The 72,089-nt window shown below is 39.3% G+C and overlaps 1 long non-coding RNA gene across 1 annotated transcript; it reads right to left on the minus strand.

Annotated features, from left to right (window-relative positions):
• Window positions 1-17,916: 17,916 nt before the first annotated feature.
• On the minus strand, window positions 17,917-48,500 carry LOC130150551 (uncharacterized). The gene is made up of 3 exons (XR_008822254.1): window positions 48,436-48,500; window positions 26,275-26,396; window positions 17,917-25,686 (listed from the first exon to the last, which is right to left on the minus strand). It is a non-coding gene; the product is annotated as an uncharacterized LOC130150551 (long non-coding RNA).
• Window positions 48,501-72,089: the final 23,589 nt, after the last annotated feature.

Raw genomic sequence — 72,089 nt, forward strand, 5'->3', positions numbered from 1 at the left:
GTGACTCAGAACATACCTGTATATCAAGGCATCTTTCACATAATATTCCATTCAGCACATTTCAGGGTATTAAGTCATTTTAAAATTAACTAGTTTTTCTTTTTTTTCCACAAGTTTGATAATTCAAAAAAGCTTTTCACTGTAGTTTGACCTAGCTGGGTGAGTTCTTTACAGTTTTACAAGAAAGACAGCATTCAAAAGCAGCCTTCACAGAAACCTCCTAGCTGAATAAAAAAGAGGACCAATGTTTGAAATGAAGGGGTCATCGGTAAGGTAGACTCACTTGCAACCTAAACCTGTTCCTACTCAAAACGCTGGCAGAACTCCTGCTGGCTTTAATGAGCATGGGATCGAGACCTTGGGTTTTCTCTTTAGATTACAAATTAAGCTCCTTGATGTTAAACTACTTTTAGGAGAAAACTGCGGCTTTAATGTGCAAGCCTTCCGTAACACAATGTCTAGAAGAGCCTTACTTTGGCCAAAACTCCTCGGGGTATTTTTCTTCCTTCCAGGTACAATAATTTGTCGATGGAAATGGTGCAGACATGCTACAGGCACATGCAGCCACGCAGAATGGGCACAGCCACCGTGGCTGCCACTAGCAGTTGTAGTTAGCTCTCCCCTTCTTTCACAGCCCACAGACTTTGCGTGATCTCTCTCATACAACCTCATCCCAGTGGGTTAGAAGCAAAATGAGAATGTCCTTGAAGAACTTAAAAGCTCTTTTAACTGGGACTGCTTTTACCTGGGAAAAAAAAACTCCAAACCTGAAAATAGTTTGTATATTTTTCCTAGGCTTTAAAATGCTTGCGAAGAGGGGAAAGTTGAGGAGGCTCTTTTTCTGGCAAATAAGGGTTCTAGTAAACAAGAAGTTGTGGCACAGCTTTTCATACAAACATAAAACAGTTAGGAGAGGAAAAAGGCCATTTTCAATCGTAAAGCTCTTTATGAAAAATTTCAGTGGCTCTAGAGAGCAAGCCTGACTCATGCAGCAGATCCCCTGTTCCCTGCCCTTTCCACCTTGGATCCTCCAGCCTGCAGCAGGGAGCAGTCCTCGTGCCTATGGCAGCCACAGCACACCAAAGACAGGATGCTCTGACCCAGTATTGAGACACCAACCTACTTACATGAAGAACCCTCACAAAGACTTCCAATCTCCAAATATCAATTAAAAATTTTCTAGGCAGATGTGTTACAGGTATGTGTACAAAGCAAATAAACTGAAAGTTGACAGAAATACAACTGCTACAATTAGCAAATATGTATGTAAGATGTATTCAAGCACTAGTCATTCAAGACATTATTTATTCTTCTTTTTCTTCCTGCCATATGTCTCAATCAAGTCACAATTTCGCTACTACCTGTGCCAAAATATCTGAATTGCAAATTTCTTTTGCCAAAACAATGTATAAGAAATACAGTTGTAAAAGGTCTGCCAAGGCAGATGTTTCAAGGCAGATGTTTCGTATTTGCCATTTCACTATTACTTTTACACTGGAACATGTAACGTCAAAGAAATAGATAGACTATTTTTAGGCATTTTGGTTTGGTTTTTTTTCTTGGTGTTTTGGGGTTTTTTGTTTGGTGTTGTTTTTGTTTTTTGTTTTTTTTTTTTTTTGTAATTTTAATGCCCTGCTCTACTAAGTACATGACATGAAGGTGGTGATACTAATCACAGGAAAATGAGAATCTAACATTTGCAGATGCAGGTGTAAAGCTGCTTAGGTGTGACTCTGCAGCAAGGCTAGCCTACTCGGATACTAACATTGAAATACTACCTACCAAATTAAGTCAGGAATACTGAAAGTGGCTGTTTTAGCTTCAGTAAAAGACCACAGTAACTAGTCAATGAAATCTGTTGACAAGAGCCCTTTCTAAATCCCACAGAACTGGATATCTTACTTCTCATTCTGGGAATAAGTAGATTCAGACGTATTGCTGTCATGACTGAAACATGGAAGAAGGGCTCCCTACGTAAAATCTTCCACCACCAATTCTAGCAGCTATACACAAACTTACTAATGAGACCAACAAGTCAAAAGTGTGAACATTATACACTTGCCAAGCGACTACAGAAACTTCCTTTTTTTGGATGCAGTTTCTAAATGGCAGGATAATATGAGATGTTATATAAAAATCTTATATAAAGATATATTTCAGTGGAAGCCAGACCAAACAGAAGGTCACCCAGACAGGGCACATCTGTGTAACAGCAAACCAACTCATTCTTTACAAGCAGGGAAGCACTTGATCCTTAATAATTAAGACCTAAACTGAGATTTTCTTCCCAATCCGTATAGTTATTCACAACAGAAGCTAGGCAGGCAGGAAAGCAATTCAGACTTTCCACAATTTCTCCTTCATTTGCCCATGCACCAGTAGAGATAAAATAACCTGACCTTCCCTCACCTCACCTGTCCTTTCCTTTGGTTATACCCAGCATGGCAGCTGGCAGAAGGACGTGTCAAAGTGAGTCCATACAGCAGCAAGGATCTCTCTCACAGCCCATAATACAGGGAGTGAAGTCAGTCATACAGCCCTCTTCTTTATGTTGTTCTAAAGTAATCCAGAAAGCTTCTAGAGAAGTCATAGCCTACTGAAAGACCTCAACTTCACCAGCTCAGCCACTATCACTTGTTAGCACTGCACTCAGAGGATCAAATCTTCAAGTTAAATTTAAATGAATGGGAAAATTCATAGTGTTGCTACCTTTTCCCTTGGTTAAGATTTCAGTGTTTACAATCTAGGATGCCATGTTCCTTTCATATCCATTCAGCTATCTGTGTTCTTTCAGAACACTTCAGTGTATTAAAAAATACAAAAGATTAAGAGCTCCATATCTGGATGGTTTACCTCAATTGTATCTTCAAGCAGAGTGTAGATATACTGGGGAAAAAACCCACCATGTTTCAATCTGCTATAATTTAATCTTTTATAATTTTAATGGCCTCAGTAAAATTATTGGAAATTCATGTTGCACGTATTGCACTGTTGACTGTACTCCTCCATGGCTGAATAAGATCTTGCTATGCTCAGTACTGCCCAAATTTGTAATAAAAATTGTTTTCTTCTTCATGAATCTGCAATCTAAATGATATTCCACACTCTTGACAAGTTTTTGGTGATTGACATCAGCAGAATAGCATTGCTTCAGAATTGTTTGGAACCTCTGTTTGAACCTGGCTCAGCTATGAGCAAAATTAGCTTGGCCAATTTACGTATATGATTAACTCGGAGCAGGATGGTTTCACAAAGCTAAAGCACTTCAGTTCGCATCCTGAAGAGCTCTGCGAAGGCAAGTACCTTTCCTCAGGCAATCAGATTTTGAACAGCTTGGTGACTAGCCTGCACATGACAGGAATTCCTCAATGTCTGCAGATAGCTTGTTATTGCCTACAAACTTACTGCCTTATCCATACCTCTTTCTATAGAAAGGTTTAAGATCCTTTTGAAAGTAAGCAAGCACAAACAAGCTCAAAAGATTGAATAACAGAGAAAGTTTTTCCTAAGACACAAAGAAAATTTCAGCACTTTTCTATACGTGTTTGTCTAATGAATCTTGCTGTGAACCAGTGCAATGACATTTACAGCAGCGTAATCGTGACACAGTGCTAGCTCATGGCAGCCTGATCTTTGCTGATAGAATTCAAGTAACATGATAAGGGTGGACAGATGGAGAAATAGCAGCTCCTTTCTCAGCATCGCAGCTCTGGGAAGTCATTCCTGTCTGTATATACTTCTGGGGTGGCTTCATGAAAATAACACCATCAGGATACTACTGGCGTGCCGTAATCATGCCATAGTGTAACACGCTGGATCTGCCAGAAATACCACAGACTGATCTTGTCTCCTGACAGTCAGGAGAGCGAATTCCACAGTGTTTCTAGTGCTGAGCTGTATATTCAGTCAATTTACAGTTCAATACAAGAACGATGCAAAGTCACACAGTGATAAGCAGCAACAAATAACACCCCGTTCCCCTTCGGTCCAGGCACTGAGGCACTTTGCTTTTCCCAGGGAGCCAACACTGCCCTCTCTGCTGCTTTAGCCTACTCATTCACAACTGCTTCTTCTTTTCACTCTCTTTGCTGAAAGAAACACATTAGTTCTTCCTTTCCCTCTGAGAATGCACACTTTGAGAATTTCCCTTTATTCTGGGTTGAAAGGCAATACAGATACCAAATCTGGAGCCCTTGGTCTCATTCTCATGACCTGTGCATGGTTCCCACGCAGTCTGGGGACAGCTGCACTTTCAGGCTCTTAAAATACTTGCATGCCTCTTCAGGATTCAATCAGTTACAATATTGATGCTCTCTGATGGTCCTCTTCTGGAGACCTCACGCTCTGCCCTCTTCCCAAGGAGGAGCAATTGGATGCAGACCCAGGCCACTGCACTTCGTGCTTTTTATGTCGCACAACTGCAAGATACAATCTGCACTACTTCAGCATAAACCGTGCCAGAATCTTGTTTTTTTTTCATACTGTTTTGAAATTTAAACAGCAGCTTTCCCTTCCAATTGTATTTCTTTTTTTTACTTCCTTATTACATCTGTCCAGAAATATTTTTGCCCTGCTGTTCATCTGTGCTACCACTGCACTGTCCTGGGCATAGCCAACAAACCCATCAGCATAGTATCTAGGTGCTGGTAAGGTAAGCCTATCTGTTAAGAAGTCAGAGGTTGTTGGCAACGAAATTGCTATCTGTGAGAAAGTTCTATGAACTTTGGTTTAGCAACAACAAGATATGTGGCGTTTCAACCTTTAGTTAACTAAATCTGGAGAGATAGGAGGAGAGGAGTGGAATCACTACATCCCGTAGTGACCAACACGCCTGCAAAGGAAGGATCGGCTTGATCCAAGGGGAGAGAGGCTGGCTGAAGGAGACTTAAATGCCTTCAGAGGGCTTGATGGTCAGGAAATGCTTAGCTATCTCCTAACTCCTCACCCATAAATGACTAGTTATTTTTGGACCTGAAGTCACTAGATAATATTAATCCATGCCCAATTCTAATATTTTGGAAAAATACAACTATTCACATAGTTGTACATTTAAGTATGATGTTTAAAGATCAGCATTTAGAGAAATACAAAGCTTCCAGAGCCATTTAATATATGGGGTTTTTTTTAATTAGCAGCACTATCTCCGTTCTGCTTGTTTGGTGGTGTTGTACGTTACAGTAATAGCAAGACAAGATTGGAGGCAATAGTCACCACAACACAGGATAGATCTAAATTCCTATTTTAGGTTGGAGTAGGAGTTCAGTTTTGAAGCATCACATTTGCCACAAGCTGGTCTGGACTGCAGAGCAAATGTCTTTGAGCTGAGTCCATAGACAGTTGCATTGCCTACTTGAAGTACCTCCAGCACACAGGCACTGAAGAGCCAGAAAAAAGAAAGCTGAATATATAGACAGATGGCAGTGTTCAGCTCTACAACATTTTTTGTAGATCTTGAGATGCTCAGTACTTTCCCAAAACTTCAGCTCCAGAGCTATGTTGTTGCCTGAAAGTCTCTGATTTCATTAGAAAAACATTAACTTTTGGTTCTCAGGAGTTCAGAGAAAAGCTTAGCAGTTCTAACTGTAGTGACTTTAAAACTAATCTCATTATTTGGCAACTTTTCCTCTGATTTTTTGATGCTTTAAGCTCACATCTTCTTTTTTTTTTTTTCTTTAGTGATAGTGACCCAGAATAATCTGTGCCAAGCTTGGTTTTTGACAGAAAATTGAATGGAAAACAATGATAAGTAACTATGTATATGTCTATGCCTAAATTTATATATATTTTTATATACATATATAAGTAATATATATAAACGTAAAATCTGGAAGCACACACAAAATAGCTTTCAACTGATGAGCTAGTTATTCTAGCCTTGTTTCAATGCTATTACTCTTCAGTGAGAAATTAGCAACACTTAAAATCCTTGCAGAAATTATGTGTTCTAAAACATCCAAATTTACTCCCAAATGAAACCAAATTGTGCAGAACATTCTAGCACTGTATTTGACCTTTATTCTCTGAAATGTGACCTTTTGATGGTTCATTTATTAATAAACTTGTGCATATGATGAAAAGTTCAGAGGTTCTCAGCTTTCATCTGAAAAACTAAAGCCATTAGAACCAGAATTGATATGTAAACGGGAAAAGAGCTTGCTTTCTTTTTTTCTTTCCCTCTTGTACATGCATTGTCATATGAATTCTAGATACTGCCTAGTAACTCATACAGAAAATTCTGAATTGTGAAACTGAAATGATTTCTAGAGGAAAGGCTACTGACAATTAGTTATACTTGTATTGATTAATACTTCACTTGGAAATAGAAGCAAGCTTGTATGCTTACTTATCTTTTGACATAGATTAACTGATCTGAATTCCCAAACATTTATATGACCTTATGATAATAAACCCATGATATTTTAAATACAATGGAAAATACAATAAACGGGGGGTGGGGGTGGCGGGGAGGGGCAGGAATCCTTTCTTAATTGAGTAGCTCAGATAAGAGTCAGATGTTGCTAACAAAATGTATTTAATAGAAAATCGGTTTGGCTTTGAATGCAAAAGAGAAATTCTGGTGAACATCCCTCATGAGTTATACATGCTTTCCATGAACTAAAAGGTTTTTGTAGCTTGAATGACTATGTGTTTTTCTTCTTACAAGCCTGTTCGTACAAAAATAATATATCATACTTTCCCCAAATCCAAGATGGGCCAAACTGGAATCACGTGAACCTCAGGCAATGGAAGGCCTCCATACAACTGCTGTCTTTTCTTTCCAGGAGACAAGGGATAGCTGCTTTGGCATTGCATAAGGGTCCAGTATCAAAATGGTCCAGTATTTAGTCCTGAACTACTCCGTACATTTAGGGAAAGGGGCAGATACACAGCACCTCCTCTGAACTCGTCTGCCCCAGGTGCTGCGGATGCTGAATTAATACAGCCCACAAGGGGCAGGGAGGTGTCAAAGCATGCAACCTGACTCCATGGTTGAAGAAAATTGGTCTGAGATGGCCACATAAACTCTCAGATTTCATCTATGAAAGATTTTGTGTTATCTGTGCTGTCATCTGCGATGAAGACACCATCGAAGAAGACTAGATCTAGTATTGACAAGCGTGACTAATCAGTGAGCACCCTGAGACTGTGGCATCACATGCTCGTACTAGCACTGTTGTGCTCACTTGGCACCACAAAGAAAGAAAGAGCACAGAAAGACCTCATCTTAGGAAATTTTTCATGCTGGGTGTTGCCTGTGTCCAATTAGTTTTTCTGGGAAATGATGCAGTCATTTCTAATAGTGAGAGCAGATGCAATATAGAGCTTTACCTATGTGAAGCCTGGCAGTCTTATTGTAAACCTCTCCTGACCTCACACATCCGAGGTGGCAGCTGACATCAGTCAGAAGAGTTAATTCATACCCCTCACATGAAATTTTATCAAACCTGTGAAAACTTACCCATATTCAGCCAAGTGATAAATCTCTGGAAAACCTCCAGTCCAAGGACTTTTTTTGCTCAATTTCCTGTCTCTGACAGTGACCAGTAGCTTGAGGAGAAGTATCAGAAAAAGGTAGGTATGTGGTACTCCTTCCTTGGCATCTCTCCAAGCCTTGGCCAATAATTGAGATTATCCTTAGAAAGTGATCTTGATCCACTCTTGATTTCTGAACAGCAATGAAATATCCCTTACATCCTCACCTAAGGTCTCACAAAGATCAGTTGAACAAAAAATAAAAAGAAAATAATACTTTTTTTTTTTTTTTTTTCAATTTTAAGGGCTTAAAGGAACTAAAATACAATCCAGACACTCAAGAAAAAGGGGTGGGGGGTGGGGGTGGGGGTGGGGGAGTGGATGTATGGATACAGAAAAAAAAGATAAAATGTCATTTTCCTATAGGATCACTTATCACATAATTAATGAACATACACATCATATGCTTTCACAAGGAAACAAATACAATTTCAACATACAAATTATTAGCAGGTATTTTCCAATTATCAGGTGTTTTGCAATGTAACCATTATAGTGTTCCTTAATAAGGAAACTTGGCTAGTGACCAGAAGTGAATATAAAAAATATTAAATGGTACACAGAATAAAGACATCTCCGGACTTAAGAAAATATGTTTTTCTTTGGTAATTTATAATGATTGTACAATTTAAAAAATAGAATAATATTTAATACCAATTTAATATGCCATATTGATTCCAGTTTATTAATATACCTGCAGTTTTGAAACAGAAAAAAATACTTTTAATCAAATAAATAGAGAAAAACCAGAAATCCTTTCTCTAAATCTTTGTTAACGTTCTGTCATGATATGTGAGGATATGAGACAACATCTCTCCTGGTTTTCTCCAAACCCCAGATAAGGATTTGAACCATGTTCTGTACAAGAGCATACAATGACAACATACATATAATAGCTGTATGGAACAAATCATGATAAAAAGGTATAGGTGATTCTATAGTTTCATCTTGGTGATCTTTCTCCTTTTGTGAAGATAAGGACAATGAATGTTGTCTTTTAATGATTTAATAACACATATGGATCACCTTTCTAATACAGAGAGAAGGAATGCCTCCTTGATGTACAAAGGTCAATTATGCCTTGAAGGCTTGTAGAAATCAACGTAACGATGATAATGAAAGGTTACAATTTAGATGAAGCCTAGCTATATAATAAGTTAAAATCCAATAATGAAAACTCAAGAAGTGCTCAAGATAAACCCAACAGTTATAACTAATGAAAAAGTCCTTCCAAGTATCTTCTTCAGCATTAAAAAAATTAATATAAATTTTGTGTTTGAGATAAATTCTTAAGTCTGCTCAGAGAGATAACCAAATTATAAACTTATTAAAAGGCCATCTGAGCCTCATACCCCTGCATGACTGCGTATTTTAACTGGAATTAAAAATGGTCACCTGATCTCATTTTCAGTAAATAAGTTGAAAGTAATTTTCCCGGTTAAAGTGGTGCCCACTAATGTTACTACAGATAAGGGTCTGACAGCATTTTCATTATGCAGCCCTATTTTTAGAGATTTAATGCAAGTTGGCTGTCAAATCCAGTTCATTGTTGCAATAAGAAAAACAGTGACTCAGACCAGTGAATGTGCCTTCATACAAGAAAAGAAAAGAAATCTTGTGTTTAACAGTATTTAGGCTAAGAGGTGCAAACTAAATGTTTTTAAAGCAAAGATTGGCTACAGAGCAAACATTTAAACTCAAACAGGTTTACAGGACCCTGTGGCCAAGTTATACTTTAATTCAACAACTACATTTTATGGCAGCTCTCATTTAGTAAAGATCCTGATCATGTAGGTAACTTAAACGTACAGATATTCCTTGCATACCTAAGGTAAGTCATACATCTAAATGATTTATTGGATTAGAGAAAAAAAACCTCAAAGGCACTTTGGAGTGCAGGTACACAAGGATGGGACAAAGATCCTCAAAGCCATATGGATAAGGAACTATCCATGCCTAAGGAGCGAGATGCTTGACTTACAGCATCTGACTGACTCCCTCCACATCCTCCTCCAGCTGGGATCCTGTGCGGCCGACTCTCCTCTTGCAAACATGCCCACAAGAGACAGCGAGGCAGAGTCCACTGAGAGGTGGACAAGCTCGTACGCTTTCCTGGGAGTGGGTTCCAAATCTTCTTCCTGAATCACAGCAATACAAACTCAGGTCTTTCTATTTAGTACTGCGCCACTTCACACGATGGCAGCACTCTCATGGCGCTATTGTCGGAGCTAAATGTGGAAGGAAAGTTAGGCTTACTGACCTTCCTGGGTAGGGTTTAGGGCGCTATAACCAAACCTCTTTACATCATTTCATACAAGTGGCGTTTTTTTGTGTACAAAAGACTTTGCAAGCAGGTTAGGCACCAGATCACATATAAAACAGTTGTTTATTGGTCAATACACACAAAAAAAATCTAAGATTAATGAGCTTACCACCCTGATAAAATATCTTTGCTGGACAGATAGGCATTAGTTAGATGGAGAAGATCTGACTTCCACTGGTCCCAAGAGAAGGTCCTGCATGCTACTGACTTGCCATCTTCCAAATCCAGGGGTCTTTCCTCCAGGATTATCTTTCCAAGTTGGGGTTTCTCCTCCTGAACCCCTGAGCTGTTAATGAGCCCAGCCTCAACAATCTCGCACCTGTCTGCAATTTTGCCTTTTTTGTGTGGCATGGCATGACTCCACGGCCTTTCTTATACCTCTTTCTCACTTCCTAGCTCCCTCAGAAGTCTGAGCCAAGGTTATGCATATGGACCATACCAGAGCTGGAACTTGGATTCTTGGTCACAGATAGCTGAATCCCAGGGTCATAGCAAGGTTACTGTCACCCCGGGGCTGTAGAATAACAAAATTCAGGTTCCTCTCTGATTAATATTATTAAACTGGATGAGCTACAGTAGGAGATGTATCTTTTTCTTCTCAACTAGTCACTTTCACTCATAGTCGTAGGGACTGAAGTGCAGTCAGAGCTAGTTAACATGGAGAAAAGTCTCTGTTAGTGCCTAGCTGCCTGCCCACAAACAAGATTCAGGCACCGACAGAGTAAGGCAGCACAGCAGCAGTTCTGCAGGCATCAGAAAAACAGTTCTTTAAACAAAATGCATTAAAAGTCCTGGGACCTGGAGGGACACTGAAGCCAGAAAGTTTCTCCTTTAGCACCCTGAATTAATTACATAAAAGATATCCAGCAGCATAATTTTTTTTTCTTTTGTACCCGCTTGGACCTACACCTATGTTAATCCATTAATTATACTGAGAATGGCTGACAATAGCCCATTTGGGAACCTGGTAGAAGACCTCATTTTCTGTTTCTTTGCCAGGCAATGAAAGGTTTTGTTTCCAAAAGATAAGGGCAGCTTTGGGCATGTTCAGAACCTTAACTATAGTTCCTGGCACACCATAAAATGAAAATTATAGTGTCTGTGGAGGCAGAGAGGTGACTGGAGTGGAGCAAGGATTACAGTCAGAAACATATAAAGCCCATCTTAAACTCCTCCTTAGATACCTATCACCTGCTCCTTTAGTATATTCAGTGCTTTATCTAGGGTACTCAACTGATAAAATCAGGGCAGTGGATATAAATGAGTCCTTCATTTTCAGTATTCATGTTGCATTCTGTGGTAATGATTTAGATCCAAATTCTATTTAGAGCTAGGGAAAATATCTTTTATAAAGAAGTCATTGTGAATTTTGGCAATTTTTGCATCACTTATTCACAGTCCTTTATTAAGCCAGCTCTATAAATGGCTAAACAATATCATATGAATAACATCCATTGCAGATTTTTGCTTTTTTTTCAACGAATAATTATCTATCTTGACATTTTCTAGTTGCTCAAACAGCCCTTATTCTCAGACATACAGATACACCACTACTAATACAACATCTGGAATATGCTGAAAGTCCAAAGTATTCAAGACTACATTTTCATACAATACATAGACATTATAGCACGCAATGCCCATAAGATTCCTAAGAATCGAGCTGCTGAATCCACATTCCTGCATGATGTCCCAGAGTATAGAAGAGAGAGGCATCCTTTGTACTGAATCCAGTGTTAATCTTCATTCTGTCTCTTTTTCATGGTGGATCTCAGTAATTCCTCTCAGCTCCCTAGCTCACAGACTAGCTTGAATAGTTTGTGTTTAATGCCATCACCACATAAAGTCCCCATAAATCCTCCTACTGGACTAGATAGCTACAAAATGTGCTGCAGTCTGTATTACATTCCCCATTTTGAAAATTTAGGGGCAAATGCTAAAAGAATGCTGTGATTAAGTTGGGTATTTTGATTACCAGTAAGCTGAAGCACACAGGTGCCATGATTTATACTACTTCAAGGAGTGGTGAGGCTGAACTGGATATTTCTGAAGTGAAAAGAGATATGTTATAACATCAGCTGGTTCTTCATTTGCCAAGAGAAAAATACAGCTCCTGGAAGCATCGTTCTTCACAGGCTTACTGGTACTTGGCATAATATTTGAATGTAGCAGATATCTAAAGCCAGGTGGTAACACTGAGCTTCCTTAATCACAACACTATTAAATATTAAGGAGTGGTGCTATTTTTTCCCAGTACTTAAGGTAACAGCCTTTACAAAATTTCCTGTGCCTCCTTTTTCTGTGGAAAAGCACTGGTAAGTCCTTGGGTGCTGCTGCTGAAGGAGCAGTCAGTGTGGGATGGCCCACGAACCGAAGCAAGCTGAACAACGGTTCTGATTTTCCTGTGTCCTTCCTCCCGCACTTGCCTCATGATGTCCTGCCTTCCCCCTCCTGTAAGAGGAGGAACCCAAGACTGGGTTGTTTTAGCCTTGGCTTGTTGTCTTTCAGACTGTAAAATTCAGTTCTGCTCGTTGTCCTAGGAAGTCTTCAGAAGCCCCTACTCAGAGGAACCTTAAAATAGAAGGGAATCAGGCCTGACACATTTTTAGCTGTATAACTAAAGTGTTGCCCTCAGCAGAGGGAGGTTATTACTGGATCCATAGATTGATTTTCACGGGAATTCCATACCTAGGAGGTGAAATTCCTGTCTTGGCAGACATACGTGATAAAGGCCGTGAGCTGTTTATACCGCATCTTGCTGTTGGTGTTTTGTATCTTTTAGATATGTTTGCAGGCACCTGCAGACAGGTGAATTTCAATCCAAGCTAGCTTAGGGTCAGATTCTAAAAATAATGGATGCAGTCACTCATTGCAGATCTGCAGTAGAAGCTGTAGCTTGGTATTTTAATGACCATGTTCCACATAAACATAAATTAGATGTAAACCCTACTGTGCTTAATTTGAGCCAGAAAACTGACAGGAGCTCACAAAACTGAAATAGGGATGGAAGCAGACACTTACGGAGTAAACTTGAATACAACCTTTTTGGCTTTTTTATTTGTCTTTAAATTTGTCCTGCATGAAAGCATTATAATTTAATCTACACAAGAACTTTAAACTGTACGTAATTTATGAGGGATAAGAAAATTTCTTTTTCAACTGTTCCGGTCTATTGGATCCAACCGCATTTGAGAAACACATAATTTCCTGCATGAAGCAGCAGATATTCTGAAACCATTTGAACGAGTACGTATTCAACCAACTTTTTAATAAGAGCTCCTATTTTGATCTGCACTTAGATGTTGACCACAGCTTCCTGCAGGGCTTGGAGGTCAAACTGTAGCTGTGGGGAGCCGTGGGGACAAGGCTCAGTGCTGTGCCAGGGCCAGGCTCCCTGAGCAGCCAGGGCTGAGCCCCAGGGCAGGGCAGGCAGGGCAGGATGGAAGCCAGGAGCTGCAGCCCTGAGTCAGCAAGTGAGGTCAAGATGAGGTCTGGACACAGGCATCTGGGTCAGCCTCCTAGGGTGCAGCCAGAAAAAAACCTGGAAGGGGAGGCTGTTCATGTCCCTTGCCATATTAATCTGACTCACAGACTTGAATTAAGGCTTATTGGTTTCCTGGTTAAAGATGGTCGGTTAAAAATCATATTAAAGAAAAAACTACAGTGATGACTTTTCAGAACTTAAGTACTGCATGGGAAGAAATATTCTTTTCAAAGTATTTTTATACCTCACATATATATTCACTTTAAAAGTACTATTTTACAAATATTTTTTCAAAGTATTCTTCACTCTTTTAGAATCACAATGAGTGGTCAGAGGGAAATGCCCCTTTCTTGACACTTTCTGTCCTTCGGGTTGGCCTTCAGGTATGAAAACAAATCCTCCCATTTGGGACAAACAGCTGTGCTTCACAGAGCCCTGACTCATCAGATGCTGCTGATCTTCATTTTCTTGTAAAAAAAAATGTATCAATTTCATAATAAAATCAAAATGCCTGGCAACCTCAGAAACAGGAGTACAAAATTGCCAAGTATTTCTTAACATGGACATTTTTGAATACATTTCAGAAGAAGGACAGAAGAAAAAGAAGAAAAGAAGAAAAGAAGGACATTTTTGGTACAGCTGCCACCAATGCAAAAGCTACAGTCCCCCCTGGCTGGCTAGAGCCTGACTCTGCATAGGAAATCTTGGGAGTATGCAAAGCACATTGAAATAAGCTTGTGACTGGAATGCTAAAACATCCGGGGGGACCTGCTTTTTTCCTCCCAGGGAACCACGGCTCAGCACTCTTCATGCCTCTAACATCGACCTACTGGTAAGAGTCACTCCTTTTTTTTCTGAAATCCTCTAATTGCCAGTTTTGAATTCTAGGTTAGTCCTCAGTCCCACAAACAAAACTATCCCCCACTGACTTAAGGTGGAAACTTGCAACCCTGTGTGGTTTTGTGTATTTGATGCAAATATCTCTTTGATTGTCTCAGTTTTGTGATTCTCAGTGTGAGCAATAAGTAAATTTCAAGAGGAAAACTGAAGAGAAAATGTGGCAGGTAGGAAGCCTGGATCATTTTTTACAGGTTCAAACCATCCCTGCTCCAAAATCTTACATGCAGTGATAAGAAGTTAAAACATCATGAATGACATTCAAGGAACTGTTGTCCAGGACTCAAATGCTTGAAATTTGGAGTGCCAGCATGAGGTGATTCAATGCGTCTTGGTAAAGATCTTAGTGAAGTAATAAAATTTTAAAAATAATATATCATGTTCTATATATATATGTGGTATTTTATTTTTATATGTTATCTATATAAATATATATTTATATAGATAAATTGATATTTTATATATAATTTTAAAAAATATTATATCACTGTAAGGCTTTTGCATGTCACTACGGAGGCAGAAAGGGATTTTAAGAGATCATTTATCCCGTCCACAACGCAGGACTGGCGCAGCTGTGTAATTCAGTTCACCAGCAGGTTGGAAACCGAGGTTACAGCGATGTTGTTGCACTGAGCGGTGCCAGTGCCAGTGCCCACAGCACAGAGCTGGCACAGCAGTTGCATGAATGGCTGTCCCTGCACCAGCCCCACAGAGTTCCTGGCACAGTTTGGGAGCCCCAACATGCCAGAGGCTGCCCACAGAAAACACACTGCAGGTAGAAAATTAATGTTTAAAATTCTATTGATAGGCAAATGACAATGCTGCAATGTCATAAAATTGGGAGAAAAAAAAAAAGAAAAAAAAAAGCAACAAACCACCAAGCAAGTCCTTTCTTTTTCTGTCATGGTGATTAACATGATTTAAATATATAAACTCACTCATGGGCTTATGAACAGAAATAAATCACAGATTCATAGAATAGTTTGTGTTGGAAGAGACTTTAAAAATCATCTAGTTCCCACTGCCCTGCAATGAGCAGAGGCATTTTCAACTAGACCAGGCTGCTCAGAGCCCTGTCCAGCCTGACCTTGAGTGGCTCCAGGGATGGGACAATCTCTCTGGGCAACCTCTTCCACTGTCTCACCACCCTCATCATAAAAAATTTCTTCCTTGCATCTGGTTTGACTCTACCCTCCTTTAGTATAAAACAATTACCCCTTGTCATACAGGTGATTATTAACAAGTCTGTCCCAAAATGTCTTCTCATGGTTAGAAAAACACCCTTCTTTTTATTATCAAAATAAGACAACTTCAGAAGGTCTCAACCACTGTTGCTCAGTAACTAATAAAATTAAAGTATCTTATATGTTTTTTTCTTGTTAATTATTCTGTGGCTTACAAGTCAATTCAATTTAAACACTGTCAAATTTTGTTTCAGCCCAACTGATTTATAGCATATTTTGTGACCTCACTTTATGGGGAAAACCACATTGCAAAGAAGGGCAATTTTGCTTTAAAAAGCACTGGAATCATCTAATAAATCTCACTATCCAAAAAGTATTATTGAATCAAACTTTTGTCAGGCATAGCCTACCTTTTCCTCTAGGAAAACTTATTTCACATATTAATTCTGTGGGTTTATATAATGTGAAGATACAGGAGTAAAACTTGTACTTTGATAGCAAAAACATCATACTACCTGCCCAGGATCTAACTCATACATAGCAACAGAATTTTTTTAAAGCAATTATAGAATCATATTATGTGATTTTCAGTAATGTCAATAACTGCCAGTCACACAGCATCTTTTAAATAATCAGGTTGTTTGCAGCATTTATTTGGCAGATTAACAATTGTCACTTAAAAATATATTGGTCATAAAGTGTGTGGAGTTGACCTTACTTTGGTAATATTCCCATCAGTGTAAGTATTAAGTTTTAGACTGCAAGGATTAGACAGAAATAATGTGACACAAAACTATGTAATTTAATATTTTTTTTTGCCTGGTTTTAGATGTCTGCTCTTGATTTATTTGAAAAGAAACCCATTAGCTGTTCTTCTGAAAATTCATTTCTAAATCAGGTAAGCTAAATTGCTTATCAACAGGTTATCTGTCATCATTTTGTTCCAAATGGTTATTACTACCTGCAGTTGGTCAAAAATTTTTATCAGAATGGATTTGATGGAAACTGTGCTATAAAACTATTTAATCAGAAAACAAATAAGAGAGAAAGAGCTTGAACTTGAAGCGAATGCAAGAGGTTTTAAATCTCTACTAATCAACATCTTCCTTAACATTATATGTTGTAAATCTATGAAAATGTAATAAAAAAAAGTAGAAATACAGATTACTTTTTAGACATTTTCATGAAAGCAATTAAAATTTGCAAGTTAAGTTTTTTGAAACCCCACACCATGGGAAATACCAAAAATATTTGTGATGTTTCATGAAAGCAAACTTCAAAGTATCAAAACTGTTCACAAGTGATCAGTTCAGAGTTATGACCAGCTCAGATACATACAGAGAAAAAGGACAGGATATGTAATAATTTTCTCAATCAGCCAATAAAGATGGGAAAATGAAGCATGAAGTAACTTATGTTTCTGCTTTTCATAGGCGAAACAGCCAGGAAAAATGAAACAGTATGCTGAGTTTCCTGCAACTTGCTTTTGTTATGTTGAGACTCCCACCGACAAATGTTAGACGTTTCTTTCTGGTTCTTGGTCCACAGATTTTACTGAGGGGCTCGAGCCTTTCTGTGCAATTAAACAGTCCCATTTGTTTACAGTGAGACAGCCAGGACGTTTTTCTGTCTGTTTCTCTGTTTTTTTTGTGAGAACATCTCTTCAGGCATCTTTTGAAGTCATGTGAATCATCTATTCTCTACCTCCATTTTCTCCTTTTAATAGCTAGCTATGTGCTTAAAGTTAGAGCAGGTAGTCATGTGCTTTCCCAGACAGAGGTCTCAATTAAAAACAGGCAAAAATATATGCCTTAAGAATATTTACAGTCTTGCTGTATCCATGGAAACATGATGGGTGGAGGTAGTTCCAGCAGATGACTCTTTCCCCAGATGTATTAACACATACACACACAAAGATACATAGAACTGTATCTTTTTTTGTCGTCTTTTCCAAGTTTTCTTATTGCTCTACCTTTCAGGGCAGAGACCCTCAACACAGAATGTGAGCATCTGTTTTCCTTCTGTGTTTGCGGGAATTCCCATTTTTATATCATCTTCAGGCTACCCATATGCGTTTGGTCATTATTTGAAATAATTTATGGAATTATTAAATATACTGTAGTTATTTTTATATAATTTATAGTTGGTATAATTTTGATCATGACATTTGTATAAATGTCAGCCTAACCAGTCACCATCTTAACAGTTTCCCTCATCTCAATAAGGCAGGAAAGAGAGGATTCATAATTATTATTTTTTAAAAGTCAGATGAAAAAAATATAAATGAGAAAAACACACTAGCATGTAAGGGAACACTGAAATTCATCTGTGCTCAGTCATACACTCACTGCTCATTTACTCACTGTGTTATTAATAGTCAGAGGTTCTATTTTTGTTTAAAAGGCTCAAGTCATATATTCTTTCCATTACAATACTCAGGAGCACTGTAAGACATTCAGGAACAGGATTAGAATAACAGAAAAACAACACAGAAGCACATTGTACTGAGTCTTTATTTGTCATAATCAAGTACTAGAAACACAGAAAAGGAACGCTTTCCTGAGAACTGCCTCCTCCCCAGAGACACTTTCACAACCCAAGTATCCTTCTCCTACTTCTTCCACACATGAAACACCTTGCTAACAAGAATTACAAACACAGAGTTGGCAGTCATTAAGAAAATATTTCAAGCTAAATGTCCAAAAGCAGTTAGGTTTCTTGCTTTCAAGACGCTTATTGGAAAACAACTGCCCACCCACCCTTGTGATCAGAAACTATTTGATAATTTCCATTCAAAATATAGCAAATTAAATACCATTCAACCTTGAGGCTATTTTGTTCTTTAACTCAATGAAATTTTCTTCATCTCTGGTGTCTACTTCCTTTGCATATTTACACACACAATCCTGACCCTTCTAATCTTTTGTTTGGCCAGACTGGGGAAAGTAACTTATTTTATGGTTAGATTACTTGAACAAGAACTCATGCCTTTTATCTTTTTAGCCACCTCGTGGAAGCTGCCATAATATTCTTCTTGCTAAGTCCAAGATAGCTTCACTTGCAGGGAGAATGAAGAAAAAGTACCTTGAATTTACCATGAGACAAGTGTAGGCAGATAAGCACTTAGTAGAAACTGCTTCATGATAACTAGTAACCTTCCCAGGTTTGCAATGACTCATTCACGTATCCATATCCTGAGACTCCTCTTCTATTGCAACACCTATTCAGTTGTAATTTTTTAGGGATTTTTTCATGTAAATACTTGAATATACTCTAAAAAATTTCTTTTAGACCATTTGACTAATGGTTTTGTCTATTTCTAGCACTGGAAATACTTTTCATGTACTTTTTTGACAGCTGTATCCTTTAAGTGGCTCACAGGCATTCTTACACTTGCAGACTTGCCCTCCTTTCTCATTTGCACCTGTTGCATTCCCAGTTTATGGCAGTCATTCTTCTTCTTAGTCCCTGGGTGCATGATCTTGCACTTGGTACTACCTGTTATCCTCCTGTTCCTATTACTCCAGTCCTCAAGGTCATCCAATTCCTATATGATATTCTGATGCTCCTCTGTATTGATTGCTGCTCCCAGCTTCGTGTCATCAGCAGATTTCATCAGCACACAGCTATTCTTTGTGCCAAGGTCACCAGTAAAAACATTACGTATAATTGGCCTCATGACCTATCCTTGAGGAATTACACTAGCTACCTTTTTCCAGCAACACCGTTCTCTTTTTAGCAGTCTCCCTGTTAGGTTTCTTCCTGCTTTACAGCTCTTGTGTTGTGCTCTCTCATCCCCAGCAAACTGTATTCAAGCACAAGTGAATTCATCCTTTAAGACTTTGCTCTCTTTCCTTTGCCTGTAATGCTTGCTATGTCAACACAGACAGAGATCAGGTTGGTCTGCCATGATCTGTCACACATTATTCCCCATTGCCTTTTTTTGCCTATTTTCCATCTGCCTCTCTGTCTTTGTCTTTTCCTTCGGATGTTCTAAAGCTTTACAGACTATTCTAACCAGACTGTCTGGTATATAGTAGAAGAGGCACATATGACTATGAACCAGCTTGTGAATAATTAGCAAATGCAAATTCATATCATTTCCATGGGATATAGTGGTAAAGCAAACTCAGAACCATTTCCTGCTATTATTAGAACAAAGCCCTAAGGTCAGGGCTTAAGTCTCTTACATCTTCATAAGTACCGCAGCCGCCAATCCAGTGGTTAAAAGGGCAGTAGGACTCACTCTTCCAGTCATCTCTTGGAATAAACAATTTCACTTTACATGCTGAAAACAAGTAAGCTCAGTTCCTTGTTAAGAAAAAGGCGCCCATCTCTGACTCAGAGGAGTTGTCTGTCATAGGCAGGATGCAAACACTTCTACTCTCCATTGTATTTCTGTTTTACTAAACCACTTTTTTAGGCTTAAAGCTTTCTCCTTGCATTATATAAGAGAGCATGAGTGCCTCACCCAGGATTGTGAATTGCATTGGGTTCCACGGAACCTGAAATTACCCATTATTATTTCCATTTAAGAACGCTTCCTAATGTGATCTAGAAACTAGATTCTTTAAAACAACATAGAGTCTTCAACAGGAAGGGTTTCTTTTATCATCATCCACTTTTTCCTGCTTGTAAACAAGGAGAAATTGATAGCAAAATGTCTTCTGAAGGTTGCAAATCTTCCACTGCAAGTCACAAATGCAGTGTTTGGTATCATCTCATTTCCATACTTTATCAAGTTGATTCACTTATTTTTGCACAGCATACCAAAAGACTCACCTCACCTTTATAGTATTTTAACCCACCTATATTTTTAAGAGATTTCAAAGGCACAAACTAGAGTAAAGTAGGCTTCAGCATTCACAGACATTCTTCTATGCTTTCCTGTTCTCACATCATGTGCTCAGAGATAATTCCTCTCCAATTCCTCCTCCCCAAATTAGCTATAAAGAAGCGTATGATACTAAGGTGGCATTACTTTATGCATGATGGGTTTCCTCTAGCTTGTTTCTAACATTTGCTGCATCATTTCGGTTGCTTGGCCCTTCAAAAAAGCTCTCACACATTGATCAGATGCAGCTTTATGATCTTTTTTCATGTCCTCAAAAAGAAAATCATTTTAGAACTTCTAACCTTCTTACTTCTAGACAGAGCAAAAAATAAAGCTCATTAATCATGTCCTGCAGAATGCCGCTATTATAGATGCTGTGGAGAGTTGCCACAGTGGCAGTAAAATATTCATATTTTCAGAAAACCAATTACAAGGTACAGTAAATCACTTAAACGTGTTATTGGTGATATTCAGAAAGCAGTGAGAATTTCTTCCTGTACACATAATTACCTGAGGCAACCACTTCTTTTCATGGTCAGTGAGGGGAAAATGATAGCTGATGGTGAAAAGAAGAACTTGTGTTTGCAGAGGCATTTCCCGGAGTAAAAGTCACCATTTTTCGCCCTTGACTTCAACAGGACCCGAATGCAGTCTTCACCTCAGCGGTTAGCAGAAAATGAGCTCCAAAGATCCCTTTTTAAACCTTGCCAATAGCCCACAGAAAGTACAATTTGATTACCCTGACCACTCCTGTCGTACCCCTGGTCTGTTTGGTCTGTGCTTCCTGTGAAAACCCGATCCGTGAGATTTTTCCTAGCATTGTACAAGGACGTGGTTACTTTGCTTTGTGATAGTGGGCCTTACGCTCATTAGTATTCCTCAACTTGCACATGAATGTAAGTTTATGAGAAATAAGCGTCGCCATTCCTCACAGTCTCAACTTTTTATGGCCTAAATCCTCTCTCACAACTTTTCTTACCACAGTGCTGACAGGTCACTGGTATGTAGCTTGGAGGAGACTGGTTATCATCTGTGGCTTATGTGACAACTGTATACGTACATGAGGAAACCCATGGTTATTGTCACCTCAGCCTCACCCTTAGGTCCTCACCCCTTATGCATCTGCATGTCTTTTGCACCTTATTATAAATTTGGACTGTTGGTCCTCTGGATTGGAGAATACTATTTTCCTGTGCGTTTGTATTTTTTATATCAAGAAATTCCAGGTGCTACCATGACAGTATCAAACAACAGTAGGAAAAAGCCCCACAGGTGTGTATTTTAAAACTGTTGTATACAACCGAACAGCACTGGGTATGTGGCAGTGTAATTGTTGAACAAAGACTGCACGTATTCTCTTTGCCTGCATTCTGCTAATAGTTACTATGGAAATATAAATTAAATAATTGGTGATGTGTTGGACTATAAATACACCTGTAGGTGTTGTCCACAGTGCCCAGTTTTGAAAGCAAAATAATTTTGCATTAGATGTAAATACAAGAAATGTATTTTCCTGAAACACTAGAGATCTCCTGTCATCTTTACTGAACTGCTCTCTAGACAACACTACCAGACCGGAGAAGATAAGTTGATTTTGGCAAAAAAGACAAAATCTTTCTCTCCTCCCTTAACCTCTCCTTGTTTTATTCCTTTCCTTCTTTTTGTCTTTCTTCCTTTCTCTTTTTGTTGCCTTTTGTTTTTTTATTTTTCTGTTAGATCATTTCCTTTGTTCTCCTTGAAATCTTTTTCTCAAATACCATTCCTTCAGTCTTGCCATAGAAACTTTGTGGAGTTAAACTGCAAAGTTGATAAGATGGAGAATTATTTTTAAGCACACTTGCCTGAGTGTAATTGCTTTTGCTTGGTAATCACTCTAAATCTCTTTCCTGTGCTAGACCTCCTTCCTTTGCCATGAGTGGCTTGATCTTCATAACCTTCTTCTCTTGCCCTGCCAGTTCTCCCAGAAAAAAAATGGATACTTCAAAGTACCACTGACCTCCTTTTGACTATAGATGGATTATGTTGGGCTTTCCAGAAAAACATGTCACCCAAGAGCCAGCAGAGAGTAACCTTGGGTTGCAATCAGGGTGATTCTCTTGTGTTTACACTGCCATAAATTGTAAATCATCCCATTGAATTCAGCGAGTCAACTCTGCGCATTGGTATATATCTGAAATGAAAATCAGACCTCATATGTTATTATCTCCATATACTGATGAAAGCTTCCACCAGCCCCACTGCAGTATAACGTCTACACATGGCAGCTTTAATACCCATGGGCGGAGTGCTTACTTATAGAAGTTAACTGAAATCAAGTGTCTAAATAAAGACAGGCTCCTTGAAGATCAGATACAGTTTTCTGTTGCTTCACTTTTGTTATCGCTGTTGTGAAGCAATACTGTGATAACTGTCCGGTGTAGAAAGGTACATGACTTTGTTTTATAGATCAGGTGCTCAGAACAAGAGTGACACTTGGCAGCACACTGACCACTTCCATTTCTTATGGCAGGACTCTGAGATGTATTTGTAACGTGTTAGCCCTCCACACACACATAAACATAACACATTTGGCTTGTAATTGCACTATTCATATACACATAATCTACTTTACATATAAGCTGTCCACGTGCTTCATGCTGGCCTACGAGACTTGAAATACAGCCACACACTCAATCACTTAATGCTGACTACACAGACAGAAATCATGACACCATATCTTCTATTTGTTAAAACAGGTAAAATGATTTGACCAGAAGTTTTTCTGCTGGTGCGTGTGTGTAATTACACACACACATACACAAGTGCATGCACAAAGACACACAAACACAGGCATCTTTTAAAAAGATTGACTTCAGTGAGAGCAGCATTTCATCTGTGTGAAGGCAAACTGATGACAGACAAGAAATAAATTACAGTTCCATGCCATTTGACTACCTTGCCTATGCTTATGACAGTGCATCTCCCTTGGGAATGCCTGTGACATAGCAAACCTATGGGCCTCCCTGAAAGACAGCTGAAAAAGTTTTAAATCAGCCTCCAAGACAAATCATTCCTCTTTCTTCAACATGGAAGACTTTCAAGATCCAAATAACATTGTATATCTGCATAACAGGTATAATAACTTAATATTGTTGTACGTCATACCCTATCATGAACTTTATTGCACCTGCTACTAGGTAACTTCATTTAAATCCTAGTCTTCAAAGCAGACAGCATAATGCATGAGACTGCATACTATGGAGACATCAGTAGTTAGCTCATAGTTAAATGGTTTGAGATTTGCAGGAGTAAAATGTCACTATTTCACACTTTAAGGACTGGATTTCATGTCCAAATTTAATAAATTAATTCTTCAAAGGACAAATTAATTACTATACTATTTTTGAATTTGATACTCATTGATTGCTGCAGCAGAAACAATTAAAATGGGTCTGCTAGAGCAATTACATATCAAAAAATTAACAACCGTAATCCCTAAAACTTTCAAAAATCAAAGATGCATTTATTGTTGCAACATCTCATGGAATATTTATCAATACTTAAACATAAACAGAAACCGTTTCCAATTCTTTTCATAAAATACCAGTTTACAACAATACCGTGGAATCTCTCATAATCATAAACAAATAGACAGCCTTAAATTTTCTGAACTTTAAGGTACTATAGATTTTCTCTAGGGTTGGAAAGTGAAAGTAGGTATGTCAGTAAATGTTTTTAAGCTTCCACCTAATCTGAACTAGGGCTATAAAAGCATGGATGTGCCAGTTCTAGTTGCACCCTCATGATGAAAGAAAATTCCTAAGGAATTCAGAGGTATGCAGCTACACTTGGGTATGTTTGGGTAGAACCTTTCACCGGACAGGAAGAGACAGGGCCAATTAAGTGTGATCCATAACAACATCTGCATTTCAAGGTAGGAAATACCTTGAATGACAATGGTAACTGTTAAGTAGTCGTTACTGTTACAGATGTTAATATATGATATCCCAAGCATTTGAATGTGTTTTAGGAACTAGTTAAAATCAATATTAAAAGAACCATACTTTTTCAGTGATGAGAGTATAGTACTTGACAGACTAAACACTGGTAAGTTTACCTGTCACGATTTGAGGCTTTTGAAAGAGTCAAAGTGCAATAATTGCAATAAGGGACTCTGTCTTTTCTCTGAAATTCTGTTAATTGTAAGAAATCTGTGGAATTTCATTTAAAATTGTAATATAGGGAGAAAATTCAAGTTCCTGTTGCTGGGTGTAATGGCTGTGCCTGTATGCAGACCCAGTGCACTTAGGCATCATTTGGCCCAGGAAATCCTTAGCTAGTCCCTGCACAAGGACATAAATGGCTTGACAGGCCATTCCTGAAGATGCAGAAATGTTCACACAGGACGGTATGTTGTAAAGTATTTTGTTAAGATGGGATATTTTTACACAGAGTTCAAGATGGTGAATAGCAATGGTTCATGCATATGCTGGAGTAGCCACACAGGACCATGGTCCACCTGAATTATAAGAATTTATTGGAACAGTTCAGAGAACCTCATTTGATATAGCTGAAATTGTCACTGCAAGGGACACTTACAACAAAGACTCCCGTCACCTTTTGGACAATGACTGATCATACCATTTAGGAAACCCAATCACATGCAAAAACTTGTCCTTATGCAAAAGATCTTCATAAACCAGGATTTTTAAAAATGATCATGTCCATGAGTATCTGTGCAAAACAATAGGTGGATCATTCAGTACACTCCTTTCCATAAACCCTGTGGATAGCGCATATATTCAGAACATGATTTCCCATTAAGGTGTCAACTAGCCTACAGTCTGAACTGGTACTTGCAGTGCTTAAAACCACATTTGCTTACCTTTCACCTGGTATTTTCTGTTCTGTGTTTTCAGAAGAAGCCACAGAGTCAGACCTCAGTGTAGCTGCTTACAAATTCTGTAATAATATTCCATGGCTAAGAATATACATACATAAATATCTCCTGGCCAACAGAAGAATGAGCAGCAGTCTTCAAAGGAGTTTTAAATTCCAGTAACATTAGAGCTTTGCAGATATGCTTAAAATATCAGAAAGTGTTGTTTAAAATTAGCAAGGGGAAGCCCTTTGAGAAAGAGAAGTGTGTATGGAACTGTAAAGGCAGGAAGGCAAACATCATGAAATCTTGAGATTTCCTGCAAACACTACTAATGAAAAAGACTTTCTTTATTCTTCTCTGACGAATATATCAGGATGCTAGGTGCCAAGTGTGGATTAATGAAATCAGGAATGGGAATGGGCAAAGTCTACATGAGTTGCTTTCTTTAAACAGAAGTGAATTCTGAGCCAAAGAAGCAACGGGATGCTTCCCCACAAAATCTTGTGTGGGAGTTTGAACGTGAGGTTTCAAAAGCGTCATTGTAGCAGCCAAAAAGGACAGTGCAGGTATCTGTTAATATTGGGGCAAAAAAAGGCAAAATTAATGAAGTTTTGTAAATATTTCTGTTCCTAAATGTTGTCAACCTCTGTATGGCAACAGTTTCTTTGTTGGTTTTACTGCAGCCATTTTTTTATTTATATGATATATGACTTTGTGTTGTGATTTTACACACTAAGATTTCACAAAACAGTACAAATGATTAATCACAGAAATGTCTACCACTTCTGTTTCCTTATTCAACTTAAAAACAGTGATCTTCAAGGATATTTAAGTAAGGTATTGCTGACAGCAAAAATAAAATAAATAAAAAAAAGACCAAAGAAAAGAGTAACATTTCATTAGAAATAAAAAGTAATTATTCCAGTGCATTCTGTTACATTCTTTCATTCACAGTGATTGCTCCCCTTCAGCTGGTTCACTTAAATTGCTGTTTTAATCACGCATTTTATCAATTTTAATTTATCTAGACATAGACCTGTAAATTAAAGGCAGTAAATCAGGTAACAAGTAATAACGACAGATAATGCAGTTACTTGATTTCATTCTCCATGCAATACGATGATATGGCTTTATCAGGGACTAAAAAGGAAACATTACCTGATTTGTCAGTGGTCTGTTTATACATGCAACAAAGCAGGGAGACTGGGGTTTGGGTCAAAAATTGCTTGTTCTTACACAAACAAACATAGTCTGGAAGAATTGACCTCAGAATGTTGAGACTGGAAAAAACAGATTAGCATTGATCAACACCTGTACACAAGAACTGGGGCCTGTTGAGCTGAGAGTAATTTTTTTTTCTAGGGAGCTGCAATAGCCCTGAATTCCTTTCCTCTAAACTTTGCTTAGCCCACACCTGTGTACCTGCAAAATGTCAGAACAATGAGTGTAGGATTGCATTTGTGTGCATGTGCACATGCATGGGTACACATGTACATACATAACCAGAACAAAAGGCATGAAAAAGGTCCGTGAGTGTTAAGATGCTACCCTAAATTGCTGACTTCTTGAAAAAAATATTTCTGTCAGCCAAATGCGTAAAGGGATTTCACCAGCTATTTTAGCAGTCCCAGTGACTGGATTTACGAATGGGTCCTGAGTAACCTGTTCTCCCACTGTCTTAACAGTCTTATTCTGTAAATACGTGCCTCTCCACTTGGGAATACTCAGGCATGTGATGTACCTGAACCATTCCATGCACAGAAATTCAAGTACTTGAAAGTCTATTGAAAGCAAAATAAAAGGAAGACTGACAGACCCAAAGCAAATGTTTATTTTAAGAACTGAGTCACAACTGCGTATTGCATATTTTTTTAAATGTGCAGAATTTACACAGCTGTCATATGCAAGTTTTGTGCTGAATAGCAGAATTGGTTGATGATCAATTCATACCTGTCTTCCTGTTTTCCAAGCACATGTTGACATGAAGCATAAAAATGTCACTTCTGAATAAATATTTTTAGAAAACACACAGTGAAAAATAGGCAAAGAAAATTAGTGACATTACAAAATAAAACCCGTAGTAGCATCTAGAAAACAATGTTGATAATTATCCACTTTAAGAGAACGTTATGTTTAACAGAGATAGTAGTCGCTTAGTTTTATCATTATATTCAGTTCACATAGACACAATGCATAGGAATATCTATTCAAACAATGAAAAAGGCCAGCTACAAGTTTTCAGAACAAAATACCTTCAGTTTTCTTCACAGAAGCTGGTCAAGTGTATTTGAACTTTTAAAGTAAAACTGTTCACCAAACTTTATTAAAAAAACCTTCAACTATGCCTAATTTTCTGCTTTGTTCGGTGATTTTATTTTTAATACACAGACTGTTACAATTTAAAATTTACTTTGGCATTTAGAATGCCAGCCATGAAAGAGTAAAATAATTTCATCAAGTTTCTAAAAACAAGCACAAGTTTGTAAAGAGTCACTTTTCATTCTTCTGTCCCCAGCAGATAGTACATTTTCCTCTTTCCTTTCCCAGTGTAACCTCGTATGTATAGCACATTTTTCTATACATAAATTTGCACTTCAATCCTGCTAGTTACAGGAATGCCCACATAAAGCCCCTAAATACTGTCTTGAGAACATTTTGCCAAAATAGGCTAAAAATTTTCTCTGCCTTGGAACTCCTGACACACCTTAATAATCACAAAAAAATCAATTTGCTGGTGATATTCTAGGAGACTTCACTGCACACCACAGAGAGATGTTTAATGCCTTTTAGGGCTGTCAGAAATATTCACTAGAGCATATTCCAGCCCAATTCTTAAAGTCATTTCATGCCTGTGGTTCTGAGTCTCATTTCCTGGGAAAAATCTGTGGCTGCTTTGATAAAGCTTTAGTAGCATCACTCTTCTGATGATGGAAGAGTGGAACAGGATTCCTGGGCCTAAGTGTCTTTTTCTACAGTTGTTCCCATGAACAAAAGATCTGAATTTCAAAATCTGCTCCGGCAAGTCCCTACATGGTCCTCAGATGTTACAACTTCTGTTCCTGCCGTCTGTTACTATCTCAAGTGTCTAAACACCAAGGCAATTGTGAGCATGTTTTATTCCGGTCACTTAATTGGAGACTTTTTCAATTAATCCATCTTGTGTTAAGATGTGCTATATTTCTCATAAATGTTTGCTGATAGTCTCACCTTTTAATCTCTTATTCAGGGCCATGAACAGCACACCAGCCTTGACTTCAGATCTTTCTATGGCCCCAAAGCTACATCTAAATAAGTCTTTCTACATAAAAAAAAAAAAAAAATATTCAATACAGGTCTTATCCAACCACTTAGCTGAAGTTCTTGCTAAAACCCTCATCATTCCATACCTGTCATTGCAGTGATCTTGATGAATGCAGTTTTTTGCTGCCCATGTCCACTGAGGTTAGAGCTGCAAAAATAAAATTTCAGTCTAATTCTTCTGCCCTTTCACTCCTCTGTTTCTCCACTGGTTTCTTCAAACTCAAACACAATGTAGTCATCTCTATTTCCAGTGTCGTTCTCCATCTCACACTCTTGACACTATCAACATGCATTTGCTGGTTTACTCATGACTTGTGACCTACTAACCACTCAGTCACAACTGCATCTTAACTTTTACACTCAAGGTCTTTCTTCCTTATTGCTTTTCATGCTTGAGAAGTCCTTCCAATAACTGTCTCCAAATCTACTTAATTGTTGACTTTCAAATTCCCACATAAATCCACCTGTTCTGTCACATTTAGAAACACCTGACATGAGTTAGGCCTGTTTAACACCTTCAGTTACTGCTGTCTAAACATTTCCTTGTGTTCTTTTGTCTGTATTACATGTTGTCTTTTGTTTCAACTTCACATTGCAAATACACCGGGACAGACACATTTTTGTCTCTCTTCCCACCTCTTCAGACTTTACCATTACATCCATGACTGTGAGCCAAAATAATAGAAGCAAAAATATTGATATTGAATCGTGCCAGTTGCTGCATACTAAATGTGAAACGTGTAATGGAAAGCTTTATTTTCGTACTCCTTTTTCATGCTTCTCCTTTCTCTAACTTCTCTCCATAGATTTTCTTTTTCACATTTTTGTCTACTTTCATTTAAGAAGTACTCCTTCTGTCTTTTCCATTATTATTGCCTTATGCTTGTTTCTTCATCTGTCTCAAACTGGTCTTAATTTATGTCTCTACTACATACCCTCTTCATTCCCTACCTGCTATGCCTCTCTCTCCCACCCTCTCCTTTTTATCTTCCTTTTCCAATTCTTTTGGAAGGTTCAACAGCTCCATCTGCATAAATGGAAATAAACTGAAGTTATTCTTGACCTTAGTATAAACACAGGCATTCAGAAATAAGTAAGTTATTTTTGTAATGCCTTTTTCACTAAGTGGTCTGTTGTATATGTACTGAGATCCAGCTTCTGCACTACTCTCACCTGATCAAAATGCAGACTGTCTCATTTTGCAGCTTTTGGTCTCCAAAAAGTCAAGTATGCAAGAGCAGAAACAGTTGCATGCTGGTAAGTGTGCTATAAAACAGACTTTCGAGAGGGCAGACCAATTGCCTCAGATCTATTTCTTTTTGCAGGTGTGAAGAGTTACCACGGTATTACAAAAGGTGCAGCATTGCATTTTTCTGTGACTTAGTGTGTTTAGATGGGTGTAGGATACTTCATGAAACCCCATCCTTCCCCATCTATTTTACTAGTTTTATTTCAGCCTATATTTATTTATTTCAGTAGAGGCAAACAAGGTAGAGCTAGTTAGAAATATTTTTTCCTCATTCTGGGGAAAAAAAATCACTTCTGTTCTGTTAAAGGCTGAAAACAATGTATTTTTCTATAGTTTTTTTAACAATAAACTAGAAGCCTCTGCTGTTTTGCCAAGACAGACTTTGAGATGATCATAGGATGCTTCCTTCCTTCAGATTCCTAAGAACTCAGTAGCTAGCTGACACTTTCATCTTCATTTAGTTAAACCACCATTCCTATTGAAAAATCCACTTCAACAGATTTTTTTTATCTAATAATGGTATCAAGCTATCAGATCAGATGAAGAATCAGGCTGTACAATGTTTTTTCTGCTCATTAATTTTTTTTCCCAGTTTTTGCCTGAAAGAATTTGCATCATAAATTACGTCATCACAAGGACCATCGTGGGGGGATACCGAGGGTTAAGATACAAACATGGGAGCATACAAAGTGGCTAAGAAAGTGCTAGTGGAGGATAGTTTAATGGAAACAGCACAAGAAATCTGTAGATACCAGGCGGTTTTAATGCTGCTCTCCACAGAACTTTTTCTTTCTGTAATACCATCCGTACTGTGGTCCGTAGAGGGCTTGAGCTCTAACAGAGGACTGATCTTAACTCACTGTGGTGGGTTATTATCATTATCCACCTCAGCTGTTTCTTTCCTTGCCTCTATTGAAGGCGAATGCTCTCATAGCAAAGGCATTAAAAAGTAGCCTGTTCCCACGTCAGCCACTCCAATGCACAGGGTTCTAACAGCCTAAACTGCCTCTGAAAGGATGCTGAAACACTGGTTTGCAAACTGTACCAGCTAAGGCAAGCTGGCTGCTTGCCACCCGCCGATGTGTCTGCTGTGGCAACCTGCAGCAAAAGGTTATTCCGCTCTGCAGGACCAGCGTGTCCCGAACCACTGAACCCGCTCGTTGCTCCGCAAACATGATTCAGAGCCTGTAGACCACATCCACCCCAATAAAAATTGTTCTGTGGTCAAGGTGTTTGTTATACTGGTTGCTGTATTTTTTGTCACAGTATCCTCTCATACAAAACAGTACAAAATAAGAAAAGGAAAATGACATAAAATGTATTGGATGGGATTCACTGGGTGTGCTGCTGTGTAAATCAGGACTATGATTACAGCATATTATGAGAACACAAAACCAGGTCAGGGTCACCATAATAATGATGCTGGCTGTTCTTTAATTGCTCTGCTTTATGTTGATTCAGAAAGTGCTTAAATTGGACCTTTGTGTTGCATTGTGAACTTCTGCAAAGCCATTAGACTTTGTCTTACATCAATTAATACAGCTGAAACACTTTCTCTGTGGGAGTCACGGCGTGCCCCAGAGCCTTCAGTGCCACCACCTATGGCCCTGGGAAGACATTTCTGCTTCCTTTGTCCCATGTGGTGCCACCTCCCCACTGTCTGCACATCTCCCTCCACTCCTTTCTGGCTGCAGGGGAGGACATGCAGGGGAGCTGGGCACTTGCTAGGATGTTCCAGTGTCCTGCTTTGTAGATTTGCCCCTCTCCTGGGCAAGCGATGCTGTGTCATTATGCAGCTAACCTTGGAAACACCTGTCCCCAACCAGGTTAAGGCAACCGCTACTCGATGTAATTTCCAAGGCAAATTACTTGAAGAAAGGAAATGACATCTACTGCATTATTTGATCTGAAAAGCACAAGCGTAAAAGCTCTTGAATACTAAAAAGGCTTTCACAACATTTTAAAGATTTGCTGATCCGAAAAGCAAGTTTGGAAAACTTTTTCTTACAAAAGAAAGGTTCTCCATTGCCAGCGTGCTGACAGTTTCAGTGAGCTTCCTCTCACAGCAGTTTATTGCTAGTGGCACTAATGGTTGCGGATCCACCAGTCAATATGCACAACACGTTTCTCTTCCAAAGTGGCAGTCACATAAATGTTTGGCTCATGTATGAATTTTTGCAGTAAACAGGGAAAAAAACCCACCAATCTCAAACTACTGTATACCCAGCTTATACCTCGCTTCAGAAAAGCCAGTATACCAAAAAACTCTAAGCAATATCCAGTACTGGATATTAATTAATAACTAGGGTTAATTTAAGCAGAGTTGTTTTCTTCTGTATTATTTTAAATGAAATCACTGTGAAGAAAATAGCTTCCCAATCAAATAACGCTTTTGATCACCCAGGGGAGAAATAAAAACTGTCTTAATCTCTCCTTGAAAATATTTGCCCTTAATTCTCCAGGTATTTCTGTAGCCCAGCAGCAACTATCTACATCACAAGACACCTAACTCTTCATGCTTTTTCCCCAGTCCATGACGGGTCCTTCCTTTAGCTCTAGAAGTCCTATATCTTGCCACAAGTTCTCAGCCCCACTCGGAGTCCAAGGCTGTGGTACTCCTGGCCTGCTGATGCTGTGATAAGGTTGCAGCCACAGATGTCCATCATTGCTACCGTGGTCGGACACCAAGCACAGCAGCCCAGCTTGATACTGCCAAACTCAGGAGTCTGACAAAAAATCAGATTCTGGTTTGTAGCAAAGACACACCACCACGAAGCAAGGGTAAGGGGAACTGGAACCATTACTTGTAGGTGCTCATCTTTTTCTTCCTTGATCATTAGAATTAGTAATACTTTAATATTTATTATACTCTTTTGCACCACAGGACATTAAAACATGCATATGACTAGCTGTAAAGAAATTATGAACAAAATACCTATTTAGAGAAGAACTGAACCCACTTTTCCTACAGAAAATCTCCGTCGCATGCTTCAGCAATGGAAAATATGTCGCACTACTGCTTTTAGTTACTGTGGCAAAAAGCAGAAGCTTTGAAGATAATCTGCCACTCATTAAGGAAAAAAAGATAACTCACCCCAGATGACAGGGAGTCAAACTTTGCAAAGCTGCTTTAATCTTGAGGCAATCTTTTTTTCCTTTTTTGACTGCTCTAGGTTGTCCTAGTTTATGTCAGCCCAGGCCTCTAGTCCAGCTGGCCTATAGATGAATCTATCACTGTTATCTGTCATTTCAAACTAGTTTTTTTAAGTTATGGTACATACAGGAAGAGTGAGAAAAACAGACATAAGCAGATTCTGGTTGACTTTTCCTTACTAAAGAATCAAGAATAACATTATTATTGACTCTTCTTGCTTTTTATATAGAATAAAGAGAAGAAAATGAGAAACATTAATTCACTTGTTCTGCAAAGACGTTGTTAAGCACAGTAAATTCATTGTGAAAACACCAGCTTGGCGTTTTAAAATGGCATTGGCAATATTTAATTAATTATTTTCTTGGATTGACCTTGTCACCACCAGGAACTCATTTTGGTGCATTCCACAGTTTTACTTTTTCTCTTGTGTATTTTCCTGCTAGGAGTCTTTCCCAGACATCAATGAGGAGTGACTTAAAATGCATAAATCTAAAATAAAAAAGAAGAAAAGCTGCCACTTCAGTCCCCAGGCTCCTCACTTGATATTCTCTAGCCCCCTCTAAGCTGGCCATCAATGCCACTAGCAGTGAAAGTGAGAAGCACAATGTTGCTGATGCTAGCACCTCTGTGTCAATTGCTGTAATATCCAGTGTCCTTGGGATGAGAAAATTTCTCCAAGCTGCAAGCCATTAATGCCACTGTTAAGTGTCCTCCTTCAAAACCCATTGACAGAAAAAAGAGTCCTCTTCCTATGGTCAATAAAAATAAAATGCAGTATATGGGATATTCAGGTAATTGCAAGAACACAGAGGCACTTCTAAAATATTATTTAACCCCTTGGGCATCCAGCATAATTACAGTGCCTGTGAAGAAAAGCAGGAACTGGGATTCATCTGAATTTGTGCAATTTCAAAGTGCTTGTCAAAAATATTGTACAGAAATGGGCACATGTGACGTTCTGTTTATGTAAACTCTCTGACACATAAAGTCAAAGCCTATCTGAAAATGATACAGGAATGGATTTTCTAAAGAGATTTCCAGATTTCACGGTCTTTACTGAGATGGTCATAGTTTCTCTCCCAATATCTTCTTCAATCCAATATCTTGCAGAATCAAAAAAAAAAAAAAAAGAATGAAGAAACATCCCAAAATACTAATGCTGTTATCCACACCTTCCTGTGATAATCTTCATTTTCATTTTCTAAATCACCACAAGTAGGGCAGTATAGGCATGCTGATATCTTTAGAGTACCTGTAGTCACTTTGAGGGTAACATAATCGCAGTGAACATCTCCTTTCACTGGAAAAGCTTCAGGATGGAGTGGCAGAAAAACACAGCAAGAGCATCCTTCATGCTGCAGGTGAGAGGTACATGGAGCTGGCATCACCTATCCTCACTGAGATTTAAGTATAACTGTTGCATGCTAATGCACAGCAACTTATTATGCCACAGTACATTGACCATGAGAAAAGTCTGATTTTTGAATAAAAAGCAAAATTGCTTCCATGTTCCTCCAGCAATATAAGGTTTACAGCTGTGGTAAATTGCTTATCTAGCTAAGCCTTCACTTAAATCAATTGGTGGCCATTTCAGTTATCTTAAACATTGATATAAATCAAAATGCATCTGCTTTTATCTACAGCCCATGCTACAGACACAATGTTGATAAGCACAGTACACAACCTAGGTTGAACAACACTGACTCCTTCCTCCCATTCTCACTCTTCCCTGAGAAAAGAATCAAATGTTAGTTTCTGTACTAAAAATAGCCAATACAATAAGATGTATTAAGAAAACCTTTGTCAGAATATTATGATTTATTAAATAAGGGATGCTTTATCTAGAATACTAAATATTAATAATAACGCATTTACAAACATAGGGATATTGATGAAATGTAGATATTAAAAATTAATGAATAATATGATTACATAATGCCATGTGAAGTTACCAAAAGACATTACTTGAGGGATAGATATAAATTTAAATTGAGGGATAAATTGCATTATGAAGTTTAAATTAAAGCCCCTAAACAATGGAAATTAATATTCATCATGAGCTGAACATGATAAAAATACATTTAATAAGAAGATTTTCTCTGGACATTGAATAAAGTCTTTTTTCAGTGTTGATAATGTAAAGTCGATATACTTTTTAAAGAGCTTTTAGAGAAAAAATGTTAAAATTAATACAAATTACAAACCCAAATTCTACTTTACAAATAAAATTACTAGAAGCATCTTTTTTTTTTTTTTTCTGTAAACTATCCTTATACTAGTCATTTTTGTGAAGAAACTTTCCTTTGCATGGCTTGCCCTGTAATTGTCTTCTTCAAGGTTTCTTGCACATTCCTTTGAAACATTTAGAAATGACCCTTACTGGAGGCAAGAAACAAGTCGTGATCACTTGTGCCTTTATTGACAGGTCTTTTCATCTGTGCTGTATCAGTGCCTACCAGTGCATGGGATACCACTGGTATATCACCACAGTGTATAACAAGTGTGGAATGAACAAGGGATGTATTTCTTGCTGACACTCCATCCATATCCTATGCCCCACCAGAAAAGCTGTCTCTGCAGCTGCCTGTAACTCAGACCTTCTACATTACATCTCCAACTCGTTTCTGCACTGGTCGAAATGATTATGTGTGGGATGTAGCTGAAGCCTTATGGAAAAAGCTCTCACAGTGAATGGGAAAAGGAGACAAAACTGAGATATGATCCCAAATCTGTGGTTTGGGCCGATCTTTAGCTAATTTAAATACTCAAGAATTCCTGGATGAAGGGGGAGCAACAGATGTGTAAAAAACATTATCATCAATAAAAAATCAAGGTAAAAGATTCGCAAATGGGAATAATTGTAGTACTGGGATCTATCTGGAAGAACAATGAATGATTAGACATATTTGTGATATGAAAAAAACCTGCCCCAGTGCTATTCAGGAAAACAATTTATTTTTCCAAAATGTTACTGGCTGGAATTCTCCTGTTTTAAAATTAAGTAAAACTTTCAAAGTCAGTTATTACCCACCAACTACTTTGCAAGCCAGATGTTTTAGAGAAAAGGAAATATCCATTCTGTTCTGGTAAATCAGGCAGTAAGTGCAGGACTGACAGATCTGATGGAAGCCATCATGATTAGCCTCATCTATATTTCCTTGTTTATTACAGCCATTTTCTGTTTCAAAAAATACTCCAATCTGCCTACAGCATAGCTTAGAGCTAGAGTAAAAAACCCCTTTTTTTTCTCACCATACACAAGCAGACTAAAACTGAACAATCATTAGACAGAACAGACATGGAGAAGAGAAATAGAAACTCGAAATGTCACATCATCAATGTCACATTCTCATTTCCTGTAAATCCTTTCAAACTGGACTTCTGCACACATCAAAAATAGCCAGTTAGGGGCTTATATCACCCTTCCAAACCACATCCAAGTAGCTCCTACTTATTTCTGTCCTATCAATAACGGGATAGCTCAGTCACAGCGGTGCCAGTGTATAACAAACGTTTATGATGGCATTGTGTTTTTTCATCTAGGTACCTCAGGCCAGAACGCTAACAAAACTCATGGGAGAGGAACAAAGGGGGAATGTCTTGAAGATCCCCCTGATATCCCTATCAGGAGGAGTGTGTGGTAGGCTATGCTTATTATCCATTCCAGTCCTGTGACACCTGTAGATTTGAAAGCATCATGGGGGAGCAGCAAAAAGACCACAGTATCTTTGTAAGGACCCAGTGACCTTTGCAGACCCAAGGCCTTCTAACTTTCTTGCAGTTCCCGTTCCCCACTTCTACATCTCACAGCAGCCCAGCTTTAGCATGCCTGTCTACCAAGGCACCTTACCTTCCTCAAAGGTGCTACTTCCCCTACCCATCTCTGTGAATCCGTAGGACTGCAGTCCTCTAGCACTCCCATTTTCCAGCTCCTTCACCACATTCAATCCTCCAACAAAGCAACTGTTCTGAATTTGTATCTATTCTGTATTTGTGTTCTGAGACATATACAAACCCTTGGTCTTCTGCTTTGATATACAAAAGGTACCTGCGTGCACGTTTAATTTTTCCATTCCAATTATTTACATATAATTAGTTTTCCAGTCCTGATAGTTAAGACTGATTATTTGTCTCTTTCTCCAGCCATATCTTTGTTAAATGTCTTCAATCTATTTTTTTCCCAGATGTAGTTGATCGGATGACTCAACTCTATCCAAAATTGCATTGGCTAAAGGGATGTCCGTTTCTTTCTGCTCTAAATGTTTCAGCTACAATTGAACTCGATTTGCTTAGAAGCTAAAATTCTTAGATTAATACTTTAAGATTGTATTTATTCAAAACTGCATGTTCTTTTGATCGATTTTCAGCCTTACTGAGTCTAAGGAAATAACAGAAAGGAATAGTAAAGATTAGATCCCCTTCCTTGGCCAAAAAAAAAGCCCTAACTCTAAGCCCATGTATTGATGCTGACCAGGAGACTGTTACACATCTGGGAGCTACACAGCAGTTATCCTGAACAGGTACAGCCCTGCCTTGCACTCTGTAGATCACTGGGCGCACGACGAGCTCAGCCCCCTATGACAAGGCCACCCGCGTGCCCTTGCCTTTACCCAACAGTGCAGCAAGAAATTGTCATGAGCGCATCCTTTACAAATAGAGTTGCTCTCTTGTAAGGAAATCACATCATAGTTTGAACGGCTAAAAGGGAGAGATCCTCTCCACGGACAGCATCTGCGCACTGGGGGAAAATCCATCCAGGCTCTGCCTAATGCTGCACAAATGTAGGGTGCCTGGCACCTGAAGGGATGTTAAGATTTATTCACTGTATATCTATTCTCATTCTGTTTATTGAAGCAGGTATCTTATTAAGCCATTTTTTGTCAAGCTTTTCTCATCAAGGTGCAGAAAGAATCCTGCACTGTCACTCTCCCTTCACCTTCCCTCTGCCACAGCTGGCACAGAACACCCTGCGACCCCAAGCCTCCAAAAAGTCTTAGGATACTGGTTCAATACCGTTTTCTGTGAAATATGTCTTACCAGTTCCAAACTTTAGCTTTGTTTTCCAGTTGTCATAGTCTAAACATCATGGGATACTCCATTGTTTTATGTAATTTAATAGCTGGAAGTAATTAGAAATAATGTCTTAATCATATTTCAGAAGGAGCCTTTGTATAGGTTTTTATTTTAGGAAGACTGAAAACTCCCAGGTTTTCCACAAAAAACACATGAAGCATTTCCTTGAATATGAAAGATGACTCATTTTAAAATATTGTTTTATTCTGTAAAATGATTTGGGAAGTAATCAGCCACAAATGGATACTGACTGTCACAGTCTAGTTTCTGCTGGATTGACTTTCACTGATTTGAATAACCCTGGTTCCTAATGAAGCCAAATGGAGCTTCAAAATGTTCAAGTCCTTGAAAAATCAGGCCACATCTAAGTGCAGGGTATATTCTTTTTTCCTTCCTGTACTTGCTTGCCTCTTTAATTCATACAGGGTATAGTAACATATTTAAACATACTCTGTAGATTTTCTGGTGATTAGTTCCCTGACCACATTATTTCCTCAGGTCATATGTCAACCACTGACTAGATCTTAAGTGGCAGTACAGGGGAGACAAGTAATAGAAATATGTGACAATATTTGGCATCCAAAAAACAGCTTAAAATGAGTAGTTAGGAAGATTTGTTAAATAATTTAGAGAATTCTCAGGTATTAGGTATGGGACATCCTTTCACCAAAAAATATTTGACCCCAGTACTGAATTCTGTCTGATTATTTATAATGGCAAAGCTCGAAAGTGTTAGGACAACGCCAGTGCTTCTGGAATTGTCTCATAATGTCACTTGGGAAATGGTAAAGTCAGTCAGCTTGATAGTAATTTTTATATCTTACTGGAAATCTGTTATTCTAACTGCATAACTTGACATATCATACGGCTGTCAGGACAGCATGTGGAAAAAAAGTCCTTGTCAAATATACCTTCCAATCTTTTCATCAAATTTAGATCAAAATACTACAATGTCTAAGGAGACTGATATGATACACACATTTCAGCTTCTGTTTACTTTTAATGAACTAAACTTTCATATGTTATTTACTTGAAGACAGATATGATTGATGTCAGTCATTCTCAGATTGGGTGTAGCACCTCAAATATCTCCTGCTGCAATGCTTTGGCTTCTATTGACAGCACCGTTCACCTGATAAATATGAACTCTGGACACCATTGCCTGTGGAAAACCAAAGAAATGTGCTGCTGTAAAAGTTGCGTCTGTGCTGTCATATGGTATAAAAAAGGAATTAAGAGGACTCTGCATTGATAATGTGAGTACAGAAGTCCTGAACATCAGCAGTCATTAGTTAATAAAAAATTCTGAGTTTTGTTTTGAGCCCATTGGTAGCTGGATGATGGAAGAAGTTATGACAGCAAGAAGAGAAGCTGTCAAAGGAGCACCAATGTGTAATGAGAGAAGACATTTCAGAAAATAGAATATGGCTCCATTTCTGCTTGTCAGGATTCATTGAAGCTGAGTAGCTCTGAATTCACTGCTCAAAATGGACAGTGTACACTGATGACTAGTAGCAACCAGCCGTTCTTCAAACTACAAATCTGTCTCAGAATGTAATGCATGCCCAAGCACTTCCAGAGCACAATGTCTGGTTGCATAAGCTTGCTCTTTCATGGTGATTAATGTGATTGTCAAGCATTTCCTAGTACTGGCACTTTAGTCCATTTACAGTGGAAAATGTTTATTACCAAAACCTGATTTCTTCCATTTTTATAGTATGTGCTGCAAAAGGAGTTAGTGCTCCCTTTCTTTGGCTTGCAAAATTGATGTGTCCCTTGAAGTAAATTCATTACTAGGAAAGTAGGAGAACATGAAAAGAAATACATGGAACATTTCTTAAATCTAGACAGCTATAGATTACTATATATGTCAAGAAAGTGACATTTCAGTTAAATATAGTGTAAATACAATTTAGTTTTGCATTGTGCTTTCAAGTAAAAATCAAGAAAATACATGTTCTTTTATCTGTACAATCCTTTGAAAGACTTGTGTCTAGTGAATCAGAGCTAGATATTCTTGGAAGCTCAGTGTCTACAAGCAAATGTGTAAGCTGCTTTCTTCTGGAAGGAAACCTCCAAGGCTAATTGGCCCAATGTGCTAAATGACATTTTTCAGACACAACACAAGATATGTGTCCTAAATACACTGATACAAGATAGTTCCTTCATAAATTTCACATGAAATTGACCTGAGAAAGCTGTTGCCTTACCTAAAATTGTTTGCAATTTCAGTCTTGCTACAAAACCTGAGAGCTAAAGAAGAAAACTCATGTTGATTTTAATGCTGACCAAGCTCTAAGATCAACTTTGTGACTTGTCTCCATCATGAATGAGAAGAGAGGAAGCCACTCTGCATTAGGTGAGAACCACACCTAGAGGCAGGTGCAACACACCAAATCAGCTCTAACCCTGCTAGTTCGGTGCTCCCACAAATCTTTAGAAATGCCTCCACAGACCTACATGGGAATTTGGATTTGGCATCTAAAGGTAGATAAATACCTCAGCTTGATTAAAAGGCATACTGCAATCTCATCGAATCCCAAAGCAGCCATCTTCTATCCCACGCAAAGAAACAAGGTGTAGAAGCAGTCCAAGCACTCTGAGGAGTCCATGGATTTCTCCTTTCTAACAAGAGGTAAAGGAAATGGTAGACTCATAAACTGCAAAGACTGGGTGAAGATTTGGGTAGCCATATGCTCTCTTTAATCAGTCATAAATGAACATAAGCCAGACAACTGTTTTGTTTGGGAGAAGGATACTTATGATTACTTTGGATTTGGAATTATTTTGAAGAATAAGCAAAATGGCCTATGGACAAGGGTTAACAGCAAATATTAAACCACAAAGAATTGCAGGAACCTATTGGAAGTTAGCATACATCTTCTAACAAGCCTACCTGCCCAGGAAAAACTCCAGAGCTCTTCATGAGGTGGTCCTAGGAATGGCCAGATGCTCCACCATGAAGAGTGATATGGTAGAGTGTGAGTCCCACCTTTCTGAGAGATTTGGCACTCTGCAGTCAGAGACACAACTCAGACACAGCCCAGCCATGTAACCTTGTCTCAGGCTGCTCAGGAAACTGTGAAACTGTGAGAAAGTTCACTGAGAAGGTACGTAGAGCACAAGCAGGTAAGACAAGCAAGGTAAATTTGTAGACACCAGTATGTGGAGAAAGGTTGTTAGCAGCTCAAGGAGGAAAGTTCAAAAGGAAAAATATGTACCTTGTAAGGTATAAATTTTATTTTTTTTATTATTTATCAGCCAAATATTTTTACAGTAACCAGATTTAAATTTTCTTATTTTCAGGGGGTAAAATTAGCTCTTTGGCTGTTACTGGAATTGCCTAAGTTCTGCACCATCTGACTTGCTAACAAGCTTGTCACCTACGTACATTAATGCCAAAGATCTGATATCAAGGACACATACCATGTTGGTACAGGCTGTGCAGTCCAGAAGCTGATATGCTCACTCTCTGGGGTAGATGGATAAAAAATAAGGGAAAACCAGGGATTTGGAAAACAGCAACTCACCACCACTGAGGAAGTGCTCCAGGGAGCAGTGAAGTCCAGCCCTTCCCTACATGACTGATTACTGATAACCAGTGGTGGCTCTGTGATGAGCTAACTGAATAACATTACCTAGCTGAATAGCATGGTAATCATTGCTGGCTTTTATTTGTGTTAGCCACTAAATAATGATTGTGTTGCATATATCCTATTTGCAGTCCCTTTGCATATAGTAAAAGGTGCCTGTACAAAGTGACCTGGAAAATTACAACTGACACAGAGAAAATGAGCAATAAAAGAAAACTTAGGATAAGGAATAGGCACAACTGAAAACAAAATAAATAAAATATGACCCTGAATAAGAAATGGGTGTGTGCCCACAGCCTATTTAGCAAAAGCTACCAAGAGAGATTGTTGTGACTCCCTGCTGTGCCAGTTCTCTGCAATACATGATATTTATTTAAAAATAAGTATGCACCATCAGAAGGTGGATTTCTGATGAGCACCAATGATATCAAATAAAATGAGCATTGCATTTCAGCTTTTTACATACATGAATTGTTAATCTGACATTAGTTATGACTGCACTGCAGTTGCAGACTGGCATCATTGCAGCTTATACTTTACTAACTAACTAGTCTAAATATTGGTGGCAGTCTAACCACAGCAGAAAAGAGGTTTTTTTCCCAAGCAAAAGCTGACAAATTCTTTCTACTTCAACAGGCTGAGCACCAGGATACTGCAGCCAGGCCTTTGCAAATGTTTGAATAAAGCCTGCATTGCTCTATCTACGCTGCAAATAAACTGTTTTGCTCAAAGAGGGGGACAAAGATCACCAAAAAGAGTCACTTAAAATAAACTACTAGAAGCAGATGAGAATGTTGTTGATCAACAGCAGAAGGCCATCAGGAAAGGCTTTTGAGACCAACTGTTGAGCACTTCAGAAAATTAGCGCAAGCAGTGAGTGCCACAGTGACAGAGAGACCTGGACACCGCTCCTTGTCCCCGACCTGTGGCAGAGCAATAAGTCAGCCTCTTACACGCTTTCAGAAACAGAAAAGTATTAAGCCAGGGTAAATCTTGGGTTGCAGCCTTAAACAAAAGGCTTTGCAGGATCATAATGTCTAGAAGAAAATAATGATGATCAATAAATCTTAGGACTAAAAGAAACTACAAGTGAGATGAAGAACAAATGGAAGTCAGGGAAGACCTAGAATGACTACTGTTATATAGAATGATCAAATACTCCGGAAACAGTAAATGTATTGTTTTAGCAATAATCTCTGTTTGCCACTTTCTACTAAGAAGGAAATGAATTAATAATAGCACTATTTTCTCTGTAAAACAAACCTGCTTTCTCAGACAAGACTTAATTTTCTTTGGCAAGCAGGCAGGAAGAAACATCCTCATTTAAATTTGGGTTCTCATGAAATACGAAGTTTTTGAGAGGAACCATATTTCATGGTTTTCTCTCTTCCACTGTTCTCTGTTATTCCTCACTCACTGTTTCAATTCTTGTTAAGCTGTCACTTAGCATTTTTTCCCTCTGGAATGACAGCAGGGCATGCTGCTTACACTGGCTAGACAGATGCCTACCCCAGAGAGTGAGCATATCAGCTTCTGGACTGCACAGCCTGTACCAACATGGTATGTGTCCTTGATATCAGATCTTTGGCATTAATGTACGTAGGTGACAAGCTTGTTAGCAAGTCAGATGGTGCAGAACTTAGGCAATTCCAGTAACAGCCAAAGAGCTAATTTTACCCCCTGAAAATAAGAAAATTTAAATCTGGTTACTGTAAAAATATTTGGCTGATAATTAAAAGAAAAACAAGTTCCTGCAACAATATTTACATGGTTAAAATGTACCTATAAACCCAGAAATAAAGAAAAATACCTACAGTTTAGCCTGATTTTGAACAAAAGTAAAAGGAGCCATATTATTACCTTTGAATTACCTAGGACACCAACAGAAATGCAGCTTTTGCTGTGAGAGGCAATATAATGTCTTGGTAAGGTTTCATTGTTCTAGAGCAGTCTTGGAGGAGCATTTTGCAGGACTGGAACTTTGAAAAGATGTAGTTAACCTTTCTACACTAGCATACAATTCACCAAGAAGAATCAGGTCTCTTCCCTGCTAGCATTCAAGTTGCAAGGGTAGCTGCATTAATTCCATCCTAACTTATCTGCTCATAAGTCCAGATAATACTATTAAGTCATTGTGAGTCCTCATTCCCCACTTTCACTCCTGCTAAGTCCCTCGAATGCCAGACTGGCAATGTCTTAACCAAGTTTTAACATTTCTCAAAAGAAAGAAGACAAAATCATCGCAGTCTTCTGAGGGGCTGTTTTTGACAAAGTGCAAGTGATTATATGAGATACAGAAGAATTTAGAGCAAAGGGTTCAAATCCACACTTGCAGTAACTTTAGGTCAGGAGGGATTCCAGCATATTCAGTGACTTTATTGTAGATTAATACAGTTTGAACACAGAGATTTCATCTGAGCCATCACCAATCTGATTGAATATACCACACTTAACACAGACATGGGGTTAGATCCATCTGATTCACTACTGTAAAAGTTTACAATGTAGACATCTGCATTTGCATTGAATTTGTAAATTTCACTGTTTATAGAGGGGAAGTAGGTAATTCTGCAGTGTGACTCCTCTCATCCTAAAGTATACACATAAAATAGATCAGGCAACTTAAGCCTTGCAGGTGCATCTGTTTCTCTCTACTGACTATCACGGGAGTCAAGGCTGGCTAATGTAGTTGTCAACATTACTTACCTCTAAAATCAGGACAAACCCCATCCTGGTGTCCATGGAACACCTCTGGGACACCCACTCCATCCGTTCCAAAATCTGACACCTCCATCAGTGCAGAATTAGAGAGGTGGATTTGCGTAATGGTTTTGGTTTGCATTTCCCCTTGGAGGGCAGACTGCTTCAGGTTTTTTCTTGCCTATGCCATACCCAACCAGTACTACCTGTGTGCCATGGCAAAACACACTGTCCCAGCTTACTGACAGCTGCAAAATGTGTGAATGGAACATTTTCATACTTAAGAGAAACTACAGTGTGAATTTCAAAGAGCAAAGATTTGACACAGTTCTCATTTCATCCCAGTTGATTCTCTCCTCCTGAGGCTCAGGTAGGTTGTCAGCTTTCAAGTGGTATGAGATCCATTTAAAGACTGTGACATTGCAGGTGTCACAAAAATCACAGATTCTACTTGAAACCAGCATTTTTAATTACATTTGGCATTCCCATGCATATTGCTGTCAGTTCTTTACCACTGATGGCAATAGGCTAGGGAATGTCCAGCATAATTAAAAATTTTCATTTCTAATATATTCCCTGACTTTTATGTGCCTTCAAGCCTTACGACTGCTGTACTGAGCATGGTGGAAGGGAAACTATAGGAATCTGACACCTCAAACACCACTTACAATTTAAGATCCTGCCTAGGTACTGCCAAAAAGTGACTGCCAAAACAAAGCAACAGGAAGCAGCGACTTCACTCTCCCACCCCTCTGCAGAGCCTGAGTCCTCTTCTGGCAGTAGCTGCTTAATTGATCACATGTGCTTTTGAAACCAGGTCTGGAAGAGAGGTAATAGCATTAGTGTTGCTCTCTGTGTTGTTCAGAATAGCGCTGTAGTGAGGTCACTCACCTAGAAAGCAGAAAATGCATTTTAGGCTCTCTTTTAGCTGACAGGTTTCAAACTTCCCCAGAAGACAAACACAACAATAGGTTAAAGTTGCTGTTCACCCTCCTGCCAGAGCAGAGTCTGTATAAGACTAAGGCAGCAAGAGTCATGGGATCAAAAGATCAAAAGTTGAGCAAATGAGGAAGATGTCAGCACTGTGACCTTGTGATTAGGGCACTCACTCAGAACAGGGTAGGAAGAAGTGGTCCTGATCTCTACTCCCAGGAGAAGTTGTGCAGCTGACAATCAGGTGAAAAAAAGGGCATGATCCATAGTGCAAGGCACTCAAGTTTTCATCCTCTTTTTGAATTACTTCTCTCTAAGAGAGCAAATCGGTAGCAAGGGTTTTCAAGGCTCTCCTAGATTAGCTTCAGTAAAACCTCTTCCAAATATATACTGAAGCATTCAATTCCTCCACCATCTTAAAAACAGCATAGCGACAATCTTCTACAATGCAATATTTCTCTCTGAGCAAAGTTTCAAATCTTGAGGATATGTATTGTGATTTGGTGTCGGACACTAACTCTTCCTGCTCCACAAGACACCTAAAGGAGAATTCACTTATGGTTGCTGAAAGCAGGTAATAACATAAGCTACGTCTGATCCCTTCCTGAAGTAATTTTTCAGAGACATGATCTGTAAGGTCAAATGGCACTATGGTATCACTGAAGTTCTTTTTAGAATGAATTAGGGAAAAGGGCAAGTTGGAATGACAGTGCAACACATGGCTGTCCCATAATGTGACCTTCATGAAGCAAAATTTTAGAGTGGCCTTAACTTCAATAACTAGCGCAGACCAACAGTCCAACTACACATTTTGCCTGTAACATTTATAAGATAGTGAGTCACAGAACATCTGATATCACACATCCATTCTTGTACGGGAAACTTGTTGCTTAGTACGAAAGATCGATCAAGGCATTTGAGCACATTTAATCATTGAATTGCCAGGCATTTCTGTAGTTCCTCTTAAATCAGTACATCAAAAGAATTTAAATTGTACTGTTGTCTACATACTTGTAATGAATGTAAAAATTTCCTCCATGCCATTGATCCATGAGCCTGGAGACATCACGTTTTCTATTTTCTCTTCACTCTTTTTTTTTTTATTATTATTATTATTATTATTAATTACAATAGTTCTGCCACCACGGGACAATAAGTCCATAATCAGAGGAGTAATTTGTCTCAACTATGGGTACCACCAAAACAAAAAGTACTAGACTTGCTGTTGACTGAGCTTTACTCTTCCAATGGAGTTTACACAACAGCAATCCAGCACTAGCCTGAAATGTTGCAAATCAGTGATCTAGACAGTTATGCAAAGGAAGCATAATTCTGAACCAACTTTGCATCCTCTGATGACAAAAATATAATGCTTGACTTTCAGTGATGTATTTGTAACAGCAAGGCATTGACTGGTAAGGTTTCAATGCACTCTGCAAAAGTGTATGTCACAAAAAAAACAAAGACAACCAGTTGTCTGGCAGAACATTTAACAAAGTTACAAAGAACTAATGATGATGAGTTAATTATCATTGAGAGAGAGAGAGAGTGCCCTGGATGAGGAGAGACTAGGAGAAGGCAGCAGAGGGACTAGCATGAAGAGTGTCGGTATGTGATGGTAAAAGACCTTGTTTCAGCCAGCTAGTTTGGAAGGTGCTGCGACAACAGTAAACTTTTTAAAATCTTGTACACCATCAAAATAAAATGGGATCCAAAGTAAGTAATTACGGACATTTTTAAGTGTGTAGAATACAAATCAATATTCAAAAATACGAAAACCAAGCAGCTTGGTGTAACAAATGCTGTCAGGTATCTGCTGTCCTAATAATGTAATGGTTCACATGCTATAATTTAGAACTGAAATGAACAAGCAAATTTGTTCCACAGTGTTCTAGAAAAACGTATTTCATATGTGTAAGTGATTCTCAGTCACCCTAGGTCTATATCTGCAAAACTAGACAAGTACTCCTAGTCTTTTTTATCTGCTTTGGGGAAGAGTTTTCATCAAGCACTAAGAGATCTCATCAGAAGATGTTTCTTCACTGCTGCTTTACTGGGCTGCTTTAACCACTCACAATAAAAATTCTCCATTTCTAATGAAGAATGGTAAGTGATGGCATTTGTCAACTAGCTGTCATATTTGATTGGCTTTTATTTTAGCAGACAAACACTTCTGCAAAGCAAAAAGCAAAGGAAAAGTGGGGGATTTTTTGTACTGTTCCTACAAAAGCAGAGGCTCGAACCCTCACTCAGGAAGCTGAAGATGCTGAATGGCTGCCAGTTCATGAACTAGGTGGTGCAATCCAGAAACCTCTGCCCAGGATGGAAATATGGCTATGCACAGTTCTGAATTAGTAGGCAATAGTATGTACCAGTCTAAGATTCACCTGGAGAAAGCCAAACACTGGTATTCAGTTCCTCACATAAATATACCCTAGGCTCAGAAAGCAGCAAGCTTCTAAAACATTGTAGGTACATTGGGATAGTACCAAAACCTCTGATCCAGTATCTAGCATTAATTCAATACCCTGAAGCTCGTTTCCTGATGTACAAGAAACACACTATTGCATCTGCAAGGTATTTCAGACAGCTTCTGTCCACATTCAGAACATCAGCATCTGGCAGAGCAATTTCATGTGTTTTTTGGTTAGACTGAGAACTACAATACACCTTCACAAAATGTCCAGCCTTTCTACATGCTTGCATCCCATCCTTTCTGCAGAATTTATAGTGAAATATGTCCTTTACTGGGTAGGTTCATAGCAGCACGATGAGCTTGCTTTGTGTATTTTGAAACTTCATAATTTATTCTCAGGCTTTGTTTTCAGCCACATTTGTTGTTTATGTGATATGAAGAGTGTTTGAAATCCCTTGACTTAATGCTTTTATGTCTGCCATCACCAACTCCACTTGGCTAGTAAAGGATTTAGCTCTATGTAGTGTCAGGTCTGATGCAAGTAGTAACTGTTCTCTGATAAGAAATGCAATTATTTCCAATAACAGAAATTCCAATAACAGACATCTCCAATAATGGGATAACTCTCATAAACAACAATCAGGTGCCTTAAAGAAAGTTCTGTAGAGTCTTTCTTTTCTTTTCTCCCTTCAATGAAATTAATAGTGTTTAGTCAGTTTAAGTGATGTGAGGCCTGTAACATATTCATATTTGAAAAGGAGTGTAAAATATATGCTGATCTCTTCTACCAAAACGGTGCATAAACAACACAGCTCACACACTGCAGAGCTTTTTGAAATTCATACTGAATTTTTGTTTTCAACAGCTTTCATCCAAAGATGAAAAATAATTGAAGGCTTACCTGGGCTTTGTAGAGGATGCATAGGCAAATTCAGGCATGAGCAAGCCATCCTTGTTGGTAATCCACTGTGCAACAAGAACAAAAAAGCAAACAAGTTTATTAGTCAGATTATTAAACAAAGCACAGTGAACACCCAAGCAGTGGCAGGACCAAAGGCAGGATAGCCCCTGCCTCTCCATGGTGGCCCTGGCTCCTCCCTCCCTCCCTCATGGTGGCCAGTTCCTCTTCCACCAACTGAGACATGGACATCTACACCACGTTCAGCATTGCTTGCCCTCTTTTCTTAAATCCACTACAGAGGTCAATCACATCTTGCTTTACATGTGGAATGTGCAAAGCACCTTATGCAGCCAGTGCTATACAACAGGCGGTATATGCCTCAGATTTTGTTTTAAGACTTAAAACACCACTGTTGCATCAAGATTCACATGCTTCAAAACTTATATTGTCAAACTGTTTTCTAATTTGCAATGCACATGAAGCACCCACAGCAGCAGGCTGGCTGTAGAGTTAAGTAGCCACTTCTTCCCTTTTTTTGTAGCAGGGAAAACATGAGATACCTTAGGCCAGGCTCAGCTCCGTGATTGTAGGACCTGACCACCATTGAAGATGTGTTTTGCTGTGGCACCTCAGATTCCACTGTCATTCCAGGAGGGCATGAGGGCTCTCTGAGGTAAAAGCCCCCTGTGGATGTCTTGGAAATGGAGGGTATATTAAATGGCCATAAATAAACATGTTTAAGCAGCTGGATGCAGCCGTTCCCTTGGGAGTCAATTTGAAACACATCTAAATCCCAGTTTTGCAGGGGAGTGAAATCACGTAGGTAAGACATGTGCTACAAGTGATACCATGCCGATTATACTGGCAAACTCTTCCTCTCTCCCATTTACGGACTGAACCCTTACAACATTAAGGAAATAAGGAGGTGTCATCACCTCCATTTTGTAAAGAGTGAGGCTGAAGCAAACAGGATTAAGAGCTGGCCTTGGATTTTGGTCTGGAGCAGTATGCACTTAGTGTTTCTGAAAGACAAGTGCCAGCGACAAGGCCCACAGAAGGCACTCCGGTGTCTGGTCTCAAGTAACTGTACAAAATTTTAGAACTCTAAACATGACCCAAGAATCCATGCCCAACCACTTGGTGGTCTAGCAACTGTGGATATCCTGAATTTTTGCCTGATACCAGCCTGTAAAAGTGTTTACTTCATTTTTGTGTGGTATTGCAGTTCTTCGGACTGTTTGAGAATCCATGGTTTTTTGAAGCTTGCTGTTAAGCTACAATCTGTCAGTGTACTTAAGTACCTAAACCCTTTGTTGCACTGGGTGTCCACGGCGAGGTGCCGGCGGTGTGGCTGGGGTGGCCCCTGTGAGGGGCAGACGGGGCAGTGGTGGACAGGCATGGCAGTGGTGCCTCGGGGAAATGGCTTTAAGAAAGGGCAAAAATGCCTGACAGAGAGGAGTGAGGGAACAAAAAGGAGCGAGAAACAGCCCTGCAGACACCCAGATTGGAGACATCCGTGTTGGAGAAGTTTGTGAATGACTGTGTCCTGTGGAAGGACCTCACACTGGAGCAGGGAAACAGAGTGAGGAGAAGGAGCAGCAGAGAGGGGCTGTTATGAACTGACCGCAACCCCCATCCCCCATCGCCCTACTGCGCTTGGGGAAGGAGAAAATAGAGGAGCTGGGAATGAAGAGGCAAAGTTGAGCCTGAGAAGAAGGGAGGAGGGGGAGAAGGTGTTTTAGTTTTTGTCTTTTTGTCACCATCCTACTCTGTTGCTAACTTGCAATAAATTAAATTAATCCTCCCCAAGTGGAGTCTGTTTTGTCTGTGACAGTCATTGGAATGATCTCCCTGCCCTTATCTCAACCCATGGGCTTTTCACCTTATTTTCTCCCCCTGTCCTGTCGAGGATGGGGAGCGAGAGAGCCGCTGGGTGGGCCTCTGGCAGTCAGCCAAGGTCAGCCCAGCACACATTTGTAATGACTGGTAGCTACACCGGCTTCACTAAGGAATTTGATCTCAGCATAGACTTGGTAAAAGCAGGCTCAACAGGGCAGCTGCAGGTCCCCAGGTTATAGTGCCTATCCATAGTTGTTACGAGTGATTCTGTATGTAGTAGAACAGTTTTTCACACATATAATCCTAGTTTGATGTATATTCATGGTCCCACGCAACCCCACCTTCCACAAGGCTGTCTTACCCACACCGTGCGGGCTGCTGGCCCTGTAGTTTCCTTGAGTTCTCTCTGGTCCTCAGACACTATATGCACAGTCCATTTGGTTCCTTTGCCCCATTTTTGCTTATGCCTCCAACTTCCAGCTCTCTTTTCTAGCCTAGACTAGTACTTCTTCCCCATCTCTTCTGCACTGCAGCTAGGCAGACCTGTGCACAGGGTCCGTGGCCAGCCAGAGCCCAAAATGAACAAATAACTGTTTAGATCACGTATCAGCAAGTGCGGGCATTTAAATGGGTGTTTGCCAGTGTGGGCTTTTATTCTGATTTCTTTCCTCTGCTTAACCACTGCTTTTTATGACATTTTTAAGAGCTTCATGTCTTTGAGACTTCACTTCAGTACAATTTTGGGGAAATTGGCCAGTGACTTTAAAATGTATTTGTGGTGGGGGAAGTCACTGACAGAGACAGAACAACCACTAAAAAAAAGGGAAAGCAGGCTACCACTATATTGAGCTAAAAGTCTTTTAATCTTTAATGCAGAGGAAGAATCTGCAGAGACTTCAGAGACAACAGATGCCATCACATAACATTTCATCTTGATCTAAACAGCATGAAATTTTAAGTTTGTATATTTGTACCTGTGACTCCTGCCATCTGCCCCTGAGATCAGGCTGGAGCACTATATGCTGGGACTGCATATCACATTATGAAACACTACATGCAGCGACCTTCAGTCTCTGGGGTCCACACTTGAGTTATTAAAGATGAAAGAGGCAGCAGACTTCTCCATTTGATTCCTGGAATAAGATCTCTCTATACAAGGGATTAATATTATTTTTAAAATTATTTTCTGTAACTGTTATGTATGTATTATGTCAGGTTAGTGGAATCATTTTCTTAAAAAAGAACTGAACCATGCATCCAAACCATGTTGAAAGAACAAATCTGAAAGTTACTTTAAGATGAATGCAAGTCTTTTATGCTAGGGTGAGTAAATAATAACCTTACCACTAAGGCTTCCTAGGGAATCTATTAAAATATGTAACTGTCATCATAGTGCTTCCTCCTCCACATCTGAGCCAAGAAACTATCTGTGCCCCTTAGCCAACTCATCATGCCTCAAGAAAGTATCTTTCTTCCTTCTGAAATGGGAAAGCAAGATTACAAATAAGAACACACTGTATCTGTATTGACACTCCATTTCTATTAAATGTCGTGTGCAAATATTAGTGGAAGAAATGTTCTTCCATCGGTAAGGCCAGTAGGGGACTGGACACCTGAGATCCTCACTCCGCCCAGGCTCCCTCAGTGCATTGAATTCCTTTGGATGTATCTATATGGCAAAACTTAAAGCTGTGAAAAGGCAGGCAAGTTAGCTAACATACAGGAGATATGACTGAATCTTAATTTTTACAGTTTTGGGGTTTTTTTAACTTTTTTTTACAAGTTTTACTGTTGTGCACAGGCTCAGTACTGTATACTTAATGCTCATTAACAACAGGATATATCTGCTCTGGAGGAGAACCAGGGTAGCCTAGCTACATACTTCTGCTCTCCAGGCTAGCACAGATGGCTCCACAAAGCATGCTTTGTGCCGCACAGTTGTATCCTAAGAATCCTAGTCAACAGAAGAGGGAAAAATAGCCTTCTTTGGAAGCTGGTCAGAAGTTAGAAACCCAGCATTTCTTCCTGCAGAAATATGTACCATTCAGGCTGCAGTGCAAGACCCCTTGCACAATTCTTGTCAAAATGCAGGACAAAGTCTTTTCTATGGTGACTTGACAGATGACACAAAAGTACAAAATAGGAACTGGTCTTAATGGTCCTGCAAACTGCCTCAGAATTCATAAAGTTGGGTCTAGCCCTAAAGGGACCCAATTTGCCAATCCCATGGGATTTTAACTTCTCAAAGACATCCAGCAGAGTTAGAGGTATAGTTTAGTTTGCACTTTTTCTAATTGTTCCAATATCCTCCTCCCATCAGAATTAAAGATTTCCACTTCTCTGGGGGCTGGTAGGCTTAAAGAAATTAGGAGAGATCACAGAGAAAGTTTCAGAGTTTACTTAATGGCTGTTAAGTCATTTATATGGTTCCTACATTGGGTTTAGAAATGGGAGTTGAGGCTGAAAGGCTGATTTTATCACAAATCAAACACTCACTGTGTTGTGAGGTAGCCTGTTCCTTTCAATTTATTGGCAAAAAAGGAGAGAGCAAGCCCCCTGGGATCTCAAAAGCACTCCTGGGCTGGTAAACAATGTCGGAGAGGTGAAATGAAATGCACATAAAAGTGAATTCCATCCAAAAGTGCTCCATCTTCACCCACATATTCTGCAGTCAGAATACCTGGCCACCATAAGCAAAGCAGTGAGCTATTATTTTTGAAGACATGCTGGAAATTTTCTTCCTGCTGCCTGTTTTCTCCTTCCCCCACGTCCGTGTCCCCCCCCTCCCCCCCACATAAGAGCAGAGGAGGGGTGTCCTTGACACACAATGCCTCCAAGGGCTGCTTTTGTGGTGCTTCAGCCTGTGTCGCTTGTCTTGCACAGGGCTGTGCCTAAAGAGTCTAGCTCAGAGGGCTAACAATAAACATGTCAGCATTGTAATCAGGCATAAGAACATTAAACTAACTGAAAGAACCATGCTACTTGTTGTCTGAGCTGAAAGACACATGAAGTATAAAAAGTTTGCAGAAATTCTTTTAATATCACAAGATACTGTTAGGTACTGTGTGGTGTTGGTCATTGCACCAGGAAAGTATTTTAAATATGATTTTCATCTTTATGATGACCCTCAAATATGGATTCCATTTGCATTGTTTCCAATCATTTTGGTCCCCAGGAAAAGCTCTTCAAATAAAGATACAGCTGTAAATAAGGCATAGGAACAAGCAATTCCCAACGGGCTTAAAACTACTTATCTCTGCGTGTCCCCCCACCCCAAATCTCTTCACGTTATGTGTAGCACAAATGGAATGCATAATGTCTTTTCTCATCATAAATTCTCATTTAATTTAAAGACCTAACATCTGCATATTTTGGCCAATAAAATAAATTAAAAAATGAGAAAAGGTGTAGGGTTTGGGGGTTTTTTTTGTAAGACATGCATAAGCTTGTCTTATCCTGAAACCGTATCTGCCTGTGCTTACCTATGTTGTTCACCACTGACTATAGTTGCATGAGGATCGGTTACATGAGTTGTTACCTGAACATGTCCTTACAGGACTGTATCCAACAAATCTTGGAGAGGAAAGCTGTGGAAAAAAAAGCTCAGTGCAAAACATATTGCAGCATTAAAACACTGCACTGAATAGCAACTGATCATCATTTTCTTGGTATGGTTCAATCTGCCCATTTTGTACATTTTAAACAACTTACCTCATCTCTCATGTTTTTCAGAAGGAAAGGAAGAGAAGCTTACCAAGGGCGTTTTGTATTTGTATTTCCTGTCACTACTACAGGCTCTAACGTAACTGGCATCACACTGAAACATTGATACAGGAGACAACGTGTCACATAATGAGGATGCCTCTCTTTTGTTTCCAATCCTTTTCAGAACACCACGAGACAGATGCATTTCCAACACATGTGCAGGCTGTGTGGCACGCCAACAAACAACTGCTGTGCAGTTTGGGTTTTCAGTATTGAAGCATTTATTTCGGTTTCCATTTTGAAATGTATTTCTTTCTCAGTCTATGTCAGTCACCATCACAACTGACAGATGCGTGTAGCATATGCCAGCTTTGTGCTCTGCATAAGGTCGTTCTTTGTAAGTGCTCTACTTTTGCCAAACTATCTTATCTCTCAGCAACCTTCCTGGGACAGGTGTGCAGCCTCCAGTAGCATTTGAGTGTTTTGGATATGTGAGCACGAACTGTATAAAGTCTATAGATTTCTTTGATCAGAAGTAGGCAATTAGACATACCAAAGAAACTGAAGTACAACAGGACTATAGGTGAAATAAAGAGGCTACAGTAGACATGAATGGTGTGTGACAGGCTGGGTCCTATGAAGGTTCAAATGGGAGAATGCGAATGTGTTCTCTATAAATCTGAGATAACTAATTCAACATTTGCCTACCTATTTTAGCTTCTGCTGCATATAAATGATTATATATTATTCATAATATTTCCTTCATTATGATTTGATCTTCCCACTCAGCTCTTAATAAGTCTTGGTTTTAATTAGGCCACCTGCAACTTGTAATGTAATGGAGGCACAACTTTAAAATTATGAATTCAAAACAGTAAAGTGCAGCCTCACACGAAGAAACTTATCATGAAAAATAATTTGGCATTATTGTTTGAAGCTTTGCATTTCTGTAATGTGATAAGTGAGAATAATTTCATCTTGCTGTAATTCTTATAGGACACAATGTTCATTTAATACAGAATTTAATAGAACAGAAAGTGCTCATCTAATGGTAAAAGATTAGAAAAAGAGGTATGCAGCATGCATTTCAATGCAACCTTTCCCACACATCTATTTTAGTTATTGCAGACCACCTGTTAACTAAATGCCTCCTGTGACTAGAAATAAGTACCATGTAACAGTCTGGCTGTGCCACTTTGGATATTAAGGAAGACTGACACTAGTCATTCACATCATTGGCTTGACAGAAGATAGCAATCCAATTTTCTGATAGTTGGCATGTATCACTATGAAAGGGTACACTGCTGAATTGTCATTTGTTATTTAAAGACACAGTAGTTATAACATTTTTTGCTAAAACATTCAAGGAGTATCCTAATGATGTGTAAGTAAAGTCTAAGCAGCACACTGAGATTCATAATGATTCACCACAAACAAGCATTCTTCAAAAATAAGGAATTTGCAAAGACACACCATGCAAACTAAGGCTTGTGAGCTCAGTCCACATTCCAAAGTAATCTTGTTTCAGTTGAATAAACAAGGATCCAGACACAAATAACAAGAATTCATGAATAATAACAATTCATGAACAGTATTAATTAACTATTCATCCGCAAGTTGATAAAATGTAGCTAGATCTCTAAATTGCAATTTATGTTTCTGAAAATGCGTAACTAGGCAAAACCATTTAATGATCCACTAGAGGTTACATTTTTAATTGTTTCTAAAGGACAAAGTCTTTATAATTTCATGGTTTACTCATAAAAGAGTTACCTTAAAAAATGAATGAGAACACGCCACATGCTAAATGTATTTGTTATTGCTTATGTACTAAGAATTTTTTAGTGTAAGAATTAAATTGGAGAGCATGCAAACGTGAAACCAAATATGACTGTGATAATAACATTTTTTGTCGGGTTCTGCTAACTAAATTGAATAAGCAGAAATGTTTTATCTGAGATAAGCCTTTTTCAGTATGAAGTTCCATTGCTGACAGATTTTATTTAGCTTCCAAAGCTCATTTTCCTACTTCCATATCACATCATTGCATGAAACTGTGGCAATTAATTTTGAAATTTTCCTTCTGCCATTTTTTAATTACATGAAACAAAACTATCAATATGCTACCTATCACTGAAAAATTGGAACTGCTAATGTTTTTTAAATTTGTGAACTTACTGTGTGATTACTTCTCACTCTAGCAGAAGAATGTAAATATACTCTACAGTGAGTCTGCAGCAAGTCAGAAACTTTGACACAATATTGTGCAGCTATTGCATGGCTTGAAAATATATGAAATCATTTTCTTTACCTCTGTGCTTGAAAATTGTTTCTACAGTTAAGATTTTGGCTGAGCATTTCATGATTTCCCTCCCACTCATGCCTTTCCCAGTCCAGAATCACTGCATTTCCTGACTATTCCTCCTTTAAATCTGTTACAAGTTCAATAAAAGTCTATGAGACATTGCTTCAAGCCCTTCAAATATGCTTCAAGATGTGCCAAAGTTTGCCTAGACTTGGCAAGTCAGAGCATCCTTCCTGCCTCATGAATTGAAAAACCTGGTTCAAAAGTCCCCCAGAGACCTATTATCTGTGGATCACTGACACAATAAACCAGAATAGCTTTCAAGGAACCATTTGGGTCAGCGTTTTCACTTTGTACACGGTGCCGGGGAGTCTTTATCATTCATTGATACAATTCAGAACCATTCCAGACTACTTAGGCTTTGCTTAGGGAGCATTAAGGCAATAAATCTGTACAACCTTGTAAGCCGATCCTCCTAAAAATCCTTACTGAAGTTTCCAGCTAAAATGATTGATGAGTCTGTGTATGAGCAGCTTTCCATGTGAAGAAACACAGTTCTTCGGTGTTCTGTTTTTCAAGCATGTGCCTGCCACAACATAACCCTGCACACCACTCTGACACCACCCGGAGACCAAGAACTGTGTCACCTTCTGGGCGCAACTAAAAGACATGTTGTGGTCCACAAGAGCATTAAGGATACTGCCGTAAATATCCTGCCACAGCTCAGGAGCACCATCAGGCTATCAGTGACCTGACCAGCCTGTAGCTGCCCTTCTCCACAGTTGTGACTTTCATTTAACTGCTGCTCAGATTTTGGCTAACACACCTCTAACGCCAAGGCCTGGTGTATGCCAGAAGCAGTGCCATTAGGTCAAAGCAATGGCAACACGCAGGCAGGACGCGGTGGCCAGAAAGGCCTAAAGGTCACTGCCACCTGCAGCTTGCTGTCCCCTGCAGCCACAGTCCTTGCATGCTGATTGACTGGCACTTTTCTTCAGAACCTGCTAACTCACAGAAATGTGACAGACCAATCTTCCAAGCTAGAACGTATCAATACACCAGCTTACCCCAAAAGTTTCTGAAGTGGTTCTAACAGCAGCTGGAGTGCTGAGGCTTTTTTGCCTCCGGGCGTGACAGAGGGGATGCCCGCACGGTGCCAGAGGAGGAAGGATGAGCGCTCTCACTGTTGGCTAGGTAACCATTTTGCTCACAGGTGCACAAGATATGAGTTGTGAGTTATGAAATAGAGAACTGAGTTAGAAACTGCATGAATTAAGTGATGAATTAGTGAATTCACATTAGACTAGTCTGTACAAAGGGGACTGAGCCCTTGTTTGTTGTGTTTGTTTTCTCTCCTAATGAGTTCATAGAATAAATTTTAATTTACAGACTATGTTATCCTTTTAAAATTGAAAGATTCAAATGGACCATGACAGTAGTCCTCCTCCAGGGTGCACCTGCCCATGCTCCAGGTCTGCCCTGACCTACTGCAGCCACGTAACCTGGGGTCCAACTTCACAGAAAACAGCCAAGTTATGAAAACGGCCATGAAAAGGGACCATGAAAAAACTCCTCTGGGGCCTCCTCTGAGATGAGACCCTCACTGAGCCTGGGCCTGCTTCTTTGGTGATTGCTGGAGGCACCTTGCAGCATTGCCTGTGTCCAGCCTTGTGCCCTGATGGTCTCGATCCTGACCCTGGATCCTGGGCTTTCCGTCAGGGCCCCAGATCTGCCTTGTGGCTACAACTCCATGGGGCACTGGGCTGCTCCGATCATACCCCCAGCCCAGACACACTCACCCACCAGCCTCCTTCTGCCCACCCCTGGCATAACCCAGATCGGGAATATCTGCAAGGTCCTGGGGCCAGGCTGAAGGGCTGGGGTCAGGCGGGAGCATTGTCAGCAGAGACATGACTCCTTCCACGGTCACTTTCCCTGTGATGCTGGGCAAAGGCAGCGTCTTCCTCATGTCACAGGCTAATCTGTTGTAAAGGGGTTGTGACAAAATACAAGATCCTTGGGAAAGGTCTAAATGCAGATGAAAAAGCTAATCCTATCCAGAATAGCGTACAGCAGAGAGAGAGGGGGGGATGGCAAGTCAGTTTGCTAAATATCCTAAATGTCTGCATATCTTTGCCAGAATTGTGAAGCTAAGTAAGAAGATCTGGAAATCTTACTACACGATTAAGGACATGACTAAATAGTCATAGCAAGCATTTTGTGGAAAATCTCACATGACTCACTTGACAATATTAAATTATATAGCTTTATCACTACAAGCAGGCAAATAAAGAGATGTTACCCTGTACGCTCAGCACCAAGGTAACAGCTTGGAGGCCCAGAACATGGAGAAAGTTGAGCCAACTAAAGCAAGGTTTATTCAAGGTGAAGAAAATAAGAGTGTAGGTACAGTCATGGGGAGGAGCTGATTACAGACGAGGAAGATTACCCTAAGGGAGTTTTTTATCTGCAGGAGTTAGAAGTCTGGGACCTTTAGGTAATGGAAAATCTCAGCCTGCTGAATGTCTAGGGAAAGAATCGAGCAGGACAGAATTGTCATACTCAAGTTAGGGAAATACGGTCTTGCTCCATCTCAGACTGCTTGATGCAAAACTGGTTGGACAACCAGAGGCTAGAGAGCAGCTGACAGTAGGTAGCTGTCAAAAATAGATGGATGTATTGAAGTCCCACTGTAGTCTGTCTTGGCTTTAGTACTAACCAACATTTTCATTAAGAGTCTGAAGAGTAAATAGAAAGGCTTTTTTTTTATTGTATTATTACAATTATTATATTTGTGACAGAAAACTAAAAGGGGCTGCAAATATCTTGGCTAGCATCATTAGAGTTCAAATATTCTTAACAAACAAGAAATGATCTACTGAAGAACAGGAAACAATTCGCCATGAATAAATGCAGGTTTCTATTCTTAGCAATAATTGACTGCACAAATGCAGGATGTACATTTGATTTAGGTAACAGTTCTTCACAAATTGATCTTAGGGATTACAGTGGATCACAAACTGAACATGAGTGAACAATGTCCTACTCCCAAGAAAAAGACAACCAGCCATGCTAGGATTTATAATTAGGAATATGTGAAGACAAGTGAAATAGAAATTGTTCTGTCTAGGGTGGATTAGGTTTCAGATGGAATATAGAATCCATTTCCAAGCACAGAATTTCAAGAAAGTTGTAGCATTCTAAGCATAAATCAATGGAAAGCTGTGGTTATTTAATCAAATAAGATACAACTAATTTGGAAACATAACAGTCCTCATGTACACTGAGAGATGCTGCAGAAAGGAATGAAATACTCTGTTCTCCGTCCATGATGCACAGGACGAGAAGTAAATGGCTTAAGCTGGAGCAATAAATATTCATGGTAGACAGTGGGAAAATCTTGCTAACAGGGAGAAGCAGCGCCCTTGAACAGGCTGCATGGGATGTTCTGAAATCCTCCATATTGGAAGCATATCAAAAAGAGTTATATACGTGCCTTTGTCAGAAAAGATATATGTTACAGGACCCGCCTTGGATGTGGCAGGTCATTCTAGCCTTTTCCGATGATTAGAAATAAAGTACCACAATGCTGCAGGGAAAAACAATATTTTTAATTATTCTTTTTTCACATTGTTGTAGCTTTTTGTTTGTATTACAAAAGCAGTATTTGTCATTATGATGTTTGCTCACTTTTCATCTATATATGATCTTTTTCCAAAGCCTGTTTCTTTCCTTAATGAAGCAGAATTTTTTAAAAAAATCATTACTTAGTCTAAACATTATCAGACATATAACGTATCTGATAGTTAAGTTATATCTTTACATGCAAAAGGAATACTTTCACAAAAGAAATTAATAAGCATGTATCAGATTCAATATTTCATCTCCCAACAAATGCACGAGTATATTTTATATCATCCTAGTCTTAAAGCTGTATATCAACATTATTAGGTTATATATTGTGTATATTCTCAGTATGGTTTCCTCAGCAACTATATTTTGGGTAGCTTTGCTATGGCAACCAAAGACGATTGCTTATTTTACTGTTTCAATTAATAATCCATGGCCTGAACCATAAAAGCAATACTTAGATAATACATCTATGAAAGGGTAAATAAACATATGTTACACAAGTGCAAGCCTTCTGTAAGAGTTATTTCTCTGGTGTAGGAATAATACATAAGTACATCACTAATTAGACTCTGTATTTCAGTGCTTAAAATAGAAACACTGGGCTCAATTCTAGCCTTATAGAGAGGAAGGCACAATAGTGGGTTTTGCAACATATATCACAATCATCTATTATGCGAGAATCACATTATGTCAGAAACAACTCCTTATTTATGAAGGCAGGAGAATGAATTTCCCAGTATGCCCTTCCACCCCAGTCCTGCCCTCAATTACATGGGAACAAATCTGTTAAGTCAAAGGAGTCTCTCTGTAAAGCTGAAAGAACTGGGCCTTTGTCAGTTGTGCTTGCAGAATTTCTAACCACACTTAGCTGATCCACTGATTTTGTTATATAATGGGCAATGTATGTCTCTGTAAGACTTCATAAAACTGGTGACAAAATATTCTCAATCAAAAGCATTTCAAGTTGCAGAATGGTAAGTGCAAAGCATCTGTAAGTGAACATGATTTTCTGTCTGTAGCTTGGACAAATATAAAGAGTATATAGATGATCTTAACCCTTTTGTAATTTCCACTTATATAAGAATATTTTTTTTCAGCTTTCCACATTTCAGCACTTTGTCATCTGACTATGAAGTGGCTCCCAGATTTAATTATAAATGCAAGTCTAGAAGCCTGGTTTATGTTACCAGTCTAGATTTGAACACTGCTTTCATAAGCCATGTCCACACAATTTTTTTCTTATATCAGCAATGTCCTTACATTGCATGCAGGTCAAATCACCCACTCTTTAGAAGTACACGGTCAACCTATATAAATAGACTTATGCAAGGTCTTAAAATTAAAACATGATACATTCTGGGACTTGTGCAGGTCTTAATATATGGTATTACTGTAAAAATTCTGTCATCGTTTGATATATATTATGTCACAACCGTGTACTTGGTGAACAGGTAGCAAATACATGCAATGCATAATGTCACTGCATGTAGACAGCAAGGTTCTGAAGGCAGTAGACCATGGAAATCCAATGGAAAAAAACCAAGAATCTACACAACTATACTTTTTTTCTTTTTCTTTTTTTTTTTGTTTAGGTCTTGGCCTTATTGTCTTGTGTCTCAGTCTATCCATAGGAGCACCTTTACTACTTCAAAACATTTAAGATTTTGAGCTATGCATATGATACAGTAGTATCTGAAGGTCTGATGTGATTACATAAATAGCTATATTATTCTCCATGTCATTCAATATTTGACTGTTCAACTGTTCCAACTCAGGTAGGAATCCATGACCAACAAAATCACCCCTCTCCACATAAACCAGGATTCTACAGTTCTAATGATCTTTGATGCCCAGATCTTAACGGAAACACTTCAGTTAGTCCATTTATCTGGAAAACTGAATAATCCTAAAACAGCCACTCTCACCTAATCTTTTCCTTTTTATAGCAACTTTGCTAGCTGATGCACTTACCCTGTCTCCTTTTAAAGGTCAAACCAAAGTAGTCATTTTCTGAAGACAACACAGGGATTTCTGAAAAGAACATTATCTCCTGAATAATCTGAATGAAGGTGGAAATACAAATCAAAATCCTCATGTGCAGATGCAGAAGTACCCATTGAATTTTTAAAATAAAACACCTATCTATACATTCCATGAATGAATACAGAAGCTTTCACTCGTTCATAACACCATCACATTCAATGTCAAGATGACCTTACTTTTTCTCATGAAATTTTCCAGGTGCTCTAAAATCCACATGCTGACCTTGATTGCCTTGAAAATGTCCAGATCTTAAGACATTCAGACAAGAATGTCTGAGCAAGGCACAATGCAGACAGATACCACACTAAAAAACAAAACAAAACAAAACAAAAAAAAAAAAACCAAAAAAAAACCAAAGCAACCCAAACAAATAAAACACCCAACAACAAACAGCATTCATCATTTTTTCCTCCATACCCCTAGAAATTATGGCTTTAATGTGTCTCAAACTAGTGTGCCACGCTTTTTGGGGGAAAACAGTCCTTACAATTTTTTCCATAGTGAAATCTGAATATCTGAAAACTCCAGGTAAATCTGATAAATAGAGCCTTCTGTGAACAACAGGTTGTTTTAAAGGTAGCCTAGTGATGCTATAGCAGTGTCACTCCCCTTAATGTGGATTAATCACAGACTACCTGTCATATCCTGTGAGTCTGGATCCCCAAAAGCCTGTTTACTAGAAGTGCATTATTCTCCGTTATTCTCCATCTATACAGCAGTGAATTTCTCCCAAAACTTCTGATTTACGACATGATGGATAAGATTCATTTGCTATAAATTAAGACATTTTCAAATACGGACATCAAAGTTTGAGTGAGTTACCCAATGACCAGTGGACAGAAAAAGACATCTAAAAGAGGTGTTTTATCTCAAGAAAGATGTCTAAAATAGGTTAAATAACTTCTAGAGATGCTCATTTCCTCACTTGTGAGCAATTGATGACTAAGTCAAGTTGATGCATGATTGTGGCAGGGGTGGGGGCAAGAGGAAGACACAGGACAGAAGAAAGTGGAGGAAACCAGAAGTGGGAGCAGCCCTTATGTAGGAAGTTGTGCCCAGCTGGACAAAACTGAAGTATTGTAAAGTGAGATGCAGCTACAATAGATCTGGAGACTCCTGCCTTAAAGAAACAATATCAACCAGTGAATTTCCTTGTCCAGATACCATTCTCCATAGAATGGCACTCCAAGATTAGGACCTCTCCTGGATACCAATGTTATGTCCTTGGTTTTGCAGATACTAGCGCAACAATAGATACTCCTCTATAACCAGATTGTTGTATTTTATTTTCATGTCATTTTCCTTGGGATTTTACCAAGAAAATTCTCCTTCTATTTCAAGATGATAATGCTTCCACTTTTAGTTTGTAAATGCATTTAATCTTACTTAATAAAAAGCCCTTACCAAATTGTAAATGATTAGTTTCACTGAAATTTCTGGACAGAATTACAATAGAATCACTAAAGACAAAACCAAAGGGGAGCTCTTCCAATAAATATCATAGTAGAATCCTTAAACAGAAAGGAAAAGAATAAGAAGCATTTTAGCAACAAATGTAGCTGATGAAGATCTCCTACACATATTGGTTACCTCAATTTGAAATGAATTTTAACACTTCTAGATATTTCAACAGGAAATACTACCAATTCTAATTTTTTATTCATGTTAAGTAGTGTAACTGGCTTCTAGAATCACTTCCAGGAGGAACACATAACTGTAAATGTGGTTAGAGACTGATCTCCCTGCATAATGCATGTATTTGTGTTGGTTTTCACACTTTAGTAATTAACAAGCAACTTGCCAATATTAAGCTTAATTCTTGCCAAACGCCCTGTTCTTGTAGTAATCAATCAGCATTTGTTCCACAGTAGTTTAAGTTCCACAGAAACATTCAAAATATGCCACAAAGTACAGGACTACTTGTGAGAAAAACGATGCAGACACTGTTTGCATCACTAACTGCATGACTTTCTCCTGTTATGACCTCAGTAAATATGATTACAGTAAAAACACTGCTTTGAATTCTGCATTTAGCAAAAAAAAGATACTTTAAAGTGTAATAGGTAGTAAGCAGGCAATTAAGCCTCTGAAATCAATTCCCTCACAGTGAGGAGATAAAAACAAGGGTGAAAATCAGCAAATGTTTTCCAGGCAACAAAAGAAATGTTGCCAGCTGAACAATGACCTCTTTAGGGCTACAGAGGTTTGAACTCACTAAAGCTAAAAGATCTGGCTTAGAGAGAAAATGATGCGGAAGAAGCTACAAAAAAAGGAGGTTACTGACTTCCAAATTAATTATTGGACCAAAAAGCACTGAGATGAACATTGAGGAGCACAGTTTCAGATAGAGACCCTACAGTAAGGAGCCTGGACTAAGACATTTTTGGCCTTGATACAAAATGCCAGTGCACGTTGTTTCTTCAGAATTATGAAAAGGATAAGAATTTGAGACTCGATTGTGAATAGTGGGAATTTCTTCCTGCTGATACATAAATATATACAAAAATCAATAAATGTTGGTATATCAACAATTATGATAATGGGGGGAAAATAAATATAAGACATAAATATACGCTAGAAGAGCTTTTTGTGGTCTTATTGTTAGCTAATGAACCACCACTAGGAAATTCAGAAAAGCTGACGTAACTTCTATAGAGGCTTACTTAAATGTATTGATGATTTCTAGGTTATGCAGAGAAGCAACAGCTTGCTAGTATTCAGAACTGGCTGAGCTGTAATAAGAAAAACTTTAAGCAAGAACTGTTCAATTTACTTGGCAACATGCCACATGAGGAGTACAATGGAGCAGTTCTCAAATAAATCCTAAAAAAGAGGGTAAGCGTGAATATTCAAAAGCATAGGTATATAAATTTCAAAGAATGAAGAACAGGAAACGAAACAAAGTTCCAGCAAGTTCAAGAGTTATCCCAAGCTGGTTTGAAATGGACATAGCTCCCCCAAAGACTCAAGGCAGGATGAGAAAAATCACCTTCTTCAGCTTCTAACAGATCACGTCGATAGTGGCATCTATGTCAGAATTGCACATCTGAGGCCCACATCTTCAGCAGCTGTAAATTACTCTGAAAAAATAGTCCTATTATTGCCTCTTCATGTGTTGTGAATTTAACAGTAACAATGAACAAGACTGAAAGAAGATCTTTGTAAAGTTATGATTGTTGAAATAAAACCTATTTCTTATACTCAGTCTTAAGCTATTACAATCACAGTGGGAGGAAATCAAGCTGTTCCTTTGAGAAAATAGGTATTAAAGAACTGGGATCCCTTCAGTGGGTACAGTGTGAGGTGGCTTCTGGCCACGATGAGTCTCAACTTCTGCTGCCAAAACATATTTCTAGGAGCAGATTGTCACTCTAATAATCTGCAGCTAGTGTGTGTGTGTGTGTGTGTAAGGCAGCGCAGATGTATTGGCTTTTACTAAAACGTCTGCAGGTTGTAACTTTTTTGGTGGGGCGTTCAACACACATGGATGCCTACAGGCATGTCCACACCTGACAGTGTGATTCTCTTCATGTGCCTTGCTGCTGTAACTGCTTCTTCTAGCATCAAATCCAAGTCAAGCTGCAGCCTGTCTGACACGCAGCAGTCCTTATGTTACATGTGAGATGAACCCACACATTTTGTACAAAACCCTTTAGCAAAGCCAGTGTTGCATACAGGTGTGAAAAACTATGCCAGAATTTCCCAAAGATAAACTATCCCCTGTGAACTAAAAGGAAAATTTTTCTCTTCCATAAAAGACATTTCAAAAGGAAAAATAGTTATCCATCTTACTGCAACAGTGTTAGATACTCTTACTGCATCACTCAGGAAATTAAAGGACAGCATGATATCTTAAACCATGTCAGATCAGGAGGAAGACAATCTTGTCTTTGGATTTTTTAAAAAAATCTTAAATTATTTTTAATTTTTTAAGTTAAATTTAAATTTAGATTTCCTAATACTTTCCAAATCCTTCTGCACCCCATCCCTCTTCCCACAGTCAGATACAGCCACAACCACAGTAAATGTTCCCAGAGGTAGTTATCTGGAAAACAAGAGCACTGAGTTTTATGGGGGCTGTTTATATACAACTGTCTTCACAATCATGAAGACTGTCTTCAGATTGCTCTTACGTGGTCATACCTCCACTATACAGCGTTTACTGTGACTGAAGTAAAAAGTGCCTGCACGCTTTGCTCTCTGCAATATGTCTTCATTCATGCTCAGGAAGACACTGGCATGAAGCAAGACATGAAGAAGACATGAAGACTAGTACTGCCTGGATAACCCAGAGAAAGCTTTACACCTCCTCTTCCCTCACACAGGGGACTTATGCCCTTACACTGTCACCAACGTCCCCAACCTGTACTGCCTGTACCACCTGCTCCAGCCTGCCCTGGCATGGTGGGATGGACACTGGCAGGGGTCTGAGGAAGTCAGTCCCTCAAACAGGCAGAAAAATAAAGCCTCATTTCCTTATTGAAATTAATGCATTTGCAAGGGCAACGCCAACACGAGAGGGAAGAGAATCAGGCCTAGATTTGTGCTTACCCACTTTTCTAATGACATAAATTACAAAATGATTTTATGGCACTTCGAGAATAGCAAATGCAAACTTCCACAGCAGTACAAAATAATATTACATCATTATTACTGTATTATTTGAAAAGTAACATGAAAAATTTCATTTCTAATATCCTCCAAGAGGCCTTCCTTCTTCAGAAAAAGATGTTATTTAAGGCAGCATAAAAATAAGAATAGCAGCAATGAGAGCATGCTCACAGCATCCTCCCTGTGACAGACCTGCTAATGGACATACACAAGAAGCTACACTGCCCTTGCAGGAAGATAGCCATGACAGATTAACTTCAGGAGATATCTCTGCAGTTGCTGATGCAAAAGACTTACCTGCAAATCTTCTAACAAGGCAATATGCAGGAAGTGCAAATCCGTGTTTTACAGTGCATACATTTGTTTTACCCGAACCAGATTAGAAAAGAGATAAAGAGCATCCTACCAATACACAGCTATTTAGTGCACAGTGATACCTTTGACACGCAATTTGTCTTTCAAGAGGGGGAAACCACTGCCTGCATTTTAAATCTCTTTTTAAAAGATTATCCAGGCTGACATACTTTTGTGTTTCCTCTCTGATCTGAGGTAGCAGAATCGACAGTAATGTTCCTCGGTGTCACAATCAGGCTGCAATCATCAAGATGCCCACTTCCAGAGAGGCAAAAATTTACCATGTTGACATATTCTTACTGGCAGTGTAGCTGTTTCATCTCACGCAGAAGGAACATACTGCCGTGTTAGGTTTTGACAGGTCACCGGAAAAAAATTGCACTTAGCTGGCAACTTCTGTGCAGAGACACCGTGATATCTAACCCACTTTCATGAAGACCAACAGAAATATTTTCATTATTATTGACAATCACCATGATATGGATTCTCATTATAGCATATTCTTGTTAGTAGGTTTTTAGTGAAGCTTTAAGATTAAAAATACTGTTTTACTAGAATCTAATCTCCACCAAGAAATTAAGGCCATCAATAAAGCTGTAATAACTAACATTTTTTTAGTTTGTTAGTTCCTCCCTCTGTGCCAGTAGCTGACTGAAAGAAGTTTTGACATTGTTACTAACTCTGTAGAAGACACTGCCATTTGAAATCTGAAGTCTAGGATGTTGCTGTCTGTGACCCCTTGTTTACCTGAGAGAAGTTAAATAAATTCAAACTCCTTTGTCTTCATGCTGGCATCTGATCAGAATTGCTGCACTGTTAAAAGGCAATGACCATTTATTCTTAACACAAATATACTCTCTCTTGGAAAAAAAATGCATCCTAGTTTGGCATGGGTTTTATAGTCACCAAACTAAACAGCATGTTACTATAATTGGGGGATAAATATTCTGCCCTGCTGCACGCCCTTTCCTCACTTTTCTTTCATGATGTTTTTCTCTGGGTCCTGACCCAATTATTTGTCTTGAGTTATCCTTGGTGTGATCTCTAACGCATTTGCTCCATGGTTTACTGTACTGCTGTGCTCTGCTTTTGGTTACTGAACAAGTCTGACTCTTGGGGATTGCACCTGACAGAACATATTGGTGGTGGTTGTTATCATTATCATCATCAATAGTAATAATAATATGTGGATCACTTTAAAAATTGTGAACAAACATTACTAATTAATTATATAAAGCAGCTGGAAGGGCTTACAGATAAATATTTTGGATAGTAGCTAGACATAATTGTCATCACTTTACAGTAGAGAAGCCAGAACAGCATTGGGGATACAGGGATCTGCCCCAGAATATCTAAAAATTTGGTAGTGGTGCCAGGACCAGAATTGCTCCAGAGGCAGCCTGCAAGGCAAGAACGAGGTGTATATTTGCAGTGACTGAGCAGTATTGGACCACACAAAGATCTCAACAGGGTGGGGTGAGAAGGGACTCAATAAAATTACCCTGTTAAGCTGGTAGCACCCAGATACCTTCTTTCTTACATTAAAACTCCCTATTTGTCCAAATAATGGTGTATGAAATCTTTCCTATCAATAATGTTTTCTACTTGGTGCTGTTCCTACCATACAGGCTTCTAATTCCAGTAGGATAGAAATGAATCTGTAGTATTTGTCCATGACTAAGTACAAAGATAATCTTCATTTTTAGAACCACCCATACCAAGGAGAAACGTTAATTCTACGTTACACTGCCAGCCAGAGCAGCTAGGCCTTGGTATACTTCTCACCAGTTAAAGAACCTGAGATGGGTCTGCCATGCCCTGGAATGGGAGCAGAAAAGCCTGTGGTAGGACAGTGATGACAGTACATTGGTTTGCTGGATTTCCAGCACACAGGAACCTTACCAGAAAAGAAAACTTATTAATCTGTTTGGGCCCTGCACTAACAAACCTTAAAGTCGCTCTGACAAAGGAGTGAAGAGAAGGGAAATTAATCATTTGTGACTATAAATTGCAGCTTCTCAGCTTGTAAACTCTGCCTGGCATGTTATAGAATCATAGAATCATTTAGGTTGGAAAATACCTTTAAGATCGAGTTCAACTATTAACCCAGCACTGCCAAGACAACCACTAACTAAACCATATTCCTAAACATCACATCTACACATCCATACATCCAGAGATGGTGACTCCACCACCTCCCTGGGCAGCCTGTTCCAATGCTTGACAACCCTTCAGTGAAGAAATTTTTTCTAATACCCAATCGAAATCTCCCCTGGCACAACTTGAGGCTATTTCCTCTTCACCTGACACTTGTTACTTGGGAGAAGAGACAAACATCGACCTCACGGTGACCTCCTGTCAGGTACTTGTACAGAGTGATTAAGTCCCCCTGAGCCTTGTTTTCTCCAAGCTAAACACCACCAGTTCCCTCAGCTACTCTTCATAAAACTTGCTCTTTAGACCATTCATCAGCTTTGTTGCCCTTCTCTGAACACATTCCAGCACCTCTATGTCTTTGTTGAAGTGAAGGTCCCTCTGAACACAGTATTCAAGGCAGATCCTCAGCACCGTCTTCCCTAGTCCACCGCCCACACTGTTTCTGATACAAGCCAGGATGCTGTTGGCCTTTGAGGCCACCTGGGCACCCTGCTGGCTCATGTTTAACCGGCTGTCAGCCAGCACCCCCAGGCCCTTTCCCACCAGGCAGCTTTCCAGCCGCTCTGCCCCAAGCCTGTAGCATTGTGTGGGCTTGTTGTGAACCAGGTGCAGGACCCAGCACTTCTCCTTGTTGAACATCCTAGAGCTGGCCTCGGCCCATCAATCCAGGCCATCCGATCCTGCCCTCAAGCAGATCAACACTCCTGCCCAAATTGCTGTCATCTGCAAATGTACTAGGGTGCACTCCATCCCTTGTCCAAATCACTGATAAAGACAGTAAACAGAACTGGCCCAAATGCTGAGACCTTGGGAATACCACTTGTGACCAGCCACCAACTGGATGTATCTCCACTCACCACCACACTGTGGGTTTGGCCAGCCAGCCAGTTTTTTACCCAGCAAAGGGTATGCCCATCCAAGCCATGAGCAGCCAGTTTCTCCTGGACAATGCTGTGGGAGATAATGCCAAAGGCTTTACTAAGGTCCAGGTAGGCAACACCCACAGCCTTTCCCTCATCCACTAGGTGGGTCATCATGTCCTAGAAGGAGATCAGGTTCGTCCAGCAGGACCTGCCTTTCATAAACCCATGCTGGCTGGGCCTGATCCGTCCCTTGTCTCGCACATGCCACATGATGGCTCTCAGGATGATCTGCTCCATGACCTTCCCCAGCACCAAGGTCAGGCTGACAGGCCTTTAGTTTCCTGGATGCTCCTTCCTGCCCTTCTTGCAGATGGGCATCACACTGGCTAACCTCCAGTCTTCTGGGACCTCCCCGGTTAGCCAGGTTTTTTGATAAATGATGGAGAGTGGCTTGGCATACTTTTCTGCCAGCTACCTCAGTACCGTGGGGTAGATCCTATCCAGCCCCACAGATCTGAGTGTATTTAAGTGGAGCAGCAGGTCACTAGCCATTTCTTCCAGGACTGTGGGGACTTCATTCTGCTCCTGATCCCTGTCTTCAAGCCCAGAGGGTTCAGTACCTGGGCAGGTAACTGGTCTTGCTATTAAAGACAGAGTCAAAGAAGGCATTAAGTACCACAGCCCTTTCCTCTTCCTCTCTTACTGTGTTTCTCCCTGCAGCCAAATACGGATGGAGATTATCCTTGGCCCTCCTTTTGTTTCTAATCTATTTGTAAAAACATTTTTTCTTATCTTTCATGGCAGTGGCCAGCCTGAGTTGTAGCTGGGCTTTAGCCTTTGTAATCTCCTCCTGGCATAACCTCATGACATCCCTGTCATCCTTCTGAGTTGCCTGCCCCTTCTTCCAAAGGTGGTAAACTCCCCTTTTTTTTCCCAAGTTCCAACAAAAGCTCTCTGTTCAGCCAGGCTGGTCTTCTTCCCTGTTGGCTTGTCTTTTGTCACATGGGGACAGCCTGCTCCTGCATCTGAAGGCTTTCTTCTTGAAGAATGCCCAGCCTTCCTGGACGACTCTGCCCTTCAGGACTGCCTCCCGAGGGACTCTGTCAGCCAGTCTCCTGAACCCGCCAAAGTCTGCCCTCCTGAAGGCCCAGGTGGCAGGTCTGCTGACTCCCCTCCTTACTTCCTTGAGAATCAAAAACTCTACCATCTCATGATCTCTATGCCCAAGACAGCCTCCAGCCATCACATCACCCACCAGTCCTTCATGGGAACCAACAGAAGTTTGGAATCAGATTAAAAAAAAAAAAAAATCTTTAAGTTCTGCAGCCCGGAGCACTGCAGGGTTTAAAATACTCAGAATCCAAACTCCTGAATTAATCCCCTAGGCTTCCTCTGCAGTGTGTGGGGAGACCTACAGCCCAAGGACAGGACGCTAGGAAATCGGCTGAGGAAGGACTAGCCTAGTGCCAGCCCTTCAGAAAGATCTGTGGACAGGCACATTACAACCGCTGCTCCTGCCAATGAATCACGCCTTCTATGCTGCAGGGTAGTGCTTCCCTACACCATACACAGGTTTGCATTCCTGCACCTTTCGCATGACCTGTGTTTAATTTTTTTAACCCAGGGATATTGTACAAACATGTTCTCGTGTGGGTGCTGGCTCTAGACCCACTCCAGAGCAAGCACTGCCTGCAGAAACTGATGAAGAGCAGTGAAGGCCACCTAGCCAGCCCAGAGCAGTGCTGCACCAGGACTACACAGGCAGAAAATGGAGTGTGAGGTGGGGTGGGGTGGTACACACGTTTCAGCCTTCTCTTAAAAAGTAGATGCAGGGGAAATCTAGATATGGGCAAAAGATAGTTTGAGAAATTACTACCTTAATACAATCAAATACAACCACCCCCACCCCCCCCACTGAACTACACTTCACATCCTAGAACCCTCATATATGCTTTCAAAAAATAGTCTGTAGCAAATTTAAATTGCAAATGAAGCTACTCTAATCTTAGCTATTTCAAATACCTTACTACATGGATCCTTCAGGGTGACAGATGACTAGATTTAGATTTCTTTCAAGTTAGTCTCATGACAACTGTTTGTGAGATAATACAATCTCTTATTTTTCTGTAACTCTGAGGTAGGCT

The sequence above is a fragment of the Falco biarmicus genome, chromosome 5, assembly GCF_023638135.1.
Source record: "Falco biarmicus isolate bFalBia1 chromosome 5, bFalBia1.pri, whole genome shotgun sequence".
NCBI lineage: Eukaryota > Metazoa > Chordata > Aves > Falconiformes > Falconidae > Falco > Falco biarmicus.